The 55075-nt window shown below is 41.9% G+C and overlaps 1 protein-coding gene and 1 non-coding gene across 2 annotated transcripts; both read left to right on the top strand.

Moving 5' to 3' along the window:
- The first annotated feature begins 16926 nt into the window (after positions 1-16926).
- Positions 16927-53551, top strand: LOC110149931 (adhesion G protein-coupled receptor E4-like). The gene is made up of 16 exons (XM_070464833.1): positions 16927-17032; positions 23662-23712; positions 24781-24888; positions 26977-27129; positions 29519-29559; positions 30409-30544; positions 32012-32119; positions 36119-36303; positions 36868-37035; positions 39040-39234; positions 40993-41228; positions 43526-43592; positions 44145-44236; positions 45132-45312; positions 48247-48342; positions 52523-53551. The coding sequence occupies exons 7-16, from the start codon at positions 32077-32079 to the stop codon at positions 52631-52633; spliced, it is 1374 nt and encodes a 457-aa protein (XP_070320934.1). The 5' UTR covers positions 16927-17032; positions 23662-23712; positions 24781-24888; positions 26977-27129; positions 29519-29559; positions 30409-30544; positions 32012-32076; the 3' UTR covers positions 52634-53551.
- LOC139034546 (U7 small nuclear RNA) lies at positions 20665-20729 on the top strand. The gene has a single exon (XR_011487085.1). It is a non-coding gene; the product is annotated as a U7 small nuclear RNA (small nuclear RNA).
- Positions 53552-55075: the final 1524 nt, after the last annotated feature.

Genomic DNA, 55075 nt, shown 5'->3' with positions numbered 1-55075 from the left:
TTGAACAGAAGTTAATTTGTATCATTTCTTGTTAGATTCCATATATAAGGGGTGTCATATGATATTTATCCTTCCCTGTCTGACTTACTTCATTTAGTATAGCAAGGTTCATCCGTTCTGCGGCAAATGGCATTATTTCACTCTTTTTAGTGGCCAAGTAATATTCCATTGTATATGCTTACCACATCTTCTTTATCCATTTCTCTGTCCATGGCCATTTAGATTGTTTCCATGTCTTGGCTATTTTGTAAACAGTGCTGCTATGAACATTAGGGTGCATGTACCTTTTCAAATTAGACTTTTCATCTTTCCCTGATATATGTCTGGGAGTAGGATTGCTGGATCATATGATCACTCTGTTTCTAGTTTGTTTGTTTTTTTTTGAGGAAGCTCCACACTGTTTTGCACTGAACTCTACTATTTCTAAAATAACAACAGGCGACTTAAGTCAGGTTCCCTAAAAGCAGAACATGGGAGGGGTGATTTTGGTGCTCATGGTTTATTGACAGAATGCTCTGAAAAGAGAGAAAAAGTGAAGGAAACAAGACGAATAGAAGGAGCCAGGCCAGTTTACAGTCTTGACTGGAACTTACTTCCATGAACTGTATCTCAGCCTCATTCCATTTTGACACAAGGGAAGCAGCCATTTTTTAAAATTCTCTATCAGTCAATTACTGGCTGTGTGCTGCCCCCACTGTGATGGGAAGATGTTTAACAGCTCCTGCTTCATGGAGACCAATTTCCAGCAGAACATTGTAGGGCTGGGGACTGAGACAGTAAAGAATCCCGTAGCTAGAATGGGAATGCCTGCAATGATGGAGACACAGGTTTGATCTCTGGTTGGGAAATCCCCTGGAGAAGGGAATGGCAACCCATTCCAGTATCCTTGCCTGGAGAATCCCATGAACAGAGGAGCCTGGCAGGCTACAGTCCATGGGATCCCAAAGAGTCGGACACGACTGAGCATTTTCAGGAGAAGAGGGCAGACAACTGACCCAGGGAGACATGCCAACAATAATAGCGACTGCCCATCCTCATGACCAGCAAACACGACAGAAGAACTTGTATTCGCATTTAGATATGTGTTTGGAGCTCATTCTAATGAGATTCTGAACTGCACTAAAAAGATGTTTATTTCAAATGATGTTCCAAGCTTCTAAGACATTCTGATGAAACCTTTCCCTTTCTGAAAGATCTTAGAGATTGCTTACCGTACCATTTGACTTTTTAAATGATCTTTTAAATTTATTTTTAGTTGGAGTCTAACTTCTTTACAATGCTGTGTTGATTTCTGCTGTACAACCTTGGGAATCAGCTCTATGTGTATCGCTTCCCTCCTGAGCCACCCTCCCAGCTCCCCCCATCCCACCCTCCTAGGTCATCACAGAGCTCCGAGTTGAGTTCCCTGTGCTTACAGCAGCTTCCCACTAGCTAGCTATTTACACAGGAGAGTGTATATATGCCAGTGTTACGCTCTCAACTCATCTCACCCTCTCCTTCCCGCCCTGCGTCCACAAGTCTGTTCTCTACGAGGGCGTCTTCATTCCTGCCCTGCAAACAGATTCATAGGCCTCATTTTCCATTGGGCTTTATCAAGACTAGAATGCAACGTGGGTTTTTTTTTTTTCAATTGAAGTATAATTGATTTAAAATGTGTCACATGGAGCTCTGCTCCATGCCTAGGGGGGAGGACAGTTTGGGGGAGAATGTATGCTTGTATACATATGGCTGAGTCCCTTCACTATTCACCTGACGCTATCAGAACATTGTGAACTAGCTATATCCCATACAAAATTAAAAGTTTTTAAAATGTGTTAATTTCAGGTATACGTCAAATTTATATATATATATATATATATATATTCTTTTTCAGATTATTTTCCATTATAGGTTATTTTGTTGTTGTTCAGTCGCTCCGTCGTGTCTGACTCTGCAACCCCATGGACTGTGGCACTCCAGGCTTCCCCATCCTTCATTATCTCCCAGAGTTTGCTCAAACTCATGTCCATTGAGCCGATGATGCTGTCCGACCATCTCATCCTCCATCGCCTCCTTCTCCTCCTGCCCTCCATTTTTCCCTGCATCAGGGTCCTGCCCAATGAAATGGCTGGCCAAAGTCTTGGAGCCGTAGCTTTAGCACCATCCTTCCAATGAATATTCAATGTTGATTTCTCTTAGCATTGACTGGATTGATTTCCTTGTGTACAAGGGGCTCTGGAGGGTCTTCTCCAGCACCATAGTTCAAAAGCATCACTTCTTTGGTGCTCAGTCTTCTTTATGGTCCAACTCTCACATCCACCCATGACTACTGGAAAAACCATAGCTTTGACTATACTTGACTCAGACAGTAAAGAATCCACCTGCCAATGCAGGAAGCCTAGATTTGATTCCTGGGTTGGGAAGATCCCTTGGAGAAGGGAATGGCTACCCACTCCAGTGTTCTTGCCTGGAAAATTCCATGAACAGAGGAGCCTGGTGGGCTATACTCCTTGGGGTCTCAAAGAGTTGGACACGCAAAGATTCAGACACAACTGAGCAACTACCACTTTAAAGATTGCTACAAGATATTAAATATGTGATTAGACTTCAGGGCTTTTATACTTCCAAATACACTTTTAATAAAGTGTTTTCATCTTTTAAAAAGTAGGAAAAGCAGCAGAAGGAGACATTACTAATGCTTTTCTTGGGATGGAGCACGTCTTCTCTTTTGCAGTTCTGTAAGGTACAGCATCCAATGCTATTTGCTATTTTTACCCCCAGGTGGCGCTAGTGATAAGGAAACTACCTGCCAATGCAGGAGACATGAGACGTGACTTCCATCCCTGAGTCGGGAAGATCTGGAGGAGGGAACGGAAACCCACTCCAGTATTCTTGCCTGGAGAATCCCAGGGACAGAAGATCCTGGCGAGCTACAGTCCATAAGGTCACAAAGAGTTGGACACGACTGAAGTGACTTAGCACACAAGCATCTCACTTCTTTATAGTCAATATTCCATCTCCTGAAATCTTACCCAACATTGTCCAACATTGATAAAAATCACCCAGTTTTCATGTAATTTGAAACTCTCAAGCTTCGTCTGCGTTGGCTACAAATATGGGTTGGCTCAGTTTCCTTATCTAGGTTTGAACCACAGGATCTCAGATTGTCTTCCTTCCTCTTTCTTAGTTCTCAGAAAAAATTCCCCCTCAGGAGTTTGTGGGTGTTGCTGAAGTATTATTTGATATCTGCTCAGGGTGTGTTTCTCCCATTCTTTTCTCTGCTTTGAGCTTGAAAGTCCTTCATATGCGTCTGCAGGGTATCTTTCCCTGCTCAGTACAGCGATCTCTACCCACGGCCAGGTCAAGTCTACAGAACGCTGAGATGCAGCTTGACCTGGGCTATAAGAAGCAGTTCTGAACCCGTTGTGGGGGCTGCCGTTGTCTCCGGGCTCCAGAGCTGCTGCACTTGGGCACAGAGTTAAGTACACTCATGGACACCGCAGCACCATCTCCCAGCCTATCCTTAACTTAAGGGGCCTTCACGTAGCCACATAGGTCTTTTCAGTTCAGTTCAGTCATGTCCGAGGTCTTCTGGACACACTGGTCTCTCCACCCTTCTGACTTCTCTCTCGTCCTTTCAGTGGCAACTTCTCAAAACCTCCATATCTATCAGCTCACTCAGGTAGGTGTTTTGGAAGCTTTATAAGGGTGTATCTTAGTCATTATACAGGAGTATGGAAATTTCATTTCTCCTTCAGTTCATATGCCAGGAAAAAAGGCAAGAAAATCTTTTAGGTAGCTAGAAAATCCCAGGAGGCTCGGAGATGTTAAAAAAATTTCATACTTTGCTGTATATCTGAAACTAACGTGTGTGCATGCTAAGTTGCTTCAGTTGTGTCTGACTCTTTGTGACCCTATGGACTGTAGCCTATCAGGCTCCTCTGTCCAAGGGAATTCTCCAGGCAAGAATACTGGAGTGGGTTGCCATGCCCTCCTCCAGGGGATCTTCCCATCCAGGGATTGAACCTGGGTCTCCTGCATTGCAGGCAGATTCTTAAACATCTCAGCCACCAGGGAAGCCCTCTGAAACTAAGGAAACACTGTAAATCAACTATTCAACTATTTTATTGTTTTAATTGGAGGATGATAGTTTTACAGTGTTGTGTGATCTCTGCCTTACATCAATGCAAATAAGTCATAATTGTATATGTATAACCCCTCTCTCTCGAGCCTCCCCACCCCCCCACCATTCCACCCCTCTAGGTCATCACAGAGTGCAAGGCTGGACTCCTGTGTTATACAACAGCTTCCCACTAGTGATCTATTTTACACGTGATAGTGTATATATGTCAATGCTACTATCTCAATTTCTCCTAGCCTCTCCTTCCCCTGCTGTGTCCATAAGTCCGTCCTCTATGTCTGCATTTCCATTTCTTTGTAAATGGGTTCATCAATACTTTCTTCCAGATTCCGTATATATACATTCATATATGATATACTTTTTTCACTTCCTAACTTGCTTCACTCTGTATAATAGTCTTTAGGTTCATCCACCTCATTAAAACTGACTGAAATGCATTCCTTTTTATGGTTCAGTGATATTCCATTGTATATATGTACCACAACTTCTTTATCCACTCATCTTTCAGTGGACATCTAGGTTGATGGACATATATAGTTCAGTTTAAAAAAAAAAATAAGAAACTTCCCTGGTGATCTAGTGATTGTGACTCCAAGCTTCCACTGCAGGGGGTGAGGTTGGATCCCTGGTAGGGGAACTAAGATCTCACCCATGCAGTGCAGTGTGCCCCCCCTCAAAATTAAGATTTTAGAAATTTGCACAGTCATTTATTCATCTGTAAATATTTACTAAGTATCTACTCTCTAGATATGATAAAAAGCAAGAAGTACATTGCTTTTTTTTCCATAGAACATATTTTCTAATGGCGAAGGAAACCCAATAAATATGTGAATGAATATCTAAGTGGGCTGGATGTTGTCTGTTGACCCCTCCAAAGCCATTCAGTGGTCTGCCTGGAATGACAATACATCTGGAGTATAACTGTGGACTTTCTTGGCCTCTCGTTTTCAGTTGGTTTTGGCCAATGGGAAACACCAACAGAATATCATAAAAATGGAGGTGAGTGAGGTCAGCATATTTGTTTTCTTAGCTTCTTCCCTACAGATCACTGTGCAAGGGTTTCTGTCCCTTGAATGGAGATCAGAGCTCCATGATCTGGTATATCGAGTCTTTTCAACTACAATTTCTTACTCCTTGTCTGTTCTGATATTTTCTCAGTAGCTTCACATGCAATTTCTAAATGTCTTTAAAAAGAAAATGTAGACAGGAATTGCCTGGTGGTGCAGAAGTTAGGACTCAGCACTTCCACTGCCATGGGCCTGGGTTTAATCCCTGGAGAGGGAACTAAGACCCCACAAGCCATGAGATGCAGTCAAAAAGATGTAGAAATCTTCAGTTATGCAATTTTTAGAATTAATATTCACACTTTTAAGGGCACAAACTATAATACATTTGTTCTCCCCACCAGCAGTTTGCATGTTGTAGTAACTACACAAAGAAAGTGAAAGTTGCTTAGTCATGTCCGACACTTTGCAACCCCATGGACTATACAGTCCATGGAATTCTCCAGGGCAGAATACTGGAGTGGGTAGCCTATCCCTTCTCCAGTGGATCTTCATGACCCAGGAACCAAACTGGGGTCCCCTCCATTGCAGGTGAATTCTTTAGCAGCTGAGCTACAAGGGAATCCCAAATAACTACACAAATACCACAGAAAACAAAAGCCAATGTTTTTTTTTTTTCCCATTTATTTTTATTAGTTGGAGGCTAATTACTTTACAACATTGCAGTGGTTTTTGTCATACATTGAAATGAATTAGCCATGGATTTACATGTATTCCCCATCCAGGTCCCCCCTCCCACCTCCCTCTCCACCCCATCCCTCTGGGTCTTCCCAGTGCACCAGGCCCGAGCACTTGTCTCATGCATCCCACCTGGGCTGGTGATCTGTTTCACCCTAGATATACATGTTTCGATGCTGTTCTCTTGAAACATCCCACCCTCGCCTTCTCCCACAGAGTCCACAAGTCTGTTCTAGACATCTGAGTCTCTTTTTCTGTTTTGCATATAGGGTTATCATTACCATCTTTCTAAATTCCATATATATGTGTTAGTATACTGTAATGGTCTTTATCTTTCTGGCTTACTTCTCTCTGTATAATGGGCTCCAGTTTCATCCATCTCATTAGAACTGATTCAAATGAATTCTTTTTAATGACTGAGTAATATTCCCTGGTGTATATGTACCACAGCTTCCTCATCCATTCGTCTGCTGATGGGCATCTAGGTTGCTTCCATGTCCTGGCTATTGTAAACAGTGTTGCGATGAACATTGGGGTGCACGTGTCTCTTTCAGATCTGGTTTCCTCAGTGTGTATGCCTAGAAGTGGTATTGCTGGGTCATATGGCAGTTCTATTTCCAGCTTTTTAAGAAATCTCCACACTGTTTTCCATAGTGACTGTACTAATTTGCATTCCCACCAACAGTGTAAGAGGGTTCCCTTTTCTCCACACCCTCTCCAGCATTTATTGCTTGTAGACTTTTGGATAGCAGCCATCCTGACTGGCGTGTAATGGTACCTCATTGTGGTTTTGATTTGCATTTCTCTGATAATGAGTAATGTTGAGCATCTTTTCATGTGTTTTTTTGCCATCTGTATGTCTTCCTTGGAGAAATGTCTGTTTAGTTCTTTGGCCCATTTTTTGATTGGGTCATTTATTTTTCTGGAATTGAGCTGGAGGAGTTGCTTGTATATTTTTGAGATTAATCCTTTGTCTGTTGCTTCATTTGCTATTATTTTCTCCCACTCTGAGGGCTGTCTTTTCACCTTGCTTATAGTTTCCTTTGTTGTGCAAAAGCTTTTAAGTTTCATAGGTCCCATCTGTTTATTTTTGCTTTTGAGAAAACAAAAGCCAATGTTTTCATAAAATCCATTCTGGAATTTATGAAAAATAACATCCATCAAAATTCATGGATAAAGGATATGATTTTGCCAAAATCCAAACAGGTCAACCAGATTCCATGTTTAAATCTGTATGGGACCAGAAATTAATTTAGTCTTAATTTTTTAAGAGATCAAAGTCACATAACAAAAAATTTTCCACTTAACCCATTTTGTAGTGTATATAATTCAGTGTCTTATCAAAGAGTCAAAATGTGCAACCACATGGAGTCATGTGCAAATCACATGGGGTCATGATTTTAAACATCTTATGTTCCAAGCTTAAAATTAAAAGTTGCTGGCTCTTTGGAAGGAAAGCAATGATAAACTTAGAGAGCATATTAAAAAGCAAAGACATCACTTTGCTGACAAAGGACCGTATAGTCAAAGCTATGGTTTTTCCAGTAGTCATGTATGGATGTGAGAATTCAACCATCAAAAAGGCTGAGCACTGAAGAATGGATTCTTTCGAACTGTGGGGTTGGAGAAGACTCTTAAGAGTCCCTTGGACAGCAAGGAGAACAAACCAGTCAATCCTAAAGGAATCAAACCTGACTGTTCATTGGAAGGGCTGATGCTGGAGTTGAAGCTCCAATATTTTGGCCACCTGATGGGAAGATCAGACTCCTTGGAAAAGACCCTGATGCTGGGAAATATTGAAGGCAGGAGGAGAAGAGGGTGTTGGAAGATGAGATGGTTGGATAGCCAACATGAACTTGTGCAAACGCTAGGAGACGGTGGAAGACAGTGGAGCCTGGTGTGTTGCAGTCCATGGGGTCACAAAGAGTCAGACATGATTTTGTGACTGAAGAACTAAGAGGTTCCAAGCACACTTGGTACAAATGGTTTGTTTGAAACAGAAGTGATTGTATACTCTACAATCAAGGTTCAGTTCATGCCCAGTAGACCAGCAAAAAAGAACATTTGTATAAGTCACTAACCAGGACCTTTTGGCATCAAATCTATGTGGCTGCTATTCTAATAGGGCAGAGATATTGGGTTTTACTTTATTCTTGTGTCCTGCAGGATGAGATACCTTCATCATATTTTCAACCAATTCCCACACCAAAACCCACCATTTCAAAGTGTGTGTAGTTCGGTGAGAAACAGTTGTTTGTAGATGATGGGCAATGGATTTGTGCTTTAGGTTCATGTGTTGGTCAAAGGAAAATGTTTCCTTATTTTCTTTAAATGTAGCTTCCTCTTCCATGGCAGTGGATAAGAAAGGTTTAGCTTCAGGACTTCCCTGGTCGTCTAGTGGCTAAGACTCTGCCTGCCAATGCAGGGGGACTCAGGTTCGATCCCACATGCCATGGGAAATCTAAGCCCGTGTGCCACAGCTACTGTGCCCAGGTTCCAGAGCCCACACTCCACAACAAGAGAAGCCGCCACGATGAGAAGGCTAGGTACTGCAACTGGAAAATAGCCCCTACTTGCCACAACTAGAGAAAGTCAGCAATGCAGACCCAGCACAGTCCAAAATAAATACCTAAGATTTTAAAAAGACTATCTTTTTAAAAAAGAGAAAAGTTTAGCTTCTTGATAGAATGGTAGACATGCTAGAGTGCCAGGGTGTGTATTAGTTAGTGACCTGGTGAGAAGCAGCTGGACCAGTCAAGTGGATTAAACAGAGAGGGCTTAATGAAGAGACTTCATAGTGTGAGCAGATAAAAGCAGTTCTGAACCTCGTCCCAATGTGTGTGGTTTTCACAAAACCATTCTCTGACACCAGCTGGGAGTCCAACAATTCAACTCAATTGTGATACTGTCTACCTAGAGGTAGCATTATAAGTTCAGGGCTTGGTCCCACAAGACTGCCCCGCCCTCAACTCCCAGTTTCAGATGCCAACACAAGTCCAGGTTGTCGCCTGTGCTTCTGTCCAACTGACTACAGATCAGACGTTCCCACGACCCGCTCCGTGAGTTCCATGAGTTTGCTAGAATGGCTCACAAAATTCAGAAAACATTTTACTTACTAGATTACTGGTTTATTATCAAAGGTATAACTCAAGACTTGTCAAATGGAAGAGATGCGTAGGACAAGGTACTGGGAGAGCACACATTATTTCTGTTCCCTCTTCCCAAATCTCCATGTGTTCAGCAACCCAGAAGCTCTCTGAATCCCAACCTTTTGAGTTTTTATGGAGGCTCATTACACAGCATTCCCTGATGGCTCAGTGGGTGAAGAACCTGCCTGCAATGCAGGAAACACAGGAGACACGGGTTCAGTCCCTGGGTCAAGAAGATCTCCTGGAAGAGGAAATGGCAACCCACTCCAGTATTCTTGCCTGGGAAATTCCAAGGACAGAGGAGCCTGTTGGACCGCAGTCCAACGGAGTGGCAAAGAGTCAGACACGACTGAGCATGAGCATGGGACATAACATAGGAACGACTGATTAAATTGTTGCCATTGGTGACTCATTTGACCTCCAGCCCCTTTCCCCTCCCTGGAAATCAGGAGGATGGGACTGAAAGTTCCTACTTTTCATTATGTGGTTGGCTCCACTGGCAACCAGCCCCAACCATTAGGTATTTTCCCAAAGTTACCTCATTAACATAAATGCAGTTGTGGTGGAAAGGGGCTTGTTATGAATAATTCATATTTACCTCTAGGCAGCATATTAAAAGGCAGAGACATTACTTTGCCAACAAAGGTCCATCTAGTCAAAGCTACGGTTTTTCCAGTAGTCATGTATGGATGTGAGAGTTGGACCGTAAAGAAAGCAGAGCACTGAAGAACTGGTGCTTTTGACCTGAGATGTAGGAGAAGACTTTTGAGAGCCCCTTTAACAGCAAGGAGATCAAAGCAGTCAATCCTAAAGTAAACCAACCCTGAATATTCATTGGCAGGACTGATGCTGAAGCTGTAGCTCCAATACTTTGACCACCTAATGTGAAGAGTCAACTCATTGGGAAAGACCCTGATGCTGGGAAAGATTGAAGGCAGGAGGAGGAGGGGGTGACAGAGGATGAGATGGTTGGATGGCATCACCGACTCAACGGACATGAGTTTGTGCAAGCTCCAGGAGATAGTGAAGGATAGGGAAGCTTGGTGTGCCACAGTCCATGGGGTTGCAAAGAGTCAGACACGACTGAGTGACTGAACAACAACAATAATATTCACCTCTATGGCTCTAAAGTGGTTTCAGGAATCAAAGACAAGATATTGTAATAAAAGATGTTCCCATTGCTCTCATCACTCAGGAAGTTCCAAGGTTTTTAGAAGCTCTGTGCCAGAAATAGGATGAAGACCAAATACATATTTCTTATTTTAAAACACAATATCAGACTTCCCTGCTGGTCCAGTGGTTAAGAATCCTTCTGCCAATGCAGGGGACACAGGTTTTATCCCTGGTCTGGGAAGATTTCACATGCCATGGGGCAATTAACCCCATGCACCACACTACTGAGCCTGTGCTCTAGAGCCTGGGCTCTGCAATAAGAGAAGCCACCTCAATGAGAAGCCTGCACACTGCAACTAGAGAAAGCTTGTGCATAGCAACAAGGATCAAGTGCCGCCAAAAAGAGGAAATAAATAAATTAATTAAATGCTTTTAAAAAACCCACAACAGGTTTAAAAGAAACAAAGGAGAGTGGGGCACCTGGAAGTATAATAGCAGTGGGGGAAGTGGGGTTCTTTTAACTTCTTGGCTTAAGGGAGCATCTGGATGGAGCAAGTATAGGAAACTGGAAGGGGCTTTAGCCTGTGAGAGAAGAATCCAACCACTGTCCAGATGCGCAGTCCCTGCCGGACAGAAGGAGCTGGGAAAATAAATATCCCCATCTCTCTTTTTTAAATCCTTCTTCCCTCCTTCAAGTGGCTTTGTTGTTGTTCAGTCACTCAGTTGTGTCCAACTCTTTGTGATCCCATGGCCTGTAGCACACCAAGCTTCCCTAGCCTTCACTATCTCCTGGAGTTTACTCAAACTCACGTCCATCGAGTCGGTGATCCCATCTAATCATATCATCCTCTGTCACCCCATCCTCCTCCTGCCTTCAATCTTTCCCAGTATCAGGGTCTTTCCCAATGAATTGACTCTTCACATCAGGCGGCCAAAGTATTGGAGCTCCAGCTTCAGCATCAGTCCTGCCAATGAATATTCAGAGTTGATTTCCTTTAGGATTGACTGGTTTGATCTTGCTGTCCCAGGGACTTCACGAGTGTTTTCCAGCACTGCAATTAGAAAGCATCAATTCTTTGGCACCTAGGCTTCTTTAGGGTCCAATTCTCATATCTGTACATAACTACTGGAAAAACCATAGCTTTCACTATATGACCCTTTGTCAGAGATTGGTCAAGTGGCTACCACTGACATTTGTCTTGTTATTTCTCTTCCAAACCCAACTGGAAGAGACAGCACAAGAAGAGCCTAATTATATGATCCATACAGGACAACTCCAAGTACACAGAGCAGCATCTAAAAGGATGCTAGGATGGAGAGCAGATTCTTCCACAGTCATTCAAATTGAACGGTCTCACGTTTATTAAAGTTTGAGAGGTTGGTCATACCCTATTGAACTGTTCCTTAGATGGAACATTTGCTCCCTTGGTTGGTGAAGGAAAGAACTGGAATCCTGTGATGTGTGACAGGCTACTGCTTGACCAAGAAAGGATGAGATAGCTGAAGGAGAGATTAAAGAAGGAGGTCATCAGCAGATTCTCCTGTCTGATGACCTCTGCTTTTGTTGTTTAGCAGTTTGTTCATTGGGTCATGGGACACTGCATTGTCTGCCTGGATCCCTCTCTAGGGGGCTTTAGGTTCAAACTCTTCAAGAGAGACACAACTTGGATGGATTGATCAATCAACATCCAATAGAGACAACTGCTCTAAGACAGACTTCTCTGCTTGGGATACATCATAGGTTATTGGTGCCCATAGACCAAACCATGGCCCAATCCTAAAGGATGGGAGGTGAAGTCACATGGTATGATGCCTGGCAACATGTGTGGAAAGAACTCCTTCCAGTCCACTTTGTGAAGTGTATCAGTTAGACTTGGCTGTGCAGCAAACAGTCCCCAAGTTTCATTTGCTTAAAATAACAACTGTATTATCCTGTTCATGATTTTTTGGGTTGGCAAGTGATTTCTTCTGGTCTAGTCTACCTGGCTGGTCTGGACTGGTTCTTTCATACATTTTCGGTCAGTTGGTGGTCAGCTGTTTGCTGGATGATTGAACAGCCCACTCCTACATCTGGAAGGTTGGCAATCAGGGTGAGGAATTATTGACTAGACAACCCTGGTTCTCTTCCACATGGCTTCTCATTATCTAGCAAGTTAACTTGGGCTCATTTACATGGTGATCTTAGGGTTTCAAGTGCATCAGGAGAGGGAAAGCCCCAGTGCGTGAGCATTTTTCAAATCTCTGCTTGTATTCTGTTAACTTGCTATTCCACTGGCCAAAGTCAGTTACATGACCAAGTGTAGAGCCAGCATGGGTGGACTACACACAAAGATGGGTAATTCTTGCATCTGTTTATGCAAATAATCTCTCACTTGCAGACTGATCTTCGAGCACACAGAATATGCAGAATTTCATAGACTTTTCTTGGATTCAGGCATTTCAGTTTAATATTTAGACAATTTTCACTCCACCTCAGCTGACAAAGATAGATCTAAACCTTTCAGTTGCCATGCAAAATAAACTTTTTTCCATGTTTTAATAAATGTAATTTTAAAAAAATTTTATTGAAGTATGGTTGATTTACAAGGCTGTATTATATCAAAAGAAACATTTTTTGAGTATCACATGAAGCAAATATTTTGAATACTACCAGAGGGGTTGACTGCCAGCCTACTTACACAGCCATATCTTGGTATTATTTGAATATTTTACTGCATTGACTCTAATTAATTTATAACAAGAAACAGGAAACTGAAAGACACTCATTGCAAGGATGTGAAACTGAATAAAGGAAACCTTATTTTAAATGGCATTGGAAAAGCCAGAGAGGGGAGCTGTCATGCCTTACCATTCACTGCCATCTGCAGACCTCAAACAGAAAGAGAGGTACTTGGCATTTTCAACAGGAAAACTACTGCTTTATTAGCCAGTGGGAGGAAGGAAGGTTTTCTTCTTGCTTGGGGACAGCCCAGCCAATGAAAAGCCACTACCCTTTCAATTCCCAGATTCTTTGCTTACAAGAACCCTTTCCAACTGCTTTCCCCTCCAAAACAGCAGCTCCTCTTCTTTGCTTCTCTGGACTTACACATAGTTTTTGCTATAACACGCTTGTCCCATATTGCAATTCTCTGCTATTTCCAAATAAACTAATTTTTCTGGTAAAATAACTGGCTGTTTTATTTTTTCTTTATTTTTAAAAAATTTTTATTGAAGCATTTACAATGTTACATTAATTGGGCTGCTTTATTTTTAAGGTCAACGGGGATATGTTTCACAACTATAATAAAACCAAGGCAAGACATCAATCACTAAATGTATATTTGAACTTGTCAAACTAGGAGATATTTGCAATATTTGTGGTGGATCATTACCAAGACCCTTTTCATATGAATGAGAAGACAATTTCAGGACACCATATTAATGGGACTAATCATGAATTTCACCAGCCAAGTGGTTGAGTTTAATTACATGGGGCATCCCCAGTGGCTCAACAGTAGAAGAATCTGCCTGCGATGCAGGACATGCAGCAGGAGCTGCAGGTTTGATTCCTGGGTCAGGAAGATGCCCTGGAGGAGGAAATGGCAACTCACTCCAGTATTCTTGCCTGGAGAATCCTATGGACAGAGGAGCCTGGTGGGCTACAGTCCATGGTGTCACAAAAGAGTTGGACATGACCTAGTGACTAAACAACAACAATAACATATTGGGTGGCCCTGTCTCTAAGGCCAGAGTTATGGGTAGTCATGCTGCAGAAGTGGTGAACTGAGAAATGACAGGATAACAGGGAACTGGGTAACATAAGTTTATCACACTCTTCCACACTCTGGACTTCCACCCTCTCATTAAAGGAGCCTTCTCAAAGTTGGATCCATTTTCTTGGCATCGATGGAGATTGGGAGCACTCGCCATTACCTGGTTTTCCCCCTTGGCCACCATCATGATTTCCAAATTCATTTTCTGAAGTATGGTCCATCCTGGTAATGTACTATTTAAATTACTTGGATGAAAAGGGAACTAATGGACCCATTATGCAAGTGCTCCTACTGAAAGGTGGAAAACACAGCCGTGAAAAACGCTGGGATTCTTGGCCTCCGGAAGAGAGGAGTTCAATCCAGGGCCAGTGACAAGGCTTGATCACTGGGAGCTTCTGTGTAGTAAAGTTTTATTAAAGTATAAAAGAGATAGAGAAAGCTTCTGACATAGACATCAGAACGGGTCAGAATGAGTGCCCCCTGCTAGTCTTTAGCAGGAAGCTATATACCTACTAGCAGGCTACTAATTAGAGAAAGGAAATGTCTCATAACTCAGACAGTGGCCCCAGGCCCCTCATCCACAACATGCATTTTAAGATAACATTGGCACAAGGTGAGTCATCTTGGGCAATAAAACAATTGACATGAATCTTGAAGAAAGGCAGATTTCTAAGCAAATACATAGTCTCATTAATATAGCTTAAGAGAATATTAGCATGAGTAAAACATACTGGTTTGTTGAGTAAAACATACTGATTTGTCAAGTCAGTTCTGAGTCTTGGGCAGAACTGACTTGAAGAAAGACAGAGTCTAAGGTAAATACATAGTTCATTAACATAGCTTAAGAAAAGCATTTCCATAAGAAATATGCATTGGTTAGCCCAAGGTTTGAGAAAAGTTAAGCTTAGGTGTAACCAGGTGTTGTCGTGGCAACACAGAATTTTTAAAGAAACCTCCTTTTAATTTTGGGTAGAAAAGGGAAAAAAATCTGACTCTTGTCCTCCTGCTGCTTAGTTCAATTCAGTTCAGTAACTCAGTCGTGTCTGATTCTTTGAGACCCAATAGACTGCAGCATGCCAGGCTTCCCTGTCCATCACCAACTCCTGGAGCTTGCTCAGACTCATGTCCATCAAATCAGTGATGTCATCCAACTATCTCATCCTCTGTTGTCCCCTTCTCCTCTGCCTTCAATCTTTCCCAGCATCGGGGTCTTTTCCAAGGAGTCAGTTCAGTCAGGTGGCCAAAGTATTGGAGTTCCAGCATCAGTCCTTCCAGTGAATATTCAGGACTGATTTCCTTTAGGATGGACTGGTTTGATCTCCTTGCAGTCCAAGGGACTCTCAAGAGTTTTGTCCAACACCACAGTTCAAAAGCATCAATTCTTCAGTGCTCAGCTTTCTTTATAGTCCAACTCTCACATCCGTACATGACTACTGGAAAAACCATAGCTTTGACTAGATGGACCTTTGTCAGCAAAGTAATGTCTCTGCTTTTTAACATGCTGTCTAGGTCTGTCATGGCTTTTATTCCAAGGAGCAGGTGTCTTTTAATTTCATGGCTGTAGTCACTGTCTGCAGTGATTTTGGAAACCAAGAAAATAAAGTCTGTCACTGTTTCCATTGTTTCACTATCTATTTGCCATGAAGTGATGGGACAAGATGCCATGATCTTTGTTTTTTGAATTCTGAGTTTTAAACCAGCTTTTTCACTCTCCTCTCACTTTGATCGAGAGACTCTCTAGTTCTTCTTCGCTTTCTGCCATCAGGGTGGTGTCATCTGCATATCTCAGGTTATTGGTATTTCTCCTGGCAATCTTGATTCCAGCTTGTGCTTCATACAGCCTAGCATTTGGCTTGATGTACTCTACATAGAAGTTAAATAAGCAGGGTGACAATATACAGGCTTGACGTACTCCTTTTCCAATTTGGATTCAGTCTGTTATTCCATGTCTAGTTCTAACTATTGCTTCTTGACCTGCATTCAGATTTCTCAAGAGGCAGGTTAGGTGGTCTGGTATTCCCATCTCTTTCAGAATTTTCCACAACTTGTTGTGATCTACACAGTCAAAGTCTTTGGCGTAATCAATAAAGCAGAAGTAGATGTTTTTCTGGTATTCTCTTGCTTTTTGATGATCCAACAGATCTTGGCAATTTGATCTCTGGTTCCTCTGCCTTTTCTAAATCCAGCTTGAACATCTGGAAATTCATGGTTCATGTACTGTTGAAGCCTGGCTTGAAGAATTTTGAGCATTACTTTGCTAGCGTGTGAGATGAATGCAATTGTGAGGTAGTTTGAACATTCTTTGGCATTGCCTTTCTCTGGGATTGGAATGAAAACTGACCTTTTCCATTCCTGTGGCCACTGATGAGTTTTCCAAATTTGTAGGCATATTGAATGCAGCACTTTCACAGCATCATCTTTTAGGATTTGAAATAGCTCAACTGGAATTCCATCATCCCCACTAGCTTTGTCCATAGTGATGCTTCCTAAGGCCCACTTGACTTGGCATTTTAGGATGTCTGGCTCTAGGTGAGTGACCACACCATTGTGGTTATCTGGGTCACGAAGATTTTTTTCTGTATCATTCCTCTGTGTATTATTGCCACCTCCTCTTAATATCTTCTGCTTCTGTTAGGTCCATACTATTTCTGTCCTTTATTGTGCTCATATTTGCATGAAATTTTCCCTTGGTATCTCTAATTTTCTTGAGGAGATCTCTAATCTTTCCCATTCTATTGTTTTTCTCTATTTCTTTGCATTGATTACTGAGGAAGGTTTTCTTATCTCTCCTTGCTATTCTTTGGAACTTTGCATTCAAATGGGCATATCTTTCCTTGTCTCCTTTGCCTTTAGTTTCTCTTCTTTCCTCAGCTATTTGCAAGGCCTCCTCAGACAACCATTTTGCCTTTTTGCATTTCTGCCACTTAAGAGAAAGATAAAAAATGTCTGGCTCCTGCAGCCTATTTCCTCCATTTGCAGGGCCTTGGCCTTCCTGCATGTTACCACCTCACTACCAATGCCCGTAGTCATCTCATCCAGCCACAAGACTCCTTGAGAAACTAAAGCTCAAGATAAGAGATATACTTCCTGTTTTGGTTGCTGTTAGCTCGGAGAAGCTGCCAGACTGGGTGACCAGCGAGGACTTTCGTCTTGTGGGTAAGGAGGAACTGGTTTTGTGTTTTTTTCCATGGAAAATAGAATGTGCTTTGCTTGTGATCTTGGGTCTTAAAATAATACACTGGCTCTGGAAAGATTTTAAAGGATAGCTCATTAGATGTCCTGTTGCTTTATTTTTAAACTTAAATTTATTTTAAAATTTATTTATTTTTAATTGGAGAATAATTGCTTTACAATATTGTACTGGTTTCTGCCATGCTTTATCTCTTGAAAGTTGCTTTAGGGACATTGTTTCATATTTATTTCCCCATTTCAGTTTAGTATGTATAGAACACAGTATAATGTTTTCAAATACTCAAAAGAAATCATGAATTGTGTGTTGAGGGGCTTAAGAAGAACTAAAATAAGAAAGTTTCAATGAACAGAGTCTGAAACAAATATTGCTTTGTGAAACTTGGTTCATTTTTCTGTCTATCTTTGTGAAGTAAAATGTATTTTTTATAATAGGTCTTTAAAAAAAAAAAAAAAAAAAAACTCTCTAAAGACCATTACAGTATACTAACACATATATATGGAATTTAGAAAGATGGTAATGATAACCCTATATGCAAAACAGAGAAAGAGACACAGATGTATAGAACAGACTTTTGGACTCTGTGGGAGAAGGCGAGGGTGGGATGTTTCAAGAGAACAGCATCGAAACATGTATATTATCTAGGGTGAAACAGATCACCAGCCCAGGTTGGATGTGTGAGACAAGTGCTCGGACCTGGTGCACTGGGAAGACCCAGAGGGATGGGGTGGAGAGGGAGGTGGGAGGGGGGATCGGAATGGGGAATACATGTATATCCATGGCTGATTCATGTCAATGTATGACAAAAACCACTACAATATTGTAAAGTAACTAGCCTCCAACTAATAAAAATAAATGAAAAAATAATAATAAAAAGTAGATACATCAAAAAAATAAATAAATAAAAATGTGGTCACCAGAAAAAAAAAAAAAAAAACCACTCTCTAAATCAATGTTGCTAGATATGTGAAATAAACAGACCCAAAGAACAAATACAGTATGATCTCACTTAGATGTAGAAACTATGGTAGTCAAATGCTTAGAAGCAGAGACTAGAATGATGTTTTCCAGGGGAGGAAGGAAGATGGGAGGGGAAGGTCATAGGGTATAAAGTTTTAATTACACAAGATGAAAAACTCCAGTGACAGCTTAGTGTCTATAGCTAATGATATTGTATTGCATACTTAAAATTTTCTAAGAGGGTAGATCTTATGTTAAGTGTTATTCACACACACACACACATGCTCAAATCATAAAGAGGGCAGGAGGATAATTTCAGATATGATGGATATGTTTATGTCCTTGATGGTAGTGATAGTTTCATATGTATATATTTATTTCTAAACTTATCAAGTTAAGTTGATAAGTACTTTTGCATGCTTTTTACATGATGATCATCCCTCAGTAAAGTGGTTAAAAAAAAAGAAATCAACATCGCTAGAGGTCTCAGCTCTTCCAAAAAATATCACCCTTTTCACATACGATATTCACTTCAGTTAAACTGGTTTCGAAAGAGTCTTTTAAAAAAAGAATAGCCACTAACTAGACTGGGTTTCTCTACACTGAGGGTTTCTATAGTTTATCTCAGGGTAGGCTTTTGGAAGGGAAGTATAGTCAAAAAGGGAAATGAATGTTGAGAGAAGGGAAAGGATCAGGAAGTAACAAAGTGTAACTCCTGGCACATGCCAACATACAGAATGTCTTGAGGTAAAGTCCATGGTCTCCAGATCTCCAGAGTTCTAATTATTCCCTCCAGATCCCCAAATGGCCTCATTTATTTATATTCCAAGTTTTGACCTAGGCAACAAGGGGGTTTGGGCTTCCCAAGTGGCATTAGTGATAAAGAACCTCCCTGCTAGTGCAAGAGACTTAAGAAATGCAGGTTTGACCCCTGGGTTGGGAAAATCTCCTGAAGGCATGGCAACCCGCTCCACTCCAGTGTTCTTGCCTGGAGAATCCCATGGACAGAGGAGCCTGGGGGGCTACAGTCCATAGCGTGGCAAAGAGCCTAACAGGACTGAGTGATGATGACTATTACTGCTAACCTTGCTTCTAGAAGCCATTATGCTATAATCATCCTTGTAGAACCTTGCTTATTTCCCAGAATTGGAGTTGTTGAGTCAAAAGACAGGTAGAAATGAAAGGATTTTGATAAATAACAAACCACCTGCCTCCTAAATTTTGTGACCATCCAAAATAAATCCTCATGGGGCTTATTTATCCCAGGAACCCTTGTCACATCCTGCTTGGGAGTGCGTCTAAGGTTATCGTTCCTGGAACCTCGACTGCTATGGGAAGCAGGTGCCTGTTGCTACTCTCTGGTGAGTAGAACAAAGCATTCTCCCCACCCTCCAGTACCATGGATAGCCCAGCTTTGGTTGCTTTCCAGAATTTGGCACTTTCTCCAGAAATTCCTGTGTGTGTGTGTCCTACTCCAAAGTCTGATACCGAGTCTCTTAGTTGCTCTCCTCCAAAGCAGAACTGAGACAAAAACTTGGGTTTAATTAATTTAGGCTTCCCAGATGGTGCTAGTGGTACAGAACATGCCTGCCAATGCAGGAGACATAGGAGATGTGGGTTCGAGCACTCGGTGGGGAAGATCCCCTGGAGAAGGGCATGGCAACCCATTCCAGTATTCTTGCTGAAGAATCTCATGGACGGAGGATCCTGGTGGGCCACGGTTCATAGGGTCCCAAAGAATCAGACACAACTGAAGCGAATGAGTACAAACGCACGTTTGGGAAGGAATCCCAGGAAGGCTTTAGGGTCCTTTGGGAAGGGAAGCCAAAGAGGGGAGAGAGAAGAGTGACGGTGAGGGGTTAGCACTGTGGGTAACTGGTACTCCAGTCCTTCTGGGTAACCTTTCAGCGCGTAATGTGCCTTAGAAGGGCAAAGAATCTGGGCTGTGCATCTTCCAGTCCTCCTCCCGTGCTTCTTGATGCCCTTCACGGGCTGCAGAGAAACACCCTTTTACAGAAAGATACAGGAAGTTTCCCTGGTGGCTCAGACGGTAAAGCGTCTGCCTACAATGCGGGAGACCTGGGTTCGATCCCTGGGTTGGGAAGATCCCCTGGAGAAGGAAATGGCAACCCACTCCAGTACTCTTGCCTGGAAAATTCCATGGACTGAGGAGCCTGGTGGGCTACAGCCCATGGGGTGGCAGAGTCGGACACGACTGAGCGACTTCACTTTCACTTTCCCTGCAAGTTATCTGCTTACTGCGCAACCCCTTTCTGGGTAGGCTTGGGGGACATGGCAAGCATCTAACATGCTGACTGACCACTATGCGGGTCCAAACTTGGAGAACCATCGCTTAGTATATTATAGTAACTGGAACCTACCCACCTGTCTGCTCTGGGCTTTAGGGACTTCAAGATAATAAAAAATACCACTGGAGGAATCAAACACAGTTTAAGCCTAGGCCGTTTGTAAGCAGTTCTTAGAGGCAAGCACGTGATGGCCATTAGTTTATGACAGAAGTGAACTTATTTTTTCTTTCTGTAAAGATCCAGGTAGTCACTATTCTCAGCTTTGTGGGCCATTTGGATCTCTGTCTTAATGTCTCAACTCTGCTTGTTGCTTTGTAAAAGCAGCCACAGAGTGGGACAGATCTTTTGGAATTTTTCTAGTGGGGTTTTCACAAAACTGCATTGGAAACCCCCCACAAAAAAGTAAATAAAATAAATAAATAGAAGCAGCCACCAACCTTTCCTGAATGGATGGGCACTGCTGTGTTCCAATAAAGCTTGATTTATAGACATAGGAATGGGAATTTCAGGTAATTTTCACATTTCATGCATGCACTATATTCTCCTTGATTAAAAAATATATATATTTAAAAGCCACTAAAAACAATTCTTAGCTCATGGGCTGCACAAAAACCAGGCAGGGGTCTGCATTTGGCCCAAGGCCACAGTTTTCTGACCCCTGCCCTATGGTCATATTTCTTCTTTATGTGTCAGAAAGGCACTCACAAGGAAAATGCAGAGGCTTGAGGGTTTGGTGTTTTTTTTAGCTGTGCTGGAGCTTCGTCACTGCTTGCAGACTACTTTCTGGTTGTGGTGCACAGGCTTCTCATTGCGGGGGCTTCTCTTGCTGTGGAGTGCTGGCTCTAGGGTGCACCAGCTTCAGTAGTTGCGGCACACTGGCTTGGTTGCCCCATGGCATGTGGGATCTTCCCGGACCAGAGATGGACCCTACATCCTGTGCACTGGCAGGTAGATTCTTGACCACTGATCCACCAGGGATGCCCAATGAAGTGTCTACAAAAGCCCCAAAACGATGGGATTCCGAGAGCTTCTGGGTTGGTGAACACACGGAGATTTGAGGAAAGTAGTGCCTGGAGGGGGCACGGAATCCCCACCCCTTTCCTCATACCTTGCCCAGTGTGTGCCTTCCATTGGCTCTTTCTGAGATATATTCTTCTATGCGTGCGTGCCAAGTCATTTCAGTCATGTCCGACTGTGACCCGATGGACTGTAGCCCGCCAGACTCTTCTGTCCACGGAATTCTCCAGGCGAGAATACTGGAGTGGGTTTCCATGCTGTCCCGGGAATCTTTCCAACCCAGGGAAACCCACGTCTCTTATGTCCCCTGCATTGGCAGGCAGGTTCTTTACCACCAGTGCCACCTGGGGTGCCCAATATCCTTCTACAATAAACTGGTAATCCAGTAAGTAAATGGTTTCTCTGAGTTCTGTGAGCTGCTCTAGCAAATTAATTTACCCAAAGAGGGAGTCATTGGAATACCCAATCCATAGCCAGTTGGTCAGAAGCCCAGGGGACAACTTGGAATTCTGATGGGCATCTGAAGTCTTTGGGACTGAGCCCTTAACCTGGGATATCTGATGCTCTTCCAGGGGAGTTAGTGTCAGAACTGAGTTGAGAGGGACAGATTCGGAGGTTGGGATTGACATATACACACTACTCTATATAAAATAGAGAGAGGAATTCCCTATCCCAGTGGTTAGGGCTCTGCACTTCTGCTGCAGGGAGCACAGGTCTGATCTTTGGTTGGAGAACTTGAGATCCCACGTGCCATGCTGCATTACAAAAATAAAAAATAGATAACTAACAAGGATCTATTTTAGGCTTCCCAGGTAGCATTAGAGGTAAACAATCCACCTGCCAATGCAGGAGACATAAAAGACGTTGGTTTGATCCCTGGGTAGGGAAAATCCCTTGGAGGAGGGCATGGCAACCCACTCCAGTATTCTTGCCTGGAGAATCCCATGGGCTGAGGAGCCTGGTGGGTCCACAAGGTCGCAAAGAGTTGGACACGACTGAAGCAATTTAGCATAGCACAAGGATCTATTTTATAGCACAGGAAACTCTTCTCAATACTCTGTAATGATCTATAAGAGAAAAAAATCTAAAAAAGAATAAGAGGGAAAAAGAGAGAAAAAGAACTGAGTTTAATTATAGGATACCCAGAGAAATGCAAATCAAAACCTCAATGAGGTACCATTACACGCCATTCAGAATGGTTGCTATCCAAATGTCTACAAGCAATAAATGTTGGAGAGGGTGTGGAGAAAAGGGAACCCTCTTACACTATTGGTGGGAATACAAACTAGTACAGCCGCTATGGAGAACAGTGTAGAGATTCCTTAAAAAACTGGAAATAGAACTGCCATATGACCCAGCAATCCCACTCCTGGGCATACACACCGAGGAAACCAGAACTGAAAGAGACACGTGCACCTCAATGTTCATCGCAGCACTGTTTATAATAGCCAGGACATGGAAGCAACCTAGATGCCCATCAGCAGACGAATGGATGAGGAAGCTGTGGTACATATACACAATGGAATATTACTCAGCCATTAAAATGAATTCATTTGAATCAGTTCTAATGAGGTGGGTGAAACTGGAGCCCATTATACAGAGTGAAGTAAACCAGAAAGAAAAACACCAATACAGTATACTAACACATATATATGGAATTTAGAAAGATGGTAACAATAACCCTATATGCAAGACAGAAAGAGACTCAGATGTACAGAACAGACTTTTGGACTCAATGGGAGAAGGCAAGGGTGGGATGATCTGAGAGAACAGCATCAAAACATGTATATTATCAAGTGTGAAACAGATCACCAGTCCAGGCTGGATGCATGAGAAAAGTGCTCAGGGCTGGTGCACTGGGATGACCCAGAGGGATGGGATGGGGAGGGAGGCGGGTGGGGGGATCGGGATGGGGAACACATGTAAATCCATGGCTGATTCATGTCAATGTATGGCAAAAACCACTACAATATTGTAAAGTAATTAGCGTCCAGCTAATAAAAATAACTGGGGAAAAATAATTATAGGATACCCAGCTGGTGTCAGAGGATTGCTTATTGCTGAGGGAGCTCCCATCATCCCCCACACACATTGGACTTAGGTGTAGAGTCTCTGATAGCTGTAATCAGTACTGTATGATGCCCTTCTGTGACACTAGTGTTTATAGCCAGTCTAGAAGAATCTACAGTGAAGCTAGCACACGTATGACTTGACAAGAGGAGACAAAGCCCCCCGACTCACTGAGGCCTCAGCCAGGTGGAGCCTCAGGGCATCTCCCATCTGCTTTATCTCTGTCCTCATTCTTCTAGGTCTCAGTGTCCTCCTGGCTCTGTCAGGATTGAAAGCAAAGAAGGCTGGAGGTGAGTGTGATGCTATTGTTCAGCTGCTCAGTCATATCCTACTCTGCTATCCCAAGGACCGCAGCACACCAGGCTTCTTTGTCCTTCACTATCATTGCAAACACTTCATACTTCAATGAGAAAAAAAGACACCTTGGTTTGTTTTTGGAGTTGCATACATGGACCTCACTTTTCTACACTATTCGCGTGTTGGTTATCCTCCTCGTGTTTCCTGTTTTCCAGCCCTCCATTGTTGTTTTTCCGTCACTAAATCGTGTCTGACTCTTTGTGACCCCATGGACTGCAGCACACCAGGCTTTCCTGTCCTTCACCATCTCCCAGAAGTTGCTCAAACTCATGTGCATTGAGTCAGTGATGCCATCCAACCATCTCATCCTCTCTCAACACCTTCTCCTCCTGCCCTCAATCTTTCCCAGCATCAGGATCTTTTCTAATGATTCAACTCTTCACATCAGGTGGCCAATGGATTGGAGCTTCAGCTTCAGCATCGATTCTTCCAGTTAATATTCAGGGTTGATTTCCTTTAGGATTGACTGGTTTGATCTCCTTGCTGTCCCAGAGACTCTCAAGAGTCTTCTCTGGCACCACCAGCCCCCAATACATGTAGCAAAAAACAGCTTTATTGTTGTAGTTCTTGTTGTTAATTATTCTGGTTAGCTGATTCATATCTAGAATGAGAAGCTGATTTATTTTTAAATCACTGACTCAGTCAGTCCATCACTGTTTGAGGAAACTACTCCTTGGGGAAGAAGACCTTGAGAACCAGTATGTGGTGCTCAAAAAGGATGTTAGTGGCCAGAGGAAGCCCTCAGTAAGGAAACACAGGTGCTGAAATCTGGAAGCTCTACTGACAAGCAAAAGTGGTATTGGTGGCAGAGGTGGGGAATGGGTGGGGCATGGTGAGAATCTATGTTCAACAGTAGGATGAATTCCAAAAGGATGCCAATAAGCTATTCCCAGGAGGAGGTTCTTGCGACTGCAGCATCTGGTACATCATAGGTGCTCAATGAGTATTTCTTAAATGAAATGAACAAACAAATGAATGAACGGATTCTATGTTCCTTGCAGTTTCCTGTCCTCCATGCCCAGAAAATGCTAACTGCCTCAAAAATGGCACCTGCGTTTGCAAAGATGGATTTCAGTCCGTGTCTCGGGGGTCCTCTCAGAAATGTGAAGGTAAAGAAGAAGTCTGCATTCATCTTGGCATTTGAAAGGGACCAGGGGCAACCTTCTTAGTCTCAAATACTGTGTCATCTAGTGGTGCTGGCACTGCAACGGTACAATGATATTACAAAGTGGAAAGTATCAGGACTGCCTCCACATCCCTACAGAAGTCCCCAGCCCTTGCCGCCTTCTCATGTGCATCGTAATGCAGGCTTAGTGAGCCCTGATATTGGCTTGGTTTTTCTTCAGAGAAAAGTGGCGTTCTCAGGACCCTGGACTCTTAAAGTCTCAAGCACTGGTGATTGGTGGTTTTTTTTTTTGGGGGGGGGTGCGGTGGTTCTGAGGATTCCACAAGGGCAGAATCTCTTTTGTTTATCACTCAATGCATAGGAAAAAGAACAATATCACATGGCAGATGCCCAACTAATAAGTGTTCCCCAAAGGAACAAATGAATAAACTCTCTCATCACTCAGCATTTTCTGTGATGTGGTCCCAACTTAGCTTTTCAGTGTCACTTTTCACTACTCTCATCAGCTCTGGCCAAATCTCTTTAATTTCTACAAATTCTAAAGGTCAATCTAAATGCCAAGGGCAATACCACTCCTGAATCCTAATTGCTGGGACTGGTTAACTGTTTGGTGGTGGTGTCGTGTCAATTCATTAGGTAAAACAGAAAATAGTAGACTATTTAAGACGCATTTATTCCTTTTAAACTTCATTTTACTGTGGCAAAGTGTATAAATTACAATTTACCATGTCGCTCAGTCGTTTCCAGCTCAGTCGTGTCCAACTCTTTGAGGCCCCATGGACTGTAGCCCATCAGGCTCTTCTGTCCTTGGGATTTCCCAGGCAAGAATGTTGGAGTGTGTTGCCATTTCCTCCTCCGGGGGATCTTCCCGATCCAGGGATCAAACCCACGTCTCCTGTCTCCTGCGTAGGCAGGCGGATTCTTCACCACTGAGCCACTTGGGAAGCCAGGTGTATCTTTCAGTGGTGTTTAATACATTCACATTATTGTGCAACCGACTCTACCATCCAACCACAGAACTTTCTAATCATCTCAAATGGAAACCTTGTACCCATTAAATGCTAAATTCCCATTCCTTCTCCTCCCCCAGCCCTTGGCAACCACCATCCTACTTTCTATCTCTGTTAATTTGACTCCTTTAGGGCCCTCCTATAAGTGGAATCATATGATAATGTATTTATTTAAATTGTTTTTTTTCAATTATAGTAAACTACGTATAATGCAATTCAACATTTTAATCATTGTTTTTGTTATTCACTGTTATTCATTGACTACTTTGTTATTGTACTTCACTGTTATTTAGTACATTGACACTGTTGTGAAACCATTGCTGCCATTCATCTACAGACATTTTTCATCTTGCAAAACTGAAACTCTTCCCCGTTAAACACTAACTTCCCTCTTCTCTCCCCCTAGCCCCTGGCACCCACCATTCTACTTTCTATCTTGGAATCATATAATATTGGATGTATTTTTTTAGACGTTGTATTTTGAAACAGTTTGAGACTTAAAGAAAAACTGCAAAACAGTGCAATGAATTCTGTAGAGCTTCTCCTCAGTTTTTGAAGGTCAGCCAATGGTATGACAACCTTCATACAGTGAGCAAAATCAGAGGATGAATATTGGTACAATAATATCAACTGGACTAGAGACTTCATGCAGATTTTACCAGTTCTCCCCCTAAAATCCACCCCCCTTTTTTTCCTGTTCTAAGAGCCATTTCAGGATCTCACATTGCATTTAGTCATCTCAGTCCTGCCTCATCTAATCTGTGAGAGATTCTTAATCCTTCCTTGTCTTCTGTGATCTTGATCCTTTTGATAGGATATTAGAGAAGGCCTTCTGAACTTTATTTCACTCAACAGTGTATCCTAGAAATTACTTTGGCTTTATAAGGTAACTTCAGGAGAATTGTCATCTCTATATTGAATCATCTTAACCAAGGACAGATGTTCTGGGTACATTTATAAGTGATGTTGGGTAGTAGAGATCTCATGGGCAAGGGAAAACAATATGGTTTTTTGAAAATAAAAAGTGATATTTTCTAATGATATTTTCTCTTGATTCACAGATATTGATGAGTGTGTGACTGGGCGGGCAAGGTGCAAGCAGAAAGCATATTGCAGAAATGGAATTGGAAATTACTACTGCAGCTGTATCCCACATTATCCTGTCTTTAACTGGGTGGCTAGTATCTTTACATTGAATCATGCAGAATGTTATGGTAAGAATCTCCAAATACTCCAGTAATCAAATACTCCACCATAGAAAAGGAGGCAGGAGAAGATCCCTTGAGAGTTTCACCAGTTTCAGGCTAGGGTAACAGGGTAGATATCTGTCCTGGTCCTCACTCTTCAATCCATTGTTGTCCTTGGTAACCGTTTCCTGGGAGATTTCACTCAAGCCCATGGCAACAGTCACCACCTCCAAGTAGATGCTTTTGTTGTTGTTGTTCAGTCATGTCCAACTCTGCGACCCCATGGACTGCAGCACACCAGACTTCCCTGTCCTTCACTATATGCCTGAGTTTGCTGAAACTTATGTCCATTGAGTCGATGATGCCATCCAACCATCTCATCCTCTGTCATCCCCTTCTCCTCCTGCCTTCAATCTTTCCCAGCATCAGGGTCTTTTCCAGGGAGTCAGCATTTCACATCAGGTGGCCAATGTCACTTAAAATACGATGCTAGAGAAAAAAAAAATACGATGCTAGGTAGACAACAACTGATTGTTATTATCTCAATTAACACCAGTTTCTCTGGGAAGGGTTTTCCACACCCCAAACATGGCCTTTTTCTGTATACTGCCAAGTCGTCTCATCCTATGTATTAATATGTTGGACTCTTATAATCACTCAATTATTTGCTTGGCAACTTTGCCATAGGCTGCAGACTCTGCAAGGGAACATATTTTTTCTCTCTTTTTAAAAAACTGGAGTATAGTTGCTTTCCCATGCTGTGTTAGTATCTGCTGCACAATGAAGCGAATCAGCCCTGTGTATACACATACCTCCTTCCTCCCACCCCCTCCATCCCACCATCCGAGTTATCACAGAGCACTGGGCTGAGCTCCCTGCCCTACACTGCAGGTTCCCACTAGCTGTCTGTTTGACACATGGTAGTGTGTTTAGGCCAGTCCCAGTCTCCCAGTTCATCTCATTCCCTCTACCCCTTCCATGTTCACATGTCTGTTCTCTGTTTCTGCCCTGCAAACAGACTCATCCACAAATTTTTCTAGATTCCACATAAATGTGTTAATATACAGTATTTGTTTTTCTCTTTCTGACTTACTTTACTCTGTATGACAGACTTTAGGTCCACCCATGTCTCTACAAATGACCCAATTTCATTCCTTTCGTTTGTTTGTTTCTTCTACTTATTTATTATTATTTAATATTTAAACTTTATGTTTTATCTGAAAATGTTTTTATCTTAATTCTTAGCTATTTTTGTTCACTTTAAAGAAATCATTGTTTTCTAGATTCCATTGTTTCTGATGAGATGTTAACTATCAGTCTAATTGGTTTTCATTTGAATATAATCTTTTTTTCTCTTTGATTTTCAACAGATTTTTTTTGAGGTTTTTTGCTTGTTTTTTAAAAATTTATTTTGTTTTAATTGAAGAATAATTGCTTTACAGAATTGTGTTGTTTTCTGTCAAATCTCAGCATGAATCAGCCATAGGTACACATACATCCCTTCCCTTTTGAAACCCCCTCCCCTCTCCCTCCCCATCCCACCCCTCTAGGTTGATACAGAGCCCCTGTTTGAGTTTCCTGAGCCGCACAGTAAATTCCCCTTGGCTGTCTATTTTACATATGGTAATGTAAGTCTCCCTGTTACTCTTCCCATACATCTCACCCTCTCCTCCCCATTCCCCATGTCTGTTCTCTATGTCTGATTCTCCATCGTTGCCCTGTAAATAAATTCTTCAGTACCATTTTTCTAGATTCCATACATATGCATTAGAATACAATACTATTTTTCTCTTTCTGACTTACTTCACTCTGTATAATAGGTTCTAGGTTCACCCACCTCATTAGAACTGACTCAAATGCGTTCCTTTTTATGGCTGAGTAATATTCCATTGTGTGTATGTACCACAACTTTTTTATCCATTCATCTGTTGATGTACATCTAGGTTGCTTCCATGTTCTAGCTATCATAAATACAGCTGCAGTGAACATTGGGGTACTTATGTCTTTTTGAATTATGGTTTTCTTAGGATCTGTGCTCAAGGATGGGATTGCTGGGTCATGTGGTAGTTCTATTTTTAGCTTTTTAAAGAACCTCCCATTATGTTCTCCATAGTGGCTATATCAATTCACATTCCCATCAACAGTGAAAGATCATGGCATCTGGCTCTTTATTCACCTGTGTTTATAAGATTTAGCCTCCCTCTTAGTAGGTGCTCCATAAACACTACTGACTGAATTTTTGAATGAGAAACCCCATCCTAATTCCCTTTGAAAATTCTGCTGTAGAAGAGATTTGGGAATTCTTAGAATGAAATTAGGATGGTATTTGGGTACAGAAGGAAACACTCAACTTGGATGTGATTAGAAGAAAGATCTATGTTAGAGTGTTCATTTGACTGTTAATTTTCTTTCTCAGAGGATGCCAGAAATGAGACACAGGTACCAGGGGACATTTGGGTAAGTAACGCGTAGCCTAGGTTTGAAAAGCAGTCAGTCTTACCATGCCTTTCTCCTGCTCAAATGACTTCTGTTGTTATTGTTCAGTCGCCAAGTCATGTCTGACTCTTTACAGCCCCATGGACTGCAGCATGCTGGGCTCTCCTGTCCTGCACTAACTCCTGGAGTTTGCTCAAATTCATGTTTGTTGAGTCAGTGATGTTATCTAAGCATCTCATCCTCTGTTGCCCCTTCTCCTTTTGCCCTCAATCTTTCCCAGCATCAGAGTCTTTTCCAATGAGTTGGCTCTTTGCATCAAGTGGTCTTCCAATGAACAATCAGGGTTGACTTCCTTTAAGATTGACTGGTTTGATCTCCTTGCTGTCCAAAAGACTCTCAAGAATCTTCCCCAGTAACACAGTTGGAAAGTATCAACTCTTCGGTGCTTTGCCTTCTTTATGGTCCAGCTTTCACATCTGTGCATGACTACTGGAAAGACCATGCATAGTCTTGACTATATGGACATTTGTCAGCAAAGTGATGTCTTTGCTTTTTAACATACTGCCAAGTTTGTCATAGCTTTCCTGCCAAGATGCAATCGTCTTCTAATTTCATGGCTGCAGTGACCATCAGCAGTGGTTTTAGAGCACAAGAAAAGGAATCTGTCACTTGCCCTTCTGTTTGCCATTAAGTGATGGGACTGGAGGACATGATCTTAGTTTTTTTTTAATATTGAGTTTTAAGCCAGCTTTTCCACTCTCCTCCTTCACTCTCATCAAGAGGCTGGCTCACTCAACCACACTTATGTATATTCCTGCTTTTCAAAGTTTCAATAACCATCTACCTAATTAGTTTTTATTTCTTTGAAAGGAAACGTTGAGGAACAATGGAAGCAAAAAGGACATTGCAAAACAGGCGACCCAACTACTTCAACGTGTAGAATTGACCATATGGAACAAGAGTTTTGGTTCTCCAGGAAAGCATGAAGATTCTTTACTTGACATAGGTAAGAAACACTAAGCATTAGTTTTAAGACCAGACAATTTTATGAAAGTCATCTTTCATCAGACCTTGTGTTAATATGTTCACATATCATGAACAGAGTTCACTTAAGTGATTTTTCCCAAATGCAGAAGGTCACTCCCAGGTGACTATTCCTTTGGAAAATTTTTATTTTTCCTTGGTAAATTTTTAAAAATTGAATTATAGTTGATTTATATTATTGTGTTAGTTTCAGGTATATAGCATAGTAGGGCTTCCCAGGTGGCATTAATGGTAAAGAACCCATCTGCCAATGCGGGAGACATGACAGATATGGGTTCAACTACTGAGTTGGGAGGAGTCCCTCGAGGAGGGCATGGCAACCCACTCCTTTGTTCTTGCCTGGAGAATCCCATGAACAGAGGAGCCTGACTTCAATCCATGGGGTTGCAAAGACTCAGACATGACTGAATTGACTTAGCAAGAACACATGCATGTATAGCATAGTGATTCAGTGCTTTTGCAGATTACATTCCATTGCAGATTATTATGAGATATTGGGTATAATTTCGTGTGCTAGTCAGTAAATCTCTGTTGCTTATCTATTTTGTATATTGTAGTCTGTACCTGTTAATCCCATAATCCCAGTTTATCCCTCCCACTGCCTCTCCCCTTTGGTAACCATAAATTTGTTTTCTATGTCTGTGAATCTGTTTCTATTCTGTACATACACTCATTTGTATTATTTTTTAGATTCCACATGTAAGTGTTACCTGTAGTATTTGTCTTTCTATGACATTTTTATTAAGTATTATATTCTCTAGGTCCATCCACATTGCTGCAAATGGCAATATTTCATTCTTTTTAATGGCCGAGTAATATTCCAATATGTACCACATTTTCCTAAGTCAATCATCTGTTGATGGGCACTTAGGCTGCTACCATATCTTGGCTATCATGCATAGTCCTGCTGTGAACACTGGGGTGAATGGATCTTTTTAAATTAGAGTGTCTGTTTTTTCTGGATCTATGCCCAGGAGTAGAATTCCTAGATCATATGGTAGCTCTGTTTCTAGTTGTTTTTTTTTCTTTTTAATGAAAACTCTGTTTCTTGGAATACTTTTAAATGCTTAGCTTCCCTTGCTTAAAAAAATTAGTTCTCCTTTCCCCAGGTGCCCCATTACACATTGTTCAAAGAAACTTTTCCCTTTAAATATTCTATGGTAAAGGCTGAGCCTGCCTGTTTTAACTCCAGCTCTGGGAAGCATGACAGTCCTCTCTCTTCCCCTGAGTTGTGTGACCCATATGTGTTGCCTATACTTTCGGCATTTCATCTCCACCAGTCAGAAATGTTAGGGGAGGACCAAATGGTCTACTTTGCATGGAGTAAATAAAATGACTAGTAATGGATCTGTCAAAGAAGGGAGTTATTAGCAAGTTTTTTAGGCATGAGAACTGAGCAAAGCAGGACTCACTTTCCTAATATTTCCAGTTTATGAAACCAAGGAGTGCAATGAGACAAGTGAGAAGACTGTTCTAGAAGCTGGAAATAACACAATGGATATCGATTGCCCAAATGCTTTCAAAGGAACCATAAGAGGTACTGTGTCTAAGATGACTTATACCCTTGACCTATAACTTCTAGGCTCTCTTGTCTCATTTCTAGGTGATGGAGCCAAACTTTCAAAGCATTCAAGGTACGAAGACTCTTCTGGCAGAATTGAAAGATCTGCCTTGACCACTAACCAGGCAATTTTGAGGACACAGTTTGTATGGACTTTGTGATACACACGGAGGTTCAAACAGGGATTCCTTGACTTATCTCCTTAAAAGGGATGGGCTGGTGCATGCTCAGTTTCATGTGCTGATCCAAAAAGCTTGCTCTTTTTTAATAACTTTATTTTTTAAGTGACATCCCTGGTGGCTCAGCTGTAAAGAATCCACGTGCAATGTAGGAGACCTGGGTTCAATCCCTGGGTTGGGAAGATCCCCTGGAGAAGGGAAAGGCTATCCGCTCCCGTATTCTGGCCTGGAGAATTCCATGGACTCTATAGTCCATGGGGTCACAAAGAGTTGGACACAGCTGAGTGACTTTCACTTTCATAGTTGATTTACAATGTCATGCCAGTCTCTGCTATAAAGCGAAGTGACTCAGTTAATACACATTCTTTTTTTTTAATATTCTTTTCCATTATGGTTTATCACAGGATATAGAATATAGTTCCCTGTGTTATAACAGTAGAACCTTGTTGCTTACCCATTCTATATATAATAGTTTATATCTACTTGCTCATCCCACACTCCCAGTCCTTCTCTCCTCCATCCCCCTCCCCTTTGGCAACCTCATCTGTTCTCTGTGTCTGTGAGTCTGTTTCTGTTTTGTAGATACGTTCGTTTGTGCCATATTTTAGATTCCACATGTAAGTGATATCATAGGCATATTTGTGTCTCTTTCTCACTTACTTCACTTAGTATGATTATCTCTAGGACCATCTGAGTAACTGCAAATGACATTATTTCATTCCTTTTTTTGGCTGAGTAATATTCCATTGTATATACACACCACATCTTTACCTATTCCTCTGCTGATGGACATTTAAGCTGTTTCTGTGCTTTGATTATTGTGAACACTGCTGCCATGAACGTAGGGGTACATGTACCTTTTTGAATTATAGCTTTATCAGGAAATATGCCCAAGAGTGGGATTGTTGGATCATATATTGGTTTTTTGAGGAACTGCCACACCATTTTCCATAGTGGCTGCACCAACTTACATTCCCTACAAACGTAGTGTAGAAGGAAGCTCACTCTTGATGATGGCACATGAGTTGCCTCAAACACTCTTTCCCTTGAAAAGCATTTTATAATCTCTCTACTTAAAACAGTCACCCAGTCTTCTGCTAGCCTATAAGTTGGCAAACTTTTTCTGTAAGAGCACAAGAGGATAAATATTTCTGGTTTTGGGAGCCAGATGATTTTTATCTACTCAACTCTTGACACTGTAGTGTGAAAGCAGCGATGGGTGATATGTAATGAAGGGACATGGCTGTGTGCCAATAAAACTCTATTTACAAAAACAGGTGGTAGGCTGGATTTGACCCCAGGCCATAAGTTGACACCCCTGCTTTATTCTATCATTTTATTTAAGTCTCTGCATCACATCGACACCATGCAATCCTTTCCGGTTTATTTATTTGTTTGTCGTCTATCTCTCCCAGGACATCGTCTCCCCGATGGCAGGGACTCTGCCCATTGTGTTCCCTGTTGTGTTGCAATGCCTGGACCACCATCCAGTACACAGTAGATGCTCAGCAAACATGTGACGAATGAATGAATGCATGCATGCCTGAAAAGTATGTCAAAGAGAAAGACCCAGTTACCTTGAGAGAGCGAAGTACTTGTTCCTCCAGAAAATTCCTGGCTACTGGTTAATCTTCACTGTTTACTGTGAGCTGTAGAAGAGAGGAGGGAGAGGGGAAGACATCTAAAAATGAGTTGACTTTTTATTATTCTTTCAGCCATTCACTCCTTTTTAAAATCTATTTTTTAATTTATTTTTGGTTGTGCTGGGTCTTTGTTACTGCCTGCGGGCTTTCTCCAGTTGCAGTGGCCAGTGTTTCTCATTGTGGTGGTTTCTCCTGTTGTGGAGCACAGGCGCCACAGGATGCATGGGCTTCTGGTTGTGATTCACAGGCTCTAGAACACAGGCTCAGTGGTTGTGGCTCAGTTGCTCTGCAGCATGTGGAATCTCCCAGGACCAGGGATTAAAGCCATTTCCTCTGCATTGGCAGGTGATTCTTATCCACTGGACCACCAGAGAAGTCCAGTTGATTTTTTAGATCGAGTAAATAGTGATACAGGTGGTTAAGTGGTTTGGGGTAAAACTGGGATGGTAACACATGAATGATTGCAGTTTAGGAAACTGTGTCATATGTGCATTTAACTTCTATGACTTAAGTTCTTCTAGCATGAAAGGGGGAAGGGAAGAGGGTGGGAGGGAGACAGAGCGAGAGAAAGAGAAAAAGAGAGAGAGGCTGACAAAGAGAGGTAGGAGGAGGGAGTGAGGGAAGGATGAGAGAATAAATTAAATAGAATGGGCCATCCTGCATACTTTTCCATTAAATTAGATACCCAAAGTCAGCTTGAGATGGAAGATGGGAATTATTTGGACTATTTTTTAAAATTAATTTTTATTGGAGTATAGTTGCTTTATAATGTTGTGTTAGTTTCCGCTATACAGCAGAGTGGCTCAGTCATGTGTATATATAGCTCCCCTCTTTTTTGGATTTCCTCCCCATTTAGGTCAGCACAGAGCATTGAGCAGAGTTCCCTAGCTATACAGTAGGTTCCCATTAGTTATTCATTTTGTATATAGTATTGATAGTGGATGGAGCTTCCCAGGTGCTGCTGTGGTTAAGAATTCACCCGCCACTGCAGGAGATGCAAGAGGTGTGGTCCAGTCCCTGGGTTGGGACAATATCCTGGATTAGGAAATGGCAACCCACTCCAGTGTTCTTGCCGGGAAAATTCCATGGACAGAGGAGCCTGGCAGGCTACAGTTCATAGGGCCGCAAGTTGGACAAGACTGAGCAACTGAGCACGCACACATCAACAGTGATATATGTTGATCCCAATCTCCCTGTGCATCCAGTGCCCCACTTCCCCCCTTGTGTCCATATATTTGTTGTCTAGGTCTGTGTCTTTGTCTCTTTTGCAAATAAGATCATCTGCACCAGAGTCCACATATGTGTGTTCATATACAATATTTGTTTTCCTCCTTCTGGCTCACTTCGCTCTGTATGACAGTCTCTAGGTCCATCCATGCCCTAACTTTATTTCATCTTACAGTTGAGTAGTATTCCGCTGGACATACACACCACATCTTCTCCATCCACTCATTTGTTGATGGACCTCTAAGTTGCCTCCGTCCCTTGGCCACCATAAACAGTGTACAGGAATGCATATGAGGGAGTCATCATCTATTCAGAAACATTTGACTTCATCCCACTTGAGTTCCAGGCTTCCCAGGTGATGCTAGTGGTAAAGAACCTGCCTGCCAATGCAGGAGATGTAAGAGATGGGGGTTTGATTCCTGAGTCAGAAAGATCCCCTGGAGAAGGAAATGGTAACTCACTCCAGTGTTCTTGCCCAGAGAATCCCATGGACAGGGGAGCCTAGCGGGTTACAGTCCATGGGCTTGCAGAGAACTAGACATGACTGAACGTGCACACGCACATGTGTGTGCACACACACACACACACGCACACACCTGAGTTTCACCTTCTGGAGATAAACATCTTGCCTTATGAGTCTCCTTTTGATGTCTAATGTTTATATATAAATATTTTACAACACATTGATAGAATATTTTGCACATATATCCCTTATAATGTGTGATACATTAGACTATATATTACATATACAGAATAATAATCCCTAAGTCACATGTAATGTATTGATTGGGCAATGGAAAAGATTTCCAAGTGCAATTTTGACTTTATATAATATTTGCCTTACAACCCTCACACAGAACCCTAATGTACCAATTCCCCAACCTCTAGACACCCTAGAAAACTTGACTTTTCTTCCATTTTCTCAGATAGGAATGCAGTGGCGCTTATCACATATCGATCTCTTGGGGATGTTCTAAATGGATCCTTTTTCAGTGATAGAAGAGGGATAAAGGAAGTCAACCTGAACTCTCAAGTGATAAGTGGCTCCATTGGTGTGAAGGAAAAAGTTAATCTATCAAAACCTGTGCTCCTGACTTTCCAACATACTCAGGTGAGCAAAATCTAGGCTTTACCTCCAACAGGTGGATTATCAGAGTCCTGGCAGGAAACTGCATTCAACTTTGATCACTCAGCGTTAAAAGAACTAACAAATGTTGAAGCACTCAGATGGCAAATGTGGGGCAGCTATTATCACATTTAAGCATAAAAAGGCAATTGTGGGGGGAAGCAGTGGGGGGATGAGCATTGCCCAGTGAAGGCTGCAGGTATACAGGAAGATTGCCCATTGGAGATGGAGGCAATTTGCAGCAGAAAAGCAGGCAGAAGAAATACCAGAGCTGCCTCTTCTCCCTCTCATCCGCTTCTCTCATTGCTCATATCAATGACAAACAACCTGGGGAAAGCAGTGCATAACAGTCAGTCCCAGAGATAATCAGAGAAGGACAGAATAAATGAAGAACAAACCCCACAGTGAAAGTGGGGTATGCAACACTTCCCCACAAGGGTTTCAGAATTTTTCCAATCCAGTTTCCAACCCAGTGCACCTCAATTAACCTATAAAGTTGAAATGATAAAAACCAGAAGGAGATCCACTTTCATGCTCTTCTCTTTCCAGCCAGGTGGTGGGAAGAGAAAATATTTCTGTGTCTACTGGAAAGGATCCAAGGATGGGGGCAGCTGGTCGACGGAGGGCTGTGCTCACTTGGGCAGCAACGAATCTCACACCCAATGCGAATGCTCCCACCTTTCCAGCTTTGCTGTCCTCATGGCTCTTGTTCCCAAGGTACAACAATTATGGTCCCTTACGGTGAGCTTGATCGTGTCCGGGAAGGCTCTCTGAGTCTCAGTGGGGAAAAAAGCAACTGAGATATGGAGTCAAGCAGAAGTAGATTACTTGAGAGTTAATTCCAGGAAGCATCAGTAAAGAACTGGGAAATGAAATGGGAAAGAGACAGAAGCCAATCAGAAAAGCCGGATACCGGGTACCACTATGAGTAACTGGGCTTACTTCTCTCTGGGAGATTTTTGGAGTGAGTGTAGAAGACACACCTCAGAGTCATCCAAACTGAATGGAGAGAAAGCTGGGTTATTTATACACCACCTCCCTTCAGTCATTTGTTGAAAGCTACATCACCGACTCAATGGATATGAATTTGAGCAAATTCTGGGAGATAGCAGAAGACACAGGAGACTGGCGTGCTGCAGTCTACGGTGTTGCAAAGAGTCAGACAAGACTTAGCAACTGAATAACAACAACATCCAGGGGGTATTCATTCTCTTGACATGTCCATGCACATGGGCAGAGTGTGCCCAGGCTAGCAGAGAAAGCCCTCAGTCATTGAAAAGTCGGTTGTCAGCCCCTATGGTGGAAAGGCCCACGGAGACCTGTTACTCTGCGAGAAATAGAGCTAACCCCCATCGCCAGAACAAAGGCAACTGGCCATCGCCCATGTAAAAGCATAGCCCCCTAAACTTCCCAGGTGCCAACCACATCTCAGATAACTCAGATTTAAAGAAATTGACCTAACTTGTTTCCCCATTTATTTTAAACTCCCATTTATTGAGCATTGACTGCAAGATAACACCATATTTCTTATGAAAATGCATAACCTCATTTTGTTCATTTAACAGGTTTGTATATAACTGCCTTTGTTGTTCAGTTACTAAGTCGTGTCTGACTCTTTGAGACCCCACGCACTATAGTGCGTCAGGCTCCTCTGTCCTCCTGGAGTTTGCTCAAATTCATGTCCATTCATAGTCAGTGATGCTATCTAACCAACTCAATGGGCATGAATTTGAGTAAACTACTATACACCTGATGCCATTCCAGGCATTGTGGATCCTACAGAGAACAAGACAGCCTTCATGAGATTATATTTTATTGCTGTCTTGTCCAATAGGATCGCCACTCGTGGTTATTGAACACTTAAAATGTGACTGGTGTGACTGAAGAAACAAATTCTATTCCATTTGAATGTAGTTAAATTTAGAAATAGTACAAAATACTTTTCCACTAAATACAACTTTGTTGTTTGGTAGGACCATGCTTTACTTTCACTCTTTAAAATATAGTATTTGATTGAGATGCTTGGTAAGTGTAAAGTACACACTGGATTTCAAAGACTGAATATGGAGGAAAAAGTACCAACTATTTCATTAATAGCTTTTACACCGAGAATAATTTGAACTGATTATATTTTGTTATATCATTATATTAATTATATGACATTCAACACATTGAACTGATAGTATTTTGAACATGTGTACAAGAGTGCTAAATTGCTTCAGTCGTGTCCGATTCTTTGTGAGTGTAGCCTGTGGACTATAGCCCACCAGGCTCCTCTGACTATGGGATTCTCCAGGCAAGAATACTTGAGTGGGTTACCATGCCTGTCTCCAGGGGATTTTCCTGACCCAGCGATCAAACCTGCTTGTTACATCTCCTGAACTGGCAGGCAGGTTCTTTACCACTCGCACCACATGGGAAGCCCAGTATTTTGAATGTGTCCTATTAAATCAATGTGACTTGTTTCTTTTGACATTTTCAAAAATATGGCTACTAGAAAATTTTAAATTGTGCACATGGCTCATCTGTTTCTATTTGTCAGTGCTGGTCTAGCTCTGTGTGATAAATGCTATAACTGCCCGTATTTTGAAGAGGGAATCACCAAGTCTCAGAGAGATCAAGTCATTTCTTTGGGAGCTGAACTGAAAAGCCCATCTGATGCTCCATCAGGAACATACATATAGAGCTGGAATAATAGATTCCTCCTTTGGTGTCTCCTAGGATGATCCCGTGCTGACCATGATCACCTATGTGGGGCTGAGCCTCTCTCTGCTCTGCCTCCTCCTGGCGGCCCTCACCTTCCTCCTGTGTCGATCCATCCGAAACACCAGCACCTCGCTCCACCTGCAGCTCTCCATCTGCCTCTTCCTGGCCCACCTCCTCTTCCTCGTGGGGATTGATCAAACTGAACCTGAGGTAGGTCAATTAGTGTATTATTTATTTCATGGTCCTAATCCAATCTAGCCACTTAGTTTGGAGGAAAGATGGGATGAATGATGATAAACACCAATGATTGTGTAGGGTAAAAAGCAAGAGTTCCCATTTCATCTCTCTGTATAATTTTGAACATGACACATAATCTCTTTTTAAAAATTTTATTTTTCTTATTGAAGTATAGTTGACTTACAGTGCTGTACCAATGACTATAATTTCTGAGGGGTTATTTAGCAAAATGTTTGAATGTCAGATTGATGGTGTTAGTTAAGGTTACAATAGCTACTGCAACAAATAAACTATAAAATATCAGTGGTTTTTCACAAGAGTAGTTCATTTTCCCCTGTGGGTCAGTAGAGGGTGAGTGAACAGGTGTAAAGGGTATCTCTCCTCCAACCTCAGGCCATGGGAGGCGCTCTCATCTTCCATAACACAGCTTCCAAGGTCATCCTGCGATTCTTTCCATTTTGACCAAGTGGATAGAGAAAGAGCATGGTGGAGTCCTAGGGGAGGGGTTTATATGGACCTCTCAAATCCCATTGGCTAGAATCCGGTCACATGGTCAAACTAACTGCAAGGGGTGCTGGGAAATGTAGTCTCTGCTTGGTAAGTAGAGTTCTAGTGATAAACTGAGGGTGGATGGATGCTTGGCATATTGGTGGATGTGACTTTGCTGGTTTTTGCCATACATTTCATAAATAAAATTTATTGGAACCACGACCTTTGATGTCTGAGAGCTAGAGAAGATGGATGTCCCAGTTCAAGCAGAGAGAGCAAATTCTTCCTTTCTCCAACTTTCTGTTCTATTCAGGCCCTTGACAAATTGGATGATGCCAATCCTCATTGGTGAGGGCCATCTTTGTTACTCAGTCTATTGATTCTGATGCTAGTATCTTCCAGACGTATCCTCACAGACATGCCCAGAAATCATGTGTTATCAGTCATCTGGACATGCCCTAGCCCAGTCAAGCTGAAACATAAAATTAACCATCACATTCCCCCAAAGGGCAAGGTCAATGGAGTATTGGTTTGCTAACTCTTGTCTATTATGGATTTGAATGCTGCTTCCACAGTGGCTCAGATTGTAAAGAATCTGCCTGCAATACAGCAGACCCAGGTTCAATCCTTGGGTTGGAAAGATCTTCTGGAGGAGAGCATGGCTACCAACCCAGTATTCTTGCCTGGAGAATGCCATGGACTGAGGAGCCTTGCAGGCTACAGTTGATGAGGTCACAAAGAGCCAGATCCGACTGAATGACTAACACTTTCACTTTTCACCCATGGCATTCATTTCTTGGCACTTCTGACTTGCCCCATGCACGAGATAGGCAGATTTCAATGGTTGGTGAAAGTTCCTAGAAGATTTGTTACCCCTAAGCAAAATGGCACAGGTGTAAAAACTGAAATTCCAAGCTAGCATGCAGGAAATAATAAGTGCTAAGGATATAATTTGACTTCCCAGGTGGTGCTAGTGGTAAAGAACCTGCCTGCCAATGCAAGGGACATAAGAGGTGCAGGTTTGATCCCTGGGTGGGGAAGAGCCCCTGGAAGAGGGCATGGCAACCCACTCCAGTATTCTTGCCTGGAGAATCCCATGGACAGAGGAGCCTGGTGGGCTACAGTCCATGGGGTCGCAAAAAGTTGTACACGACTGAAGCAACTTGGCATGCATGCAGGCAAGGATATACTCAGGTACAGCCCACATAAACTCCATGTTCCTAACTCTACTCTCCCCTCCAGGTGCTGTGCAAGGTCATCGCAGGTGTACTGCATTACCTCTACCTGGCCGCCTTCACCTGGATGTTCCTGGAAGGGCTGCACCTCTTCCTCACTGTCAGGAACCTCAAGGTGGCCAACTACACCAGCACAGGCAGATTCAAGAAGAGGTTCATGTACCCTGTAGGCTACGGGGTCCCAGCTCTGATTGTGGCTGTATCGGCAACAGTAGGACACAAGAATTATGGAACATATACTCAGTAAGCATGATGAGAGCATTCATAGTGGAAGTGGTGTCCATTACCAGTACAAAATCTGAAACACTGAGGTAGAGAGGGGCTGGCAAACTTTCTATAAAAAAAAAAAAAGAAAAGAAAAACAACAGATGGTAACTATTATTGTTTTGCAAGCCATATGGTCTTTTTGGAAATTACTCAACATTTCTCCTGTAGTGTTATAGACAGTTTGTAAACTAACGGATGTGATTGCATTTTTTTTATTAATATATTTATTTTTATTGCTGGACTATTAGTTCTTTGCAGGCAACTCTTAAGTCATATACTATATATCCCCATCACTTAGCACAAACCTAACACTGCACACTACCTTTGCCAATTTGGTCGTGCACAACTCTTAAATTCTTTTCAGTAAGTAATTATAGCCATCAAAATACTTGAGATGAACAAGAATGAGCTATTTCCCTACAACCTTTCTTCCTCGTTATAGTGAAAGTAAGCTCATATAAAATTTTACCACATATGAATATATTTATTAAATAAACTTTTAAATGCATGGAATAATTCATTCATTCTGCAGGCTTGGGGAAGGCTTATCTTTGTATCTTTTAGATACTAGAATATCACCTTCCTGGGAAGTTTCACTTGAGGCAGATAAGACAGTAATCCAAATCAGGATCCATTTATCCTCACAATAGGCATCAGACAGCTAGAAATCTGCTTCAAAGGCAAGACACAGGATCATTTAGGCTCAAGACTTTGGACCATATCCCTTCAGGGTCTTCCTGGATTCTTTTTTTTTTATTAAAAAAATTTTTTTTTCATTTATTTTTATTACTTGGAGGCTAATTACTTTACAATATTGTAGTGGTTTTTGCCATACATTGACATGAATCAGCCATGGATTTACATGTGTTCCCCATCCCAATTCCCCCTCCTGTGATTGTGTTTAAATAAAACTTTATTTACAAAAACAAAGTGTGGACCAGATTTGGCCTGTGGGCCATAGATTGTAACCCTTGGAATAGAATCAAGTATGGGAGATTTTCTGCCTACTGAGTATTGGTAATTGCTAACTTTTACCAGTTTCATATTGCCATGTCCTCTTTCAGAATAAATTATATTGATAAATTATACTATCTTTGCAAATATAAGCTATGAAAGAATACAAAGTATTGAGCATTAGAGTGCTTGGTACATGAAATATGCTTGATTATTAGTGTTGATAGTTTTTTTAGCTGAAAATTATTACTTTTACTCTCTTATTTTAGCAATAATCATTATTAGAATCCACCGGCAATGTGGGAGACCTGGGTTCAATCCCTGGGTTGGAAAGATCCCCTGGAGGAGGGCATGGCAACCCACTCCAGTATTCTTGCTTGGAGAATTTCATGGACAGAGGAGCCTGGTGGGCTACAGTCCATGGGGTTGCAAAGAGTCAGTCGTGACTGAGCAACTAAGCACAGCACATTATTAGAATATATTTATTGAGATTCCCTGGTAGCTCAGCTGGTAAAGAATCCACCTGCAATGCAGGAGACCCTGGTTCGATTCCTGAGTCAGGAAGATTCCCTGGACAAGGGAACGGCTACCCACTCCAGTATTCTGGCCTGAAGAATTCCATGGACTCTATAGTCCATGGGGTTGCAAAGATTCAGACAAGACTTTCACTTTTCACTTTCACATGGTATTAGAATACATTATTAGCTACATTCATTGATCTTTATTCTGTCAGGAAATGTATTAAAAATGTATGCACATTATCTCATTTAATCTTTACTATGAGATCTATATGGTGAAAACTTTGATAAAAGAAATCAAAGTAAATTCAAATGAATGAAGTGATAGTCCATATTCATGGACAGGAAGACTAAATATTGTCAAGAAGTCAGTTTTTTCCTACTTGATCTATAGATTCAATGTATTCCCAACCAAAATCCCAGAAAATTATTTTGTGGATATTGAAAATCCAGTTCTGATGTTTATAAGGAGTGGCAAATGACCCAGAATAACTAACACAATATTGAAGGAGAAAAGCAAAGTCAGAGGACTGATAATACTATCTGACTTCAAGACTTGGTATATAGTCACAGTAATTACTTAATCTTTTCGACACTTTGGTTGGCACCACTTTGCACTTGGGAAACTGAGGTTCAAAGCATGCAGTTTGCAAGAGATGAGGACCCATGTTTAATTCCACCTAAGATTCAGATCTAAACTAAACAGGTATGGACACTGCTCAGATATTGCTACAGTGGCCTGAATTCAAGTCCTTTGCTTTCTCCTAAGAAATCAGCTAATGCTTATCTTTCTCTCAACAGCTGCTGGCTCAAACTTGATAAAGCGTTCATCTGGAGCTTCATAGGGCCAGTAGCATTCATTATCTTGGTAGGTGACCAACAAATGATATTTACTGGCCAAACACAGAGTGTATTTCTTATCTGTTAAAGTGGAAATGAGATGTGATAAGGAAATACAGCCTAATGTGATCAACCCTTCTTGCTGGAAATATTGTCTTCACATGTCTTTCCTCAGCTTCCCCCAGTTCCCTGGTTCCTCTGATATAACATAACCCTCTGCTGGGAATTCTTTTAAAATTCCAGTATTTGTTCATTTGACAAACCTTTAGAAAATATTCACTCTGCATAGAACATTTTTCTGTTTGCCAAGAAATTCTTGATTACATCCGTCATCCTGGTATAGATATGAATAGCATTCTTTCACTTTTAAAGTGTTCTGGCTTGAATGATAAATTGTATAGTCAAGCTAATCAACCATCAGATGCTATGGGTTCTATAGTCTGTGTTGTATAAAAGACTGAGCCTATGTGCATAAAGCCTGTATCTTTTGGGAAAAGATTCTCAGGTCTACCTCAAGTTGGGTTGCATGACATAGCTTCAAAAGACAGTTCCAAGTCAATTTTCCATTCTGTTTCCACAGATAAACTTGGTGTTCTACTTCCAAGTTCTGTGGATTTTGAGAAGCAAACTTTCCTCCCTTAATAAAGAAGTTTCCACCATTCAGAATACCAGGTAAGAATGCATACCAGAATTAGTGGTACCCATAGATTTTTTTCCTATAGGACCACATTTTCTGGGACCACCCAGAAAATACAAAATAGTGTATAAAACTTCATACAAAATACAAATATACAAAATAGTATATAAAACTTCCAGGTAAAAATAGTGTATAAAATACACTATTACAAAAATAGTGTATAAGACGTCCAGGTAAAAGACTTTGCAGAAGAATAATTTTCAAGAGTGAGAAAAAGCATTATTCTCAGAGGTCATAAACATAGGTTTTCCATTGCTGCTGTGCAAAAAGGCTCATCAGTACCATCTTCTTAGATTGCATGTATGCATTAATATATTTGTTTTTGTCTTTCTGACTTACTTCACTCTGTATAAAAGGGTCTAGGTTTATGGAGACGCAGACACAGAGAACAGAGTTGTGGACTCAGCAGGGGAAGGAGTAGCATGAATAGAGAACGTAGCATTGAAACAGATACATTACCATATGCAAAAGAGAGAGCCAGTGGGAATTTGCTATATGATGAAATGAGCTCAGATCTGGTACCCTGTGACAACCTAGAGGGGTGGGATGAGGTGGGAGGTCTGAGGGAGGTTGAAGACGGAGGGGCCATACCTACGGCGGATTCACATTGATGTATGGCAGAAACCAATACAATATTGTAAAGCAATTATCCTCCAATTAAAAATAAATTTTAAAAACTCCTTTTAAGTTCAAAAGAAAAAACAAATTGGGTTCTGCCTTCTTCAAGTTCCATGACTTTAAGGAAGACACTTTGCCACATGAGCTGTTCATGAGGTTTAACTAAGGTAATGCATGAGAGGACTTCCCAGGTGGCACTAGTGGTAAAGAACCTGCTTAAAATGAGAGCTATTACTCTTTTTACTTTTTCAGAGTCATGACATTTAAAGCCATCTCTCAGCTGTTTATCCTGGGATGTTCTTGGGGTCTTGGTTTTTTCTTGGTTGAAGAAGTTGGGAAGACCATTGGATCGATCATTGCCTACATGTTCACCATCATCAATGTCCTACAGGGGACTTTGCTTTTTGTGGTACACTGTCTTCTTAATCACCAGGTAAGGCAAATCATTTTGTGTCTCACCAGCTTAATCTGAAAGTCTTATTGAATTGTTTTCATATCCTCGCCCTTCTCTGACCTTGTGAAAGTCACTTAGTCATGTCTGACTCTTTGCAACCCCATGGACTGTAGTCCATGGGATTCTCCAGGCAAGAATACTGGAGCGGGTAGCCATTCTCTTCTCCAGGGGATCTTCCTGCCCAGGGATCAAACTCAGATCTCCCACATTGCAGGCGGATTCTTTACCATCTGAGCCACCAGGGAAGCCCTGGAATGGGTAGCCATTTCCTTTTCCAGGGGATCTTCTCTCTGACCTTGTATATTTATATTTTTGAAGTTGCCTTGACTCTAGGAAGAGGGCTTAGATGCTTCTTGGGTAAACCATGTGCTCTGAGTCTCATCCATTCATCATTCCAATCTGGATCTTCCATATGGGGAAAAAAAGATTGTTAGTCTAGCTATTAATAACTTCTTTTTAAGTAAACTTTTTATTTTGGAATAATCTTAGAAGTATAAGAAAGTTGCATGCATTTGTCTGCTGGTGACTGCCATAAAAAATACCATAGACAGAGTGATCTGGTCAATAGAAATTTATCTTCTCACAATTCGGGAGACCAGATGCCTAATATCAAAGTGCCAGTATGTTTGGGTTCTGAAGAGGACTCTCTTCTTGGTAGATGATCACTTTTTGAAAGTGTCTTCGCATGGGAGTGAGTATGAGAGCTTTCAGGTCTCTTCTTATGAGGATGTTGTTAATCTTACTGAACAGGGACTCAGTGCTTATGACCTCGTGCCTGCTAAGTTGGTTCAGTCGTGTCCAACTCTCCACAACCTCATGGACTGGGCCCACCAGGCTCCTCTGCCCATGGGATTCTCCAGGCAAAAATACTGGAGTGGGTTGCCATGCCCTCCTCCAGGGGATCTTCCTGACCCAGGGACTGAACCTGTGTCTCTTGTGTCTCCTGCATTGGCAGGCAGGTTCTATACCACTAGCACCACCTGGGAGCTTATGACCGCATTTAACCTTAATCACTTCCATCAAGGTCATACCTCCAGATACAATCACATTGGGAAATTTAGGGCTTTCATATATGAATTTTGGGGGGACACAATTTAATTCATAGCAGAACACATATCAGTCTGGATAAGGGCGTTTCTGCTGTAATAACAGTTAGCTAATCCCCCTCTGATTTCAGTGGCTTACAATGACAAAGGCTTATTTCTTGCTCCTGCTACATAGCTCTGGTATGATATGTATTGTCTTCACTCTGATGGAGGCTGAAGGGGCAGCTCTTACTTATTAGTAGAACATTGGTGTGTTCATGACAAAGGGAAAGGAGATTATGGCAAAGCACAGTTCAGCTCCCTTCCACTGGCCAAAGCAGACCCCATGGCCATACCTGAATTTGTCAGAGAGGATGAATAATCCTCCTAGTCAGGTGCACTGTATGGAAAAGTGCTGGTTTATTGGGATAATTTTATATTACCACAAACCCAGAAAGACCAGCTCTAATCCTGGTATTCCCACTAACTGGGTTGCTGTGTGACTCTGGGAAGGCTGCTTACTCTCTCTGAACCTTGGTTTTTCTCATCTGCAAATATGGCAATACCTGCCTCGCTGGATTGAGAATTAAATGAGATAACATAAAACAAATGTCTTAGCAATTTGTGGCACACATGTTCTCAGTGAGGGTCATTATAATTTCACTCTTTATAGGGTAAAGATTGAAAACAACTTTCCTGGCTTTTTTCCCTCTGCTGTTGAGTAGAACTACCAGCAGTTAAGATGCTGGAGGTGAAAAGACCATCTTAACACTAACTCTTTCATCTTTTAGAGTCTTAATGCTTGGTACTCCTCACACACAGAAATAAAATAGAACGTAATGTGAGTTAATGTTGAGTATTAAGAATTTAGATGTCTTTTTTAAAATGTGATAATGTGGTTAAAGGAAGGCAGTTCATGGAATCACAGTGGGTGGTCTCGTGTCAGGGCTCTGAGTAAGTATGACATGGTTTTGCATGCTGGCTATGTGATCTTAGGCAAGTCTACTTCCTAGAGTCTCAATTTCTTCACATTTCATTGGGGGTAAGAGAAGTATCTTTCTTCTGTTGTTTCTTCTGAATGTTACATTGCATTGGTTAAGATATTAACTGATACATTGTCTATAAAGTACATTAAACATTGCTCAGTTCAGTTCATTTCAGTCACTCAATCATGTCCGACTCTTTGCGACCCCATGAATCGCAGCACGCCAGGCCTCCCTGTCCATCACCAACTCCTGGAATCTACTCAAGCTCATGTCCATTGAGTAGGTGATGCCATCCAGCCATCTCATCTTCTGTCATCCCCTTCTCCTCCTGCCCCCAATCCCTCCCAGCATCAGGGTCTTTTCCAATGAGTCAACTCTTCTTATGAGGTGGCCAAAGTACTGGAGTTTCAGCTTCAGCATCAGTCCTTCCAATGAACACCCAGAACTGATCTCCAGTTAACGTTCAATAAATAATGGCCTTCATCATCGTAATCATCACACCATCATTACCTTCTTTGTCATCATCACCATCATGACCATAATCCTTTTCATCATTATTACTATCATATCATTACCACCACCATCACCACCTTCATTATGGTCACCATCATACCAACATCATCATCATTTTCACCCTTACCCTCACCACCATCAACATCATCATTATTATAATCCTATATAGAATCCTTATGGTGCCTTTCATTTAGTAAATGCCTCTTTAACAACCAAGCAAATCCAATCTAAATTAAATGAATCAGCATGAACATGGCAATATTACACCAAGAATCAGGATAAGGGTGGCAGAGAATATGTATTGGCATCTATTATCTTTAATTTCCTATTTTAGGGTCTTTTCTCCCAAACCAAGCTTTGGATGTAACACAAGCCTCTATATTCCTTAGGTGCAGATGGAATTCAAGAAATGGTTTAGTGGGGTGCGGAAAGGGATTGAAACTGAAAGCTCTGAGGTATTTCGCTCTACTACTCAAGTCAAAATGGTAAGATGGATTCTTCTGCATTGCCATGTACTTGTCCTAACACAGTATCTCCTGCTACTAGGAACTTCCTGGTTGCTTGATCTGAAAAAAAAAAAAAAAAAGAGAAATTGCATTAGATTCCTGCATTAAGCTGTGGAAGATTCTGGGTTTTGAGACCAAACCCAGAAAATCTCTTCTTTCCCTTTTCCTTCTGCTCTCTCTTTCTTCCCTTCTTCCCTCTTCCTCTCTTTCTTCCTTCTTTCCTTTCTTTCTTCCTCTTCAGTCCATTAACAAATACCCAATGATATTTAACAGAAATACTACATTTATTCAACAACATTCTTTTAGCAAAAATTAACGGAGTTCCTAGTTTGTGCCAGCCACTGTTTTAGATATTGGGGGAAGATCCTCACCTTCACAGAGTTGATATTCTAATAGGGAGTAGACAGACAGCAAATCACCCAAAGTAGATTATACAGTGTGCTACAAAATGATATATGCTGTAGAAAAAATATAGAGCAATGGACTCACAGATATAGAGGACAAACTCGGGGCTGGACTTGAGGAGAGGCATTGTATAGGGGTGGGGACATGGGAGCTATGAACAGTTGGGTACAAGATGGGCTCAGAGCTCTATTTTACAACACAGGAATATAGCCAATATTTTGTAATAACTTCAAATGGAAATTAACCTTTAAAATTATATTAAAATTTTAAAAATAACATAAAAAGGAGAAAAATTTAGAAAGCAGTCAGGAATGCACCAGGCTGAAAGAGTTTTGTTCTTCTTCAGTGGCTCAATTGTGTCCAACTCTTTGTGACCCAATGGACTATATAGCATACCAGGCTCCTCCATCCATGGAATTTTTCAGGCAAGAATACTGCAGTGGGTTGCCATGTCCTCCTCCAGGGGATCTTCCCAATACAGCAATTAAACCTGCATCTCCCACACTGCAGGTAGATTCTTTACCACTGAACCACCAGGGAAGCTCTGGGAAGAGTTTATTTTAAATAATGTGGCCATAATGAACCTCCCTTCCCAGGTGGCACTAGTGGTAAAGAACCTGCCTGCCAGTACAGAGACATAAGAGATGCAGGTTCAATCCCTGGGTCCAGGAAGATCTCCTGTAGGAGGACATGGCAACCCACTCCAGTATTCTTGCCTAGAGAACCCCACGGATGGAGGAGCCTGGTGGGCTACACTTCATAGAGTCACACAAAGTCGGATACAACTGAAGTGACTTAGCACACAGCACAATGAACCTCCCTAAGACTCTGGCACTTGAGTCCTCAGTCGTGTCCAACTCTTTGTGACCCCATAGACTGCAGCCCAGCAAGCTCCTCTGTCTCTGGAATTCTCCAGGCAAGAATACTGGAGTGGGTTACCATTTCCTTCTCCAGGGAATCTTCCAGACCCAGGGATCAACCTGGGTCTCCCTCATTGCAGGCAGATTCTTTACTGTCTGACCCACTAGAGAAGCCTAAGACTTGATGAATATATCTAATTTTTAAAAAATGACCCCTGGGGGAACCCTCTGGTGGTCCAGTGATTAGGGCTCTATGCTTTCACTGCTGAGGGCATGAAGTCAGTCTATGATGAGGGAATTAAGATTCCCTAATGCTAAGACCCTAATGCCGGGAAAGACTGAAGGCAGGAAGAGAAAGGGGCAGCAGAAGATGAGATGGTTAGATGGTATCACCGACTCAATGGATATGAGTTTGAGCAAACTCTGGGAGATAGTGAAGACAGGGGAGCCTGGCATGCTGCAATCCATGGGATCACAAAGAGTCAGACAGGATTTAGCAGCTGAACATCAGCAACAAAACAAAAAATTAAGACTCTCAAATACAGTGAGCAATTTCCACTGACCAGGCATTGCCCTAGGCAGAAGGAAAACAATAGTGATCAAAACAATGAAATTTATAGAGAGTAGAGATTGACCAAAACACCTTTAGGGGCAAGACAAATATCATACAATGAGATAGAGCATGCAGAAAATTAAAATAGAATATAGTGATAGGTAGTAAGCGAAAGACTATTACGGAATGAATGGTTAGGGAAAAACTGAGGAGGAGACATTTCAACTAACTATATAGAAGAGTCCAGAATAATAATCATAATCCCTTATTTTTTTTTAACATAGATTATTTTTAAAGTCCACATTCTTGCCTGGGAAATTCCGTGGATAGAGGAGGCTGACATGCTACAATCCATGGAGTCTCAAAGAGTCAGATGCAGCTTAGCAACTAAACAACAACAACATTTTTAAAGTCTTTACTGGATGTGTTACAATATTGCTTGTTTTATGTTTTGGTTTTTTGGCCCCCAAAGCTTAACTCCCCAGCCAAAGATCTAACCCACACCCTCTTCATTGAAAGGCAAAGTCTTAACCACTGGACACCCAGGAGAGTCTCATAATCCCTATCTTTGGACAACATGTTACATTCTAAAAAGCACATAATCAGAGACTTTCTTGGTTGTCCAGTGGTTGGGACTCTGAGCTTCCACTGCAGGGGGCATAGATTAGATACCTGGTCCACAACCAAGATGCTGTGTGGTGGAGCTGACAATAAATAAATAAGTAGCACATAATCAACCTAACCAAGCTTGCAACCTCCATTAATCCTCTGAAGCATTTAAGTGATCCATCACTATTGGGTTAACATACAGCGCAAGTGTCTGGCTTCAGATCCCAGATTCTACCATCTCCAGGCTATGTGACATTGCATAAGCCAGTTAATATCTCTGAACCTCAGTTTCTTCATCTGTAAAATGGGAATGATAATAATATCTGTCTCATCATGAGAATTAAATGATATCTTATAGGTTAAGTGCTTTAAATGCTACCTGGCACACAGTGTGTGTTAGTTGCTCAGTCACGTCTGACTACTTGTGACCCCATGGACTGAAGCCCACCAGGCTCCTCTGTCCATGGAATTCTCCAGGCAAGAATACCTGAATGGTTTCCAGTCTCTTCTCCAGTGGAAATTCCTGACCCAGGGGCTAAACCCAGGTTTCCTGCATTACGGCAGGTTCTTTACCTCTGAGCCCCATACACTTAATGTTTGTGAAGAGATTAAATTTTTAAACCCCATCATAGATGGTGTTATGGGGTGTTGAGTAAAAAAAAAAAAAACAAAAAGTGCACAACCTAAAAGTTGAGAATTATGTTTTATTTGTCAGACTTTCTGAGGACTTCAAGAAGAGCTCTGAGAGACTGCTCCAAAGAGAGAAGGGAGGAGTCAGGTCATACAAGAGTTTTTACAGCAAAGATCAGGTAGTCAGAACAGCAAAAGATTACTGTTCGTTAAGGGAAATTAACTTAAGAGACATCTGAAGTTAAGGAATTTAGCACTTTTCTATGTACAGGAAAACTCGAGTCTGCGTGTGTGCTATAAGGCGCTTCAGTCGTGTCCCACTCTACGTGACCCTATGGGCTGTAGCCCTCCAGGCAAGACTGCTAGAGTAGGTTGCCATGCCCTCCTGAATCTTTCCTACCCAGAAATAGAGGATCTTCCCAACCCGGGAATAGAGGATCTTCCTGACCCAGGGATGGAACTCAAGTCTCTTAAGTCTCCTGCTTTGCAGATGGGTTCTTTCCTGCTAGCTGCTGCTAAGTCACTTCAGTCGTGTCCGACTCTGTGTGATCCCATAGACGGCAGCCCACCAGGCTCCCCCGTCCCTAGGATTCTCCAGGCAAGAACACTGGAGTGGGTTGCCATTTCTTTCTCCAATCCATCAAAGTGAAAAGTGAAAGTGAAGTCGCTCAGTCGTGTCCGACTCCTAGCGACCCCATGGACTGCAGCCTACCAGGATCCTCTGTCCATGGGATTTTCCAGGCAAGAGTACTGGAGGGGGGTGCCATTGCCTTCTCCTTTCCCACTAGCACCCCCTGGGAAACCCACAAGAGCCTAGGCTCATTGAAATAATTGCTTTGCTAAGCACCTTAGCTATTTACCTCCGTATCCCATTGTTTCTCATCCTGAGTCCCCTCAGGGCGCACCTTTGTGGGTGGCTGTCCCATCCTCTGTTTACTGATACATTAGGCAACATTTTTCAGATATTAGCTTTGGATTTACTGAGCTTTGAACCATAGGGCAGTTCTAGCTTGTCACTTCCAAGCATGCTTAGAAGTTTTAGTTAATTTCTGAGGTGTTCATTTCCCTTCAGCTTTTTCTCCACATTGTTTCCCCCAAATAGGAGAAACTGGAGAAGTCATCGGAATACTTTTGCAAAAAAGACTCTGCATCTATCCAGCCACCGCCTGGGCCTCACCTTATTAGTGTCTCTTGGTTCAAAACAGACAACTAAGCTGCGTGTGGACTGCGCCCCCTCTCATGTGTGGATGGGACCAACGCCATTGTCGACCTTTCCTGTGAAAAGGAGTCCTGACTGATTTCCTCATCTTGGTTTCTCTCTCCATAGAAAGAAAGGGACACCTGGGAGAATTCTTAGATCCAGAATCCAATATGGTGTGTCAGGGGCGATCAAATGGTTAAGAAATCCTTTTTCATGATGAGAGAAATAAGTGGATTTTCCTCTGCCAGACATTACCAACTTGCCTATGACTGACTAACATCTGGATTCAGCTTACAGATTCTCCTCTGGCTTCTCCATTGCATTTTATGCTCCCCAAGATTTTACACCTCTGGACACCTGCATAATTCAATAATTCTCATATGAAGTAATATGGAAAGAGGGTTGCATGCTTGGCAATGCAAAAGTGGGACACCACCAGTCCCACTTAGGGGTGAACTGTCTCCGGGAAGAATTTTGTGGCCAGAACACCAGCACTTTTCCCCGTTTCCTTTGCCTGAAGACTTCTTTGGACCTACCCTATTCTCTGATTAAGTATAATTTTGTTTTCTTAGTTTCATCTCTGAAGGAAAGTTACAGGGCTCAAAATAGCCTGGAGTTAAAATTCCCCTCCAGGTCCTCCCCACCATTCTATGCAAAACAAAGAACTCTCTCACTCGAAGAAAAAATGGACATTAAAGGGTTGACTATACCTAGCTCCCAGCTGGTCCAGCCGATCTCCAAAATTCCTTGCCCCAGCCGTTTAAGAGACAACTACTTCGAACAACCTTGGAGAAGAACAGGCCCCCTTAAGACAGTAGCTTTCCACATACATGCCTATATATACTTACTCTTTTCTTGGGTAAGTGCAGGAGCTCACTAACCTGACTGCTGCCCCTTCTTGCCTCATTAAAGCTGCTCTGTTCCTGTAAAGTGCCGGTCTCATTCTTTTTCTGAGCCTCACCTTCTCTAACTCCCTTACCCTACAATCTCCATGTCCTGGTATAAATGCTCCCGAACTGAAACAATGTGGCATATCACATCAGTAATTTGATCTGATTTATTTTGTTCTATTGTTTCTAAATTCGTTTCCAAACATATTGGGTTTTAGATGTGTATTTTCAGCATTAGAATTAAAAGGGCATGGATAACTTTGTGACCAGACAATGTTTCCAAAACAATTTTAAATTGTTATGACAGTACAATTATAATTCATTAAAAAAGAAAGTGCAGAACATACTGTAAAATTAAGCATATGGTCAAATTCAGAATACTCTAATACTGTATTTATTACAGGCTTGGGGCACTAGTGGTAAAGACCCTGCCTACCAATGCAAGAGAAGTAAGAAACACAGGTTCGATCCCTGGGTTGGGAAGATCCCCTGGAGGAGGAAATGGCAACCCACTCCAGTATTCTTGCCTGGGAAATCCCGTCGACAGAAGAGCCTGGTGGGCTACAGTCCATGAGGTCACAGAATCAGACAAGACTGAGCACACACACATACATAACACTATAATATGGTGGTGTGTTAACAACTTAGTCTAGTGTAAAGGTTAAGGGATGAGATATTAAAAATAACTGTAGCTGCCTTAATTTGTTAACAAATACAAAATATAAAAGAGGTTGTAATTGTGATATCAAAGACAAGGAGAGAAGGGTGGAGCTTTTATGTGTGATTGGGGTTAGTGAAAATGAAAGTCACTCAGTCGTGTCCTACCCTTTGTGACCCCATGGACTATACAGTCCATGGAATTCTCCAGGCCAGAATACTGGAATGGGTAGCCTTTCCCTTCTCCAGGGGATCTTCCTAACCCAGGGGTTGAACCCAGGTCTCCCCACGTTGCAGGTGGATTCTTTACCAGCTGTGCCACAGAGAAGCCCAAGAATACTGGAGTGGGGTAGTCTATCCCTTCTCCGGTGGGTCTTCCCAACCCAGGAATCAAACCAGGGTCTTCTGCATTGCAGGTGGATTCTTTACTGACTGAGTATCAGGGAAGCCCTGGGGTTAAGTTGCTATCAACTTAAAATGGATGATTTTAACTGTTAGATGTTTTATGGAAGCCTTGGGGTAACCACAAAGGCAAAAACATTTAGTAGATTCACACACACAAAAAAATGGAATCATTGTATACCACCTTGGAAAATCATCAGTTCATAAAGGTAGGCAGAGAGGAAAAAGGGAACGGTGGAGCTACAAAAAAATTGCCAGGTAGCAACTAACAAAATGACATTAGTAGGTCCTTAACTAAGGGAACTCTATTCAATACTCTGTAATAGCCTACGTGGGAAAAGAATCTTAAAAAAGAGCGAATATATGTATACATATAACTGATTCACTTTACTGTACAGTAGAAGCTAATACAACATTGTAAATCAACTATATTCCAATTAAAAAAACAAAAACAACATTTATACAATGGAATATTACTCAGCTGTTAAAAAGAATGAAACAATGC

The sequence above is a fragment of the Odocoileus virginianus genome, chromosome 3, assembly GCF_023699985.2.
Source record: "Odocoileus virginianus isolate 20LAN1187 ecotype Illinois chromosome 3, Ovbor_1.2, whole genome shotgun sequence".
Taxonomy (NCBI): domain Eukaryota; kingdom Metazoa; phylum Chordata; class Mammalia; order Artiodactyla; family Cervidae; genus Odocoileus; species Odocoileus virginianus.
The sequence above is the reverse complement of the archived record's forward strand: the minus strand, read 5'-3'. Positions and strand labels throughout refer to the sequence as shown.

Coding starts and splice junctions, on each gene's coding strand:
- LOC110149931 (XM_070464833.1), top strand. CDS start 32,077: ATGGATATCGATTGCCCAAATGCTTTCAAAGGAACCATAAGAG. Junction 36,304..36,867: donor TGACTTTCCAACATACTCAG/GTGAGCAAAATC, acceptor TTCTCTTTCCAG/CCAGGTGGTGGGAAGAGAAA. Junction 41,229..43,525: donor AATTATGGAACATATACTCA/GTAAGCATGATG, acceptor TTCTCTCAACAG/CTGCTGGCTCAAACTTGATA.